At 45.1% G+C, this 72,089-nt stretch overlaps 2 protein-coding genes across 4 annotated transcripts; one reads left to right on the top strand and one right to left on the bottom strand.

The window, feature by feature from the left end:
• Positions 1-34,322: 34,322 nt before the first annotated feature.
• Positions 34,323-45,160, bottom strand: peli3 (pellino E3 ubiquitin protein ligase family member 3; the record flags this gene model as incomplete). Its single annotated transcript, XM_080519172.1, has 7 exons — positions 45,071-45,160; positions 42,509-42,706; positions 40,291-40,420; positions 37,586-37,687; positions 35,979-36,215; positions 35,340-35,528; positions 34,323-34,922 (listed from the first exon to the last, which is right to left on the bottom strand). The coding sequence occupies exons 1-7, from the start codon at positions 45,088-45,090 to the stop codon at positions 34,323-34,325; spliced, it is 1,476 nt and encodes a 491-aa protein (XP_080375298.1). The 5' UTR covers positions 45,091-45,160.
• A 14,335-nt stretch (positions 45,161-59,495) lies between these two features.
• On the top strand, positions 59,496-70,116 carry LOC308147347 (schwannomin-interacting protein 1-like). Of its 3 annotated transcripts, none has more exons than XM_080519459.1 (7): positions 59,496-59,657; positions 61,081-61,344; positions 64,867-64,991; positions 65,508-65,607; positions 67,281-67,412; positions 67,494-67,611; positions 68,997-70,116. In XM_080519459.1, exons 2-7 carry the CDS (start codon positions 61,081-61,083, stop codon positions 69,095-69,097), a joined length of 840 nt encoding a protein of 279 aa, XP_080375585.1. In that variant the 5' UTR covers positions 59,496-59,657; the 3' UTR covers positions 69,098-70,116. The 3 variants fall into 3 exon arrangements, with proteins under 3 accessions (XP_080375585.1, XP_080375586.1, XP_080375584.1); XM_080519460.1 differs by having other exon boundaries at positions 61,074-61,338; XM_080519458.1 differs by having other exon boundaries at positions 61,074-61,344.
• Positions 70,117-72,089: the final 1,973 nt, after the last annotated feature.

Below are 72,089 nucleotides of genomic sequence, written 5' to 3'. Positions count from 1 at the left end.
CACAACCACCACTGCCCCAACTACAACCACTACTGCCCCAATCACAACCACTACTGCCCCACCTCCATCTCTTCAGTGTCTGAGTTGCTCCGATGCTGACTGTTCATCAATGACCTCAGTGACGTGCTCCTCAGAGACCATGTGCATCACAGCCACCATTCAAGGTAGACTTTTCTTCATCTCTAGAGTTCCTCAATGAAATACATGTACTGCAACATTCTGGCAGCTTCTCACCGACTACAACTTCCCCATTCTCCACTCTGCAGAGATCACAAATACACCTCAACCATCTACAACAGAGAGAATCTTCAGAGGCTGTGCAACATCCTCCGTGTGTCCAAACACAGGAGATCAGATATTTTCACTGGATTCAGGCACTTCAAGTGTTCTGGCAGCTGCAACATGTTGTGACTCTGATGACTGTAATGGAGAAGATCCTCCTGGTGAGAACTAATAAAGTTTAATCTGTTTGATCACCTGACCTCGGGGCACCACCGTTTAAAGAGTTGTTCAATTGTCCTCTCATTTTATAATCAAACTCATTATTCTTTAATGTTACAGCACTGCCTTCTCAGACAAACAATGATGGACAGTGTTTCACTTGTTTGTTTGAGACTTGTTCAAATGTAGCGCTATGTCAAGGAACTGAGGATCGATGCTTTCAAGGATCTGGTGAGTTTTAAAATCATGTCATCAAGATTTACTTGAAAAATCAAATTAATAACATGGATGCGCAGTCAATGGGAACATTTCTTCTGTTTCCACAGCAACGAGCGGTTCCGATAATTCTCCAGTGTTTGGTTGTATATCTGAAAGTGTGTGTGACGCTGCTCCAGACCTGGGAATGTTTACGTTGCTGCAAAGTTTTGGTACATTCACCAGTGGACCAATCTGTTGTGAAGAAGATCTGTGTAATGATGGAATGATACCAACCACAACCACCACTGCTCCAACCACAACCACCACTGCCCCAACTACAACCACTACTGCCCCAATCACAACCACTACTGCCCCACCTCCATCTCTTCAGTGTCTGAGTTGCTCCGATGCTGACTGTTCATCAATGACCTCAGTGACGTGCTCCTCAGAGACCATGTGCATCACAGCCACCATTCAAGGTAGACTTTTCTTCATCTCTAGAGTTCCTCAATGAAATACATGTACTGCAACATTCTGGCAGCTTCTCACCGACTACAACTTCCCCATTCTCCACTCTGCAGAGATCACAAATACACCTCAACCATCTACGACAGAGAGAATCTTCAGAGGCTGTGCAACATCCTCCGTGTGTCCAAACACAGGAGATCAGATATTTTCACTGGATTCAGGCACTTCAAGTGTTCTGGCAGCTGCAACATGTTGTGACTCTGATGACTGTAATGGAGAAGATCCTCCTGGTGAGAACTAATAAAGTTTAATCTGTTTGATCACCTGACCTCGGGGCACCACCGTTTAAAGAGTTGTTCAATTGTCCTCTCATTTTATAATCAAACTCATTATTCTTTAATGTTACAGCACTGCCTTCTCAGACAGACAATGGTGGACAGTGTTTCGCTTGTTTGTTTGGTGACACTTGTTCAAATGTAGCGCTATGTCAAGGAACTGAGGATCGATGCTTTCAAGGATCTGGTGAGTTTTAAAATCATGTCATCAAGATTTACTTGAAAAATCAAATTAATAACATGGATGCGCAGTCAATGGGAACATTTCTTCTGTTTCCACAGCAACGAGCGGTTCCGATAATTCTCCAGTGTTTGGTTGTATATCTGAAAGTGTGTGTGACGCTGCTCCAGACCTGGGAATGTTTACGTTGCTGCAAAGTTTTGGTACATTCACCAGTGGACCAATCTGTTGTGAAGAAGATCTGTGTAATGATGGAATGATACCAACCACAACCACCACTGCTCCAACCACAACCACCACTGCCCCAACTACAACCACTACTGCCCCAATCACAACCACTACTGCCCCACCTCCATCTCTTCAGTGTCTGAGTTGCTCCGATGCTGACTGTTCATCAATGACCTCAGTGACGTGCTCCTCAGAGACCATGTGCATCACAGCCACCATTCAAGGTAGACTTTTCTTCATCTCTAGAGTTCCTCAATGAAATACATGTACTGCAACATTCTGGCAGCTTCTCACCGACTACAACTTCCCCATTCTCCACTCTGCAGAGATCACAAATACACCTCAACCATCTACAACAGAGAGAATCTTCAGAGGCTGTGCAACATCCTCCGTGTGTCCAAACACAGGAGATCAGATATTTTCACTGGATTCAGGCACTTCAAGTGTTCTGGCAGCTGCAACATGTTGTGACTCTGATGACTGTAATGGAGAAGATCCTCCTGGTGAGAACTAATAAAGTTTAATCTGTTTGATCACCTGACCTCGGGGCACCACCGTTTAAAGAGTTGTTCAATTGTCCTCTCATTTTATAATCAAACTCATTATTCTTTAATGTTACAGCACTGCCTTCTCAGACAGACAATGGTGGACAGTGTTTCGCTTGTTTGTTTGGTGACACTTGTTCAAATGTAGCGCTATGTCAAGGAACTGAGGATCGATGCTTTCAAGGATCTGGTGAGTTTTAAAATCATGTCATCAAGATTTACTTGAAAAATCAAATTAATAACATGGATGCGCAGTCAATGGGAACATTTCTTCTGTTTCCACAGCAACGAGCGGTTCCGATAATTCTCCAGTGTTTGGTTGTATATCTGAAAGTGTGTGTGACGCTGCTCCAGACCTGGGAATGTTTACGTTGCTGCAAAGTTTTGGTACATTCACCAGTGGACCAATCTGTTGTGAAGAAGATCTGTGTAATGATGGAATGATACCAACCACAACCACCACTGCTCCAACCACAACCACCACTGCCCCAACTACAACCACTACTGCCCCAATCACAACCACTACTGCCCCACCTCCATCTCTTCAGTGTCTGAGTTGCTCCGATGCTGACTGTTCATCAATGACCTCAGTGACGTGCTCCTCAGAGACCATGTGCATCACAGCCACCATTCAAGGTAGACTTTTCTTCATCTCTAGAGTTCCTCAATGAAATACATGTACTGCAACATTCTGGCAGCTTCTCACCGACTACAACTTCCCCATTCTCCACTCTGCAGAGATCACAAATACACCTCAACCATCTACAACAGAGAGAATCTTCAGAGGCTGTGCAACATCCTCCGTGTGTCCAAACACAGGAGATCAGATATTTTCACTGGATTCAGGCACTTCAAGTGTTCTGGCAGCTGCAACATGTTGTGACTCTGATGACTGTAATGGAGAAGATCCTCCTGGTGAGAACTAATAAAGTTTAATCTGTTTGATCACCTGACCTCGGGGCACCACCGTTTAAAGAGTTGTTCAATTGTCCTCTCATTTTATAATCAAACTCATTATTCTTTAATGTTACAGCACTGCCTTCTCAGACAAACAATGATGGACAGTGTTTCACTTGTTTGTTTGAGACTTGTTCAAATGTAGCGCTATGTCAAGGAACTGAGGATCGATGCTTTCAAGGATCTGGTGAGTTTTAAAATCATGTCATCAAGATTTACTTGAAAAATCAAATTAATAACATGGATGCGCAGTCAATGGGAACATTTCTTCTGTTTCCACAGCAACGAGCGGTTCCGATAATTCTCCAGTGTTTGGTTGTATATCTGAAAGTGTGTGTGACGCTGCTCCAGACCTGGGAATGTTTACGTTGCTGCAAAGTTTTGGTACATTCACCAGTGGACCAATCTGTTGTGAAGAAGATCTGTGTAATGATGGAATGATACCAACCACAACCACCACTGCTCCAACCACAACCACCACTGCCCCAACTACAACCACTACTGCCCCAATCACAACCACTACTGCCCCACCTCCATCTCTTCAGTGTCTGAGTTGCTCCGATGCTGACTGTTCATCAACAACCTCAGTGACGTGCTCCTCAGAGACCATGTGCATCACAGCCACCATTCAAGGTAGACTTTTCTTCATCTCTAGAGTTCCTCAATGAAATACATGTACTGCAACATTCTGGCAGCTTCTCACCGACTACAACTTCCCCATTCTCCACTCTGCAGAGATGACAAATACACCTCAACCATCTACGACAGAGAGAATCTTCAGAGGCTGTGCAACATCCTCCGTGTGTCCAAACACAGGAGATCAGATATTTTCACTGGATTCAGGCACTTCAAGTGTTCTGGCAGCTGCAACATGTTGTGACTCTGATGACTGTAATGGAGAAGATCCTCCTGGTGAGAACTAATAAAGTTTAATCTGTTTGATCACCTGACCTCGGGGCACCACCGTTTAAAGAGTTGTTCAATTGTCCTCTCATTTTCTAATCAAACTCATAATTCTTTAATGTTACAGCACTGCCTTCTCAGACAGACAATGATGGACAGTGTTTCACTTGTTTGTTTGAGACTTGTTCAAATGTAGCGCTATGTCAAGGAACTGAGGATCGATGCTTTCAAGGATCTGGTGAGTTTTAAAATCATGTCATCAAGATTTACTTGAAAAATCAAATGAATAACATGGATGCGCAGTCAATGGGAACATTTCTTCTGTTTCCACAGCAACGAGCGGTTCCGATGATTCTCCAGTGTTTGGTTGTATATCTGAAAGTGTGTGTGACGCTGCTCCAGACCTGGGAATGTTTACGTTGCTGCAAAGTTTTGGTACATTCACCAGTGGACCAATCTGTTGTGAAGAAGATCTGTGTAATGATGGAATGATACCAACCACAACCACCACTGCTCCAACCACAACCACCACTGCCCCAACTACAACCACTACTGCCCCAATCACAACCACTACTGCCCCAATCACAACCACTACTGCCCCACCTCCATCTCTTCAGTGTCTGAGTTGCTCCGATGCTGACTGTTCATCAACAACCTCAGTGACATGCTCCTCAGAGACCATGTGCATCACAGCCACCATTCAAGGTAGACTTTTCTTCATCTCTAGAATTCCTCAATGAAATACATGTACTGCAACATTCTGGCAGCTTCTCACCGACTACAACTTCCCCATTCTCCACTCTGCAGAGATGACAAATACACCTCAACCATCTACAACAGAGAGAATCTTCAGAGGCTGTGCAACATCCTCCGTGTGTCCAAACACAGGAGATCAGATATTTTCACTGGATTCAGGCACTTCAAGTGTTCTGGCAGCTGCAACATGTTGTGACTCTGATGACTGTAATGGAGAAGATCCTCCTGGTGAGAACTAATAAAGTTTAATCTGTTTGATCACCTGACCTCGGGGCACCACCGTTTAAAGAGTTGTTCAATTGTCCTCTCATTTTATAATCAAACTCATTATTCTTTAATGTTACAGCACTGCCTTCTCAGACAAACAATGATGGACAGTGTTTCACTTGTTTGTTTGAGACTTGTTCAAATGTAGCGCTATGTCAAGGAACTGAGGATCGATGCTTTCAAGGATCTGGTGAGTTTTAAAATCATGTCATCAAGATTTACTTGAAAAATCAAATGAATAACATGGATGCGCAGTCAATGGGAACATTTCTTCTGTTTCCACAGCAACGAGCGGTTCCGATAATTCTCCAGTGTTTGGTTGTATATCTGAAAGTGTGTGTGACGCTGCTCCAGACCTGGGAATGTTTACGTTGCTGCAAAGTTTTGGTACATTCACCAGTGGACCAATCTGTTGTGAAGAAGATCTGTGTAATGATGGAATAATACCAACCACAACCACCACTGCTCCAACCACAACCACCACTGCCCCAACTACAACCACTACTGCCCCAATCACAACCACTACTGCCCCAATCACAACCACTACTGCCCCACCTCCATCTCTTCAGTGTCTGAGTTGCTCCGATGCTGACTGTTCATCAACAACCTCAGTGACGTGCTCCTCAGAGACCATGTGCATCACAGCCACCATTCAAGGTAGACTTTTCTTCATCTCTAGAGTTCCTCAATGAAATACATGTACTGCAACATTCTGGCAGCTTCTCACCGACTACAACTTCCCCATTCTCCACTCTGCAGAGATGACAAATACACCTCAACCATCTACGACAGAGAGAATCTTCAGAGGCTGTGCAACATCCTCCGTGTGTCCAAACACAGGAGATCAGATATTTTCACTGGATTCAGGCACTTCAAGTGTTCTGGCAGCTGCAACATGTTGTGACTCTGATGACTGTAATGGAGAAGACCCTCCTGGTGAGAACTAATAAAGTTTAATCTGTTTGATCACCTTACCTCGGGGCACCACCGTTTAAAGAGTTGTTCAATTGTCCTCTCATTTTCTAATCAAACTCATAATTCTTTAATGTTACAGCACTGCCTTCTCAGACAGACAATGATGGACAGTGTTTCACTTGTTTGTTTGAGACTTGTTCAAATGTAGCGCTATGTCAAGGAACTGAGGATCGATGCTTTCAAGGATCTGGTGAGTTTTAAAATCATGTCATCAAGATTTACTTGAAAAATCAAATGAATAACATGGATGCGCAGTCAATGGGAACATTTCTTCTGTTTCCACAGCAACGAGCGGTTCCGATGATTCTCCAGTGTTTGGTTGTATATCTGAAAGTGTGTGTGACGCTGCTCCAGACCTGGGAATGTTTACGTTGCTGCAAAGTTTTGGTACATTCACCAGTGGACCAATCTGTTGTGAAGAAGATCTGTGTAATGATGGAATGATACCAACCACAACCACCACTGCTCCAACCACAACCACCACTGCCCCAACTACAACCACTACTGCCCCAATCACAACCACTACTGCCCCAATCACAACCACTACTGCCCCACCTCCATCTCTTCAGTGTCTGAGTTGCTCCGATGCTGACTGTTCATCAACAACCTCAGTGACATGCTCCTCAGAGACCATGTGCATCACAGCCACCATTCAAGGTAGACTTTTCTTCATCTCTAGAGTTCCTCAATGAAATACATGTACTGCAACATTCTGGCAGCTTCTCACCGACTACAACTTCCCCATTCTCCACTCTGCAGAGATGACAAATACACCTCAACCATCTACAACAGAGAGAATCTTCAGAGGCTGTGCAACATCCTCCGTGTGTCCAAACACAGGAGATCAGATATTTTCACTGGATTCAGGCACTTCAAGTGTTCTGGCAGCTGCAACATGTTGTGACTCTGATGACTGTAATGGAGAAGATCCTCCTGGTGAGAACTAATAAAGTTTAATCTGTTTGATCACCTGACCTCGGGGCACCACCGTTTAAAGAGTTGTTCAATTGTCCTCTCATTTTATAATCAAACTCATTATTCTTTAATGTTACAGCACTGCCTTCTCAGACAAACAATGATGGACAGTGTTTCACTTGTTTGTTTGAGACTTGTTCAAATGTAGCGCTATGTCAAGGAACTGAGGATCGATGCTTTCAAGGATCTGGTGAGTTTTAAAATCATGTCATCAAGATTTACTTGAAAAATCAAATGAATAACATGGATGCGCAGTCAATGGGAACATTTCTTCTGTTTCCACAGCAACGAGCGGTTCCGATAATTCTCCAGTGTTTGGTTGTATATCTGAAAGTGTGTGTGACGCTGCTCCAGACCTGGGAATGTTTACGTTGTTGCAAAGTTTTGGTACATTCACCAGTGGACCAATCTGTTGTGAAGAAGATCTGTGTAATGATGGAATGATACCAACCACAACCACCACTGCTCCAACCACAACCACCACTGCCCCAACTACAACCACTACTGCCCCAATCACAACCACTACTGCCCCACCTCCATCTCTTCAGTGTCTGAGTTGCTCCGATGCTGACTGTTCATCAACAACCTCAGTGACGTGCTCCTCAGAGACCATGTGCATCACAGCCACCATTCAAGGTAGACTTTTCTTCATCTCTAGAGTTCCTCAATGAAATACATGTACTGCAACATTCTGGCAGCTTCTCACCGACTACAACTTCCCCATTCTCCACTCTGCAGAGATGACAAATACACCTCAACCATCTACGACAGAGAGAATCTTCAGAGGCTGTGCAACATCCTCCGTGTGTCCAAACACAGGAGATCAGATATTTTCACTGGATTCAGGCACTTCAAGTGTTCTGGCAGCTGCAACATGTTGTGACTCTGATGACTGTAATGGAGAAGATCCTCCTGGTGAGAACTAATAAAGTTTAATCTGTTTGATCACCTGACCTCGGGGCACCACCGTTTAAAGCGTTGTTCAATTGTCCTCTCATTTTCTAATCAAACTCATAATTCTTTAATGTTACAGCACTGCCTTCTCAGACAGACAATGATGGACAGTGTTTCACTTGTTTGTTTGAGACTTGTTCAAATGTAGCGCTATGTCAAGGAACTGAGGATCGATGCTTTCAAGGATCTGGTGAGTTTTAAAATCATGTCATCAAGATTTACTTGAAAAATCAAATGAATAACATGGATGCGCAGTCAATGGGAACATTTCTTCTGTTTCCACAGCAACGAGCGGTTCCGATGATTCTCCAGTGTTTGGTTGTATATCTGAAAGTGTGTGTGACGCTGCTCCAGACCTGGGAATGTTTACGTTGCTGCAAAATTTTGGTACATTCACCAGTGGACCAATCTGTTGTGAAGAAGATCTGTGTAATGATGGAATGATACCAACCACAACCACCACTGCTCCAACCACAACCACCACTGCCCCAACTACAACCACTACTGCCCCAATCACAACCACTACTGCCCCACCTCCATCTCTTCAGTGTCTGAGTTGCTCCGATGCTGACTGTTCATCAACAACCTCAGTGACGTGCTCCTCAGAGACCATGTGCATCACAGCCACCATTCAAGGTAGAATTTTCTTCATCTCTAGAGTTCCTCAATGAAATACATGTACTGCAACATTCTGGCAGCTTCTCACCGACTACATCTTCCCCATTCTCCACTCTGCAGAGATGACAAATACACCTCAACCATCTACGACAGAGAGAATCTTCAGAGGCTGTGCAACATCCTCCGTGTGTCCAAACACAGGAGATCAGATATTTTCACTGGATTCAGGCACTTCAAGTGTTCTGGCAGCTGCAACATGTTGTGACTCTGATGACTGTAATGGAGAAGATCCTCCTGGTGAGAACTAATAAAGTTTAATCTGTTTGATCACCTGACCTCGGGGCACCACCGTTTAAAGAGTTGTTCAATTGTCCTCTCATTTTCTAATCAAACTCATAATTCTTTAATGTTACAGCACTGCCTTCTCAGACAGACAATGATGGACAGTGTTTCACTTGTTTGTTTGAGACTTGTTCAAATGTAGCGCTATGTCAAGGAACTGAGGATCGATGCTTTCAAGGATCTGGTGAGTTTTAAAATCATGTCATCAAGATTTACTTGAAAAATCAAATGAATAACATGGATGCGCAGTCAATGGGAACATTTCTTCTGTTTCCACAGCAACGAGCGGTTCCGATGATTCTCCAGTGTTTGGTTGTATATCTGAAAGTGTGTGTGACGCTGCTCCAGACCTGGGAATGTTTACGTTGCTGCAAAGTTTTGGTACATTCACCAGTGGACCAATCTGTTGTGAAGAAGATCTGTGTAATGATGGAATGATACCAACCACAACCACCACTGCCCCAACTACAACCACTACTGCCCCAACCACAACCACCACTGCCCCAACTACAACCACTACTGCCCCAATCACAACCACTACTGCCCCACCTCCATCTCTTCAGTGTCTGAGTTGCTCCGATGCTGACTGTTCATCAACAACCTCAGTGACATGCTCCTCAGAGACCATGTGCATCACAGCCACCATTCAAGGTAGACTTTTCTTCATCTCTAGAATTCCTCAATGAAATACATGTACTGCAACATTCTGGCAGCTTCTCACCGACTACAACTTCCCCATTCTCCACTCTGTAGAGATGACAAATACACCTCAACCATCTACAACAGAGAGAATCTTCAGAGGCTGTGCAACATCCTCCGTGTGTCCAAACACAGGAGATCAGATATTTTCACTGGATTCAGGCACTTCAAGTGTTCTGGCAGCTGCAACATGTTGTGACTCTGATGACTGTAATGGAGAAGATCCTCCTGGTGAGAACTAATAAAGTTTAATCTGTTTGATCACCTGACCTCGGGGCACCACCGTTTAAAGAGTTGTTCAATTGTCCTCTCATTTTCTAATAAAACTCATAATTATTTAATGTTACAGCACTGCCTTCTCAGACAGACAATGATGGACAGTGTTTCACTTGTTTGTTTGAGACTTGTTCAAATGTAGCGCTATGTCAAGGAACTGAGGATCGATGCTTTCAAGGATCTGGTGAGTTTTAAAATCATGTCATCAAGATTTACTTGAAAAATCAAATGAATAACATGGATGCGCAGTCAATGGGAACATTTCTTCTGTTTCCACAGCAACGAGCGGTTCCGATGATTCTCCAGTGTTTGGTTGTATATCTGAAAGTGTGTGTGACGCTGCTCCAGACCTGGGAATGTTTACGTTGCTGCAAAGTTTTGGTACATTCACCAGTGGACCAATCTGTTGTGAAGAAGATCTGTGTAATGATGGAATGATACCAACCACAACCACCACTGCTCCAACCACAACCACCACTGCCCCAACTACAACCACTACTGCCCCAATCACAACCACTACTGCCCCAATCACAACCACTACTGCCCCACCTCCATCTCTTCAGTGTCTGAGTTGCTCCGATGCTGACTGTTCATCAACAACCACAGTGACATGCTCCTCAGAGACCATGTGCATCACAGCCACCATTCAAGGTAGACTTTTCTTCATCTCTAGAATTCCTCAATGAAATACATGTACTGCAACATTCTGGCAGCTTCTCACCGACTACACCTTCCCCATTCTCCACTCTGCAGAGATGACAAATACACCTCAACCATCTACGACAGAGAGAATCTTCAGAGGCTGTGCAACATCGTCCGTGTGTCCAAACACAGGAGATCAGATATTTTCACTGGATTCAGGCACTTCAAGTGTTCTGGCAGCTGCAACATGTTGTGACTCTGATGACTGTAATGGAGAAGATCCTCCTGGTGAGAACTAATGAAGTTTAATCTGTTTGATCACCTGACCTCGGGGCACCACCGTTTAAAGAGTTGTTCAATTGTCCTCTCATTTTCTAATCAAACTCATAATTCTTTAATGTTACAGCACTGCCTTCTCAGACAGACAATGATGGACAGTGTTTCACTTGTTTGTTTGAGACTTGTTCAAATGTAGCGCTATGTCAAGGAACTGAGGATCGATGCTTTCAAGGATCTGGTGAGTTTTCAAATCATGTCATCAAGTTTTACTTGAAAAATCAAATAAATAACATGGATGTGCAGTCAATGGGAACATTTCTTCTGTTTCCACAGCAACGAGCGGTTCCGATGATTCTCCAGTGTTTGGTTGTATATCTGAAAGTGTGTGTGACGCTGCTCCAGACCTGGGAATGTTTACGTTGCTGCAAAGTTTTGGTACATTCACCAGTGGACCAATCTGTTGTGAAGAAGATCTGTGTAATGATGGAATGATACCAACCACAACCACCACTGCTCCAACCACAACCACCACCGCCCCAACTACAACCACTACTGCCCCAACCACAACCACCACTGCCCCAACTACAACCACTACTGCCCCAATCACAACCACTACTGCCCCACCTCCATCTCTTCAGTGTCTGAGTTGCTCCGATGCTGACTGTTCATCAACAACCTCAGTGACATGCTCCTCAGAGACCATGTGCATCACAGCCACCATTAGAGGTAGACTTTTCTTCATCTCTAGAATTCCTCAATGAAATACATGTACTGCAACATTCTGGCAGCTTCTCACCGACTACAACTTCCCCATTCTCCACTCTGTAGAGATGACAAATACACCTCAACCATCTACAACAGAGAGAATCTTCAGAGGCTGTGCAACATCCTCCGTGTGTCCAAACACAGGAGATCAGATATTTTCACTGGATTCAGGCACTTCAAGTGTTCTGGCAGCTGCAACATGTTGTGACTCTGATGACTGTAATGGAGAAGATCCTCCTGGTGAGAACTAATGAAGTTTAATCTGTTTGATCACCTGACCTCGGGGCACCACCGTTTAAAGAGTTGTTCAATTGTCCTCTCATTTTCTAATCAAACTCATAATTCTTTAATGTTACAGCACTGCCTTCTCAGACAGACAATGATGGACAGTGTTTCACTTGTTTGTTTGAGACTTGTTCAAATGTAGCGCTATGTCAAGGAACTGAGGATCGATGCTTTCAAGGATCTGGTGAGTTTTCAAATCATGTCATCAAGTTTTACTTGAAAAATCAAATGAATAACATGGATGTGCAGTCAATGGGAACATTTCTTCTGTTTCCACAGCAACGAGCGGTTCTGATGATTCTCAAGTGTTTGGTTGTATATCTGAAAGTGTGTGTGACGCTGCTCCAGACCTGGGAATGTTTACGTTGCTTCAAAGTTTTGGTACATTCACCAGTGGACCAATCTGTTGTGAAGAAGAGCTGTGTAATGATGGAATGATACCAACCACAACCACCACTGCTCCAACCACAACCACCACTGCCCCAACTACAACCACTACTGCCCCAATCACAACCACTACTGCCCCAATCACAATCACTACTGCCCCACCTCCATCTCTTCAGTGTCTGAGTTGCTCCGATGCTGACTGTTCATCAACAACCTCAGTGACGTGCTCCTCAGAGACCATGTGCATCACAGCCACCATTCAAGGTAGACTTTTCTTCATCTCTAGAATTCCTCAATGAAATACATGTACTGCAACATTCTGGCAGCTTCTCACCGACTACACCTTCCCCATTCTCCACTCTGCAGAGATGACAAATACACCTCAACCATCTACGACAGAGAGAATCTTCAGAGGCTGTGCAACATCCTCCGTGTGTCCAAACACAGGAGATCAGATATTTTCACTGGATTCAGGCACTTCAAGTGTTCTGGCAGCTGCAACATGTTGTGACTCTGATGACTGTAATGGAGAAGATCCTCCTGGTGAGAACTAATGAAGTTTAATCTGTTTGATCACCTGACCTCGGGGCACCACCGTTTAAAGAGTTGTTCAATTGTCCTCTCATTTTCTAATCAAACTCATAATTCTTTAATGTTACAGCACTGCCTTCTCAGACAGACAATGATGGACAGTGTTTCACTTGTTTGTTTGAGACTTGTTCAAATGTAGCGCTATGTCAAGGAACTGAGGATCGATGCTTTCAAGGATCTTGTGAGTTTTCAAATCATGTCATCAAGTTTTACTTGAAAAATCAAATGAATAACATGGATGTGCAGTCAATGGGAACATTTCTTCTGTTTCCACAGCAACGAGCGGTTCTGATGATTCTCAAGTGTTTGGTTGTATATCTGAAAGTGTGTGTGACGCTGCTCCAGACCTGGGAATGTTTACGTTGCTTCAAAGTTTTGGTACATTCACCAGTGGACCAATCTGTTGTGAAGAAGAGCTGTGTAATGATGGAATGATACCAACCACAACCACCACTGCTCCAACCACAACCACCACTGCCCCAACTACAACCACTACTGCCACAATCACAACCACTACTGCCCCAATCACAATCACTACTGCCCCAGCTCCATCTCTTCAGTGTCTGAGTTGCTCCGATGCTGACTGTTCATCAACAACCTCAGTGACGTGCTCCTCAGAGACCATGTGCATCACAGCCACCATTCAAGGTAGACTTTTCTTCATCTCTAGAATTCCTCAATGAAATACATATACTGCAACATTCTGGCAGCTTCTCACCGACTACACCTTCCCCATTCTCCACTCTGCAGAGATGACAAATACACCTCAACCATCTACGACAGAGAGAATCTTCAGAGGCTGTGCAACATCCTCCGTGTGTCCAAACACAGGAGATCAGATATTTTCACTGGATTCAGGCACTTCAAGTGTTCTGGCAGCTGCAACATGTTGTGACTCTGATGACTGTAATGGAGAAGATCCTCCTGGTGAGAACTAATAAAGTTTAATCTGTTTGATCACCTGACCTCGGGGCACCACCGTTTAAAGAGTTGTTCAATTGTCCTCTCATTTTCTAATCAAACTCATAATTCTTTAATGTTACAGCACTGCCTTCTCAGACAGACAATGATGGACAGTGTTTCACTTGTTTGTTTGAGACTTGTTCAAATGTAGCGCTATGTCAAGGAACTGAGGATCGATGCTTTCAAGGATCTGGTGAGTTTTAAAATCATGTCATCAAGATTTACTTGAAAAATCAAATGAATAACATGGATGCGCAGTCAATGGGAACATTTCTTCTGTTTCCACAGCAACGAGCGGTTCCGATAATTCTCCAGTGTTTGGTTGTATATCTGAAAGTGTGTGTGACGCTGCTCCAGACCTGGGAATGTTTACGTTGCTGCAAAGTTTTGGTACATTCACCAGTGGACCAATCTGTTGTGAAGAAGATCTGTGTAATGATGGAATGACACCAAGCACAACCACCACTGCTCCAACCACAACCACCACTGCCCCAACTACAACCACTACTGCCCCAATCACAACCACTACTGCCCCAATCACAACCACTACTGCCCCACCTCCATCTCTTCAGTGTCTGAATTGCTCCGATGCTGACTGTTCATCAACAACCTCAGTGACATGCTCCTCAGAGACCATGTGCATCACAGCCACCATTCAAGGTAGACTTTCTTCATCTCTAGAATTCCTCAATGAAATACATGTACTGCAACATTCTGGCAGCTTCTCACCGACTACAACTTCCCCATTCTCCACTCTGCAGAGATGACAAATACACCTCAACCATCTACAACAGAGAGAATCTTCAGAGGCTGTGCAACATCCTCCGTGTGTCCAAACACAGGAGATCAGATATTTTCACTGGATTCAGGCACTTCAAGTGTTCTGGCAGCTGCAACATGTTGTGACTCTGATGACTGTAATGGAGAAGATCCTCCTGGTGAGAACTAATAAAGTTTAATCTGTTTGATCACCTGACCTCGGGGTACCACCGTTTAAAGAGTTTTTCAATTGTCCTCTCATTTTCTAATCAAACTCATTATTCTTTAATGTTACAGCACTGCCTTCTCAGACAGACAATGATGGACAGTGTTTCACTTGTTTGTTTGAGACTTGTTCAAATGTAGCGCTATGTCAAGGAACTGAGGATCGATGCTTTCAAGGATCTGGTGAGTTTTCAAATCATGTCATCAAGTTTTACTTGAAAAATCAAATGAATAACATGGATGTGCAGTCAATGGGAACATTTCTTCTGTTTCCACAGCAACGAGCGGTTCTGATGATTCTCAAGTGTTTGGTTGTATATCTGAAAGTGTGTGTGACGCTGCTCCAGACCTGGGAATGTTTACGTTGCTTCAAAGTTTTGGTACATTCACCAGTGGACCAATCTGTTGTGAAGAAGATCTGTGTAATGATGGAATGACACCAAGCACAACCACCACTGCTCCAACCACAACCACCACTGCCCCAACTACAACCACCACTGCCCCAACTACAACCACTACTGACTCAACCACAACCACAACTTCCCCGCCCACAACCACAACTGCCCCTACAACCACTACCGCCCAAACAACGACCACTACTGCTCCAACCACAACCACAACTGCCCCTACAACCACCACCGCCCAAACTACGACCACTACTGTTCCAACTACAACCACTACTGCCCCAATCACAACCACTACTGCCCCAATCACAATCACTTCTGCCCCACCTCCATCTCTTCAGTGTCTGAGTTGCTCCGATGCTGACTGTTCATCAATGACCTCAGTGACGTGCTCCTCAGAGACCATGTGCATCACAGCCACCATTCAAGGTAGACTTTTCTTCATCTCTAGAATTCCTCAATGAAATACATGTACTGCAACATTCTGGCAGCTTCTCACCGACTACAACTTCCCCATTCTCCACTCTGCAGAGATGACAAATACACCTCAACCATCTACAACAGAGAGAATCTTCAGAGGCTGTGCAACATCCTCCGTGTGTCCAAACACAGGAGATCAGATATTTTCACTGGATTCAGGCACTTCAAGTGTTCTGGCAGCTGCTACATGTTGTGACTCGGATGACTGTAATGGAGAAGATCCTCCTGGTGAGAACTAATAAAGTTTAATGTGTTTGATCACCTGACCTCGGGGCACCACCGTTTAAAGAGTTGTTCAATTGTCCTCTCATTTTCTACTCAAACTCATAATTCTTTCATGTTACAGCACTGCCTTCTCAGACAGACAATGATGGACAGTGTTTCACTTGTTTGTTTGAGACTTGTTCAAATGTAGCGCTATGTCAAGGAACTGAGGATCGATGCTTTCAAGGATCTGGTGAGTTTTCAAATCATGTCATCAAGTTTTACTTGAAAAATCAAATAAATAACATGGATGTGCAGTCAATGGGAACATTTCTTCTGTTTCCACAGCAACGAGCGGTTCCGATAATTCTCCAGTGTTTGGTTGTATATCTGAAAGTGTGTGTGACGCTGCTCCAGACCTGGGAATGTTTACGTTGCTGCAAAGTTTTGGTACATTCACCAGTGGACCAATCTGTTGTGAAGAAGATCTGTGTAATGATGGAATGATACCAAGCACAACCACCACTGCTCCAACCACAACCACAACTGCCCCTACAACCACTACCGCCCAAACTACGACCACTACTGCTCCAACCACAACCACAACTGCCCCTACAACCACCACCGCCCAAACTACGACCACTACTGTTCCAACTACAACCACTACTGCCCCAATCACAACCACTACTGCCCCAATCACAACCACTTCTGCCCCACCTCCATCTCTTCAGTGTCTGAGTTGCTCCGATGCTGACTGTTCATCAATGACCTCAGTGACGTGCTCCTCAGAGACCATGTGCATCACAGCCACCATTCAAGGTAGACTTTTCTTCATCTCTAGAATTCCTCAATGAAATACATGTACTGCAACATTCTGGCAGCTTCTCACCGACTACAACTTCCCCATTCTCCACTCTGCAGAGATGACAAATACACCTCAACCCTCTACAACAGAGAGAATCTTCAGAGGCTGTGCAACATCCTCCGTGTGTCCAAACACAGGAGATCAGATATTTTCACTGGATTCAGGCACTTCAAGTGTTCTGGCAGCTGCAACATGTTGTGACTCCGATGACTGTAATGGAGAAGATCCTCCTGGTGAGAACGAATAAAGTTTAATGTGTTTGATCACCTGACCTCGGGGCACCACCGTTTAAAGAGTTGTTCAATTGTCCTCTCATTTTCTACTCAAACTCATAATTCTTTCATGTTACAGCACTGCCTTCTCAGACAGACAATGATGGACAGTGTTTCACTTGTTTGTTTGAGACTTGTTCAAATGTAGCGCTATGTCAAGGAACTGAGGATCGATGCTTTCAAGGATCTGGTGAGTTTTCAAATCATGTCATCAAGTTTTACTTGAAAAATCAAATGAATAACATGGATGTGCAGTCAATGGGAACATTTCTTCTGTTTCCACAGCAACGAGCGATTCCGATGATTCTCCAGTGTTTGGTTGTATATCTGAAAGTGTGTGTGACGCTGCTCCAGACCTGGGAATGTTTACGTTGCTGCAAAGTTTTGGTACATTCACCAGTGGACCAATCTGTTGTGAAGAAGATCTGTGTAATGATGGAATGATACCAAGCACAACCACCACTGCTCCAACCACAACCACTACTGACTCAACCACAACCACAACTTCCCCGCCCACAACCACAACTGCCCCTACAACCACTACCGCCCAAACTACGACCACTACTGCTCCAACCACAACCACAACTGCCCCTACAACCACCACCGCCCAAACTACGACCACTACTGCTCCAACTACAACCACTACTGCCCCAATCACAACCACTACTGCCCCAACAACAACCGCTACTGCCCCAATCACAACCACTTCTGCCCCAATCACAACCACTACTGCCCCAATCACAACCACTACTGCCCCAATCACAACCACTTCTGCCCCACCTCAATCTCTTCAGTGTCTGAGTTGCTCCGATGCCGACTGTTCATCAATGACCTCAGTGACGTGCTCCTCAGAGACCATGTGCATCACAGCCACCATTCAAGGTAGACTTTTCTTCATCTTTTGAATTCCTCAATGAAATACATGTGCTACAATGTTCTGGCAGCTTCTCACCGACTACAACTTCCCCTTTCTCCAATCTTTAGAGATGACAAATACACCTCAACCATCTACAACAGAGAGAATCTTCAGAGGCTGTGCAACGTCCTCCGTTTGTCCAAACACAGGAGATCAGATATTTTCACTGGATTCAGGCTCTTCAAGTGTTCTGGCAGCTGCAACATGTTGTGACTCTGATGACTGTAATGGAGAAGATCCTCCTGGTGAGAACTAATAAAGTTTAATGTGTTTGATCACCTGACCTCGGGGCACCACCGTTTAAAGAGTTGTTCAATTGTCCTCTCATTTTCTAATCAAACTCATGATTCTTTAATGTTACAGCACTGCCTTCTCAGACAAACAATGATGGACAGTGTTTCACTTGTTTGTTTGAGACTTGTTCAAATGTAGCGCTATGTCAAGGAACTGAGGATCGATGCTTTCAAGGATCTGGTGAGTTTTCAAATCATGTTATCAAGTTTTACTTGAAAAATCAAATGAATAACATGGATGTGCAGTCAATGGGAAAATTTCTTCTGTTTCCACAGCAACGAGCGGTTCCGATAATTCTCCAGTGTTTGGTTGTATATCTGAAAGTGTGTGTGACGCTGCTCCAGACCTGGGAATGTTTACGTTGCTGCAAAGTTTTGGTACATTCACCAGTGGACCAATCTGTTGTGAAGAAGATCTGTGTAATGATGGAATGACACCAAGCACAACCACCACTGCTCCAACCACAACCACTACTGACTCAACCACAACCACAACTTCCCCGCCCACAACCACAACTGCCCCTACAACCACTACCGCCCAAACTACGACCACTACTGCTCCAACCACAACCACAACTGCCCCTACAACCACCACCGCCCAAACTACGACCACTACTGCTCCAACTACAACCACTACTGCCCCAATCACAACCACTACTGCCCCAATCACAACCACTTCTGCCCCACCTCCATCTCTTCAGTGTCTGAGTTGCTCCGATGCCGACTGTTCATCAATGACCTCAGTGACGTGCTCCTCAGAGACCATGTGCATCACAGCCACCATTCAAGGTAGACTTTTCTTCATCTCTAGAATTCCTCAGTGAAATACATGTACTGCAACATTCTGGAAGCTTCTCACCGACTACAACTTCCCCATTCTCCACTCTGCAGAGATGACAAATACACCTCAACCATCTACAACAGAGAGAATCTTCAGAGGCTGTGCAACATCCTCCGTGTGTCCAAACACAGGAGATCAGATATTTTCACTGGATTCAGGCACTTCAAGTGTTCTGGCAGCTGCAACATGTTGTGACTCTGATGACTGTAATGGAGAAGATCCTCCTGGTGAGAACTAATAAAGTTTAATCTGTTTGATCACCTGACCTCGGGGCACCACCGTTTAAAGAGTTGTTCAATTGTCCTCTCATTTTCTACTCAAACTCATAATTCTTTCATGTTACAGCACTGCCTTCTCAGACAGACAATGATGGACAGTGTTTCACTTGTTTGTTTGAGACTTGTTCAAATGTAGCGCTATGTCAAGGAACTGAGGATCGATGCTTTCAAGGATCTGGTGAGTTTTCAAATCATGTCATCAAGTTTTACTTGAAAAATCAAATAAATAACATGGACGTGCAGTCAATGGGAACATTTCTTCTGTTTCCACAGCAACGAGCGGTTCCGATAATTCTCCAGTGTTTGGTTGTATATCTGAAAGTGTGTGTGACGCTGCTCCAGACCTGGGAATGTTTACGTTGCTGCAAAGTTTTGGTACATTCACCAGTGGACCAATCTGTTGTGAAGAAGATCTGTGTAATGATGGAATGATACCAAGCACAACCACCACTGCTCCAACCACAACCACAACTGCCCCTACAACCACTACCGCCCAAACTACGACCACTACTGCTCCAACCACAACCACAACTGCCCCTACAACCACCACCGCCCAAACTACGACCACTACTGCTCCAACTACAACCACTACTGCCCCAATCACAACCACTACTGCCCCAATCACAACCACTTCTGCCCCACCGCCATCTCTTCAGTGTCTGAGTTGCTCCGATGCCGACTGTTCATCAATGACCTCAGTGACGTGCTCATCAGAGACCATGTGCATCACAGCCACCATTCAAGGTAGACTTTTCTTCATCTCTAGAATTCCTCAGTGAAATACATGTACTGCAACATTCTGGAAGCTTCTCACCGACTACAACTTCCCCATTCTCCACTCTGCAGAGATGACAAATACACCTCAACCATCTACAACAGAGAGAATCTTCAGAGGCTGTGCAACATCCTCCGTGTGTCCAAACACAGGAGATCAGATATTTTCACTGGATTCAGGCACTTCAAGTGTTCTGGCAGCTGCAACATGTTGTGACTCTGATGACTGTAATGGAGAAGATCCTCCTGGTGAGAACTAATAAAGTTTAATCTGTTTGATCACCTGACCTCGGGGCACCACCGTTTAAAGAGTTGTTCAATTGTCCTCTCATTTTCTACTCAAACTCATAATTCTTTCATGTTACAGCACTGCCTTCTCAGACAGACAATGATGGACAGTGTTTCACTTGTTTGTTTGAGACTTGTTCAAATGTAGCGCTATGTCAAGGAACTGAGGATCGATGCTTTCAAGGATCTGGTGAGTTTTCAAATCATGTCATCAAGTTTTACTTGAAAAATCAAATAAATAACATGGATGTGCAGTCAATGGGAACATTTCTTCTGTTTCCACAGCAACGAGCGGTTCCGATAATTCTCCAGTGTTTGGTTGTATATCTGAAAGTGTGTGTGACGCTGCTCCAGACCTGGGAATGTTTACGTTGCTGCAAAGTTTTGGTACATTCACCAGTGGACCAATCTGTTGTGAAGAAGATCTGTGTAATGATGGAATGATACCAAGCACAACCACCACTGCTCCAACCACAACCACAACTGCCCCTACAACCACTACCGCCCAAACTACGACCACTACTGCTCCAACCACAACCACAACTGCCCCTACAACCACCACCGCCCAAACTACGACCACTACTGCTCCAACTACAACCACTACTGCCCCAATCACAACCACTACTGCCCCAATCACAACCACTTCTGCCCCACCGCCATCTCTTCAGTGTCTGAGTTGCTCCGATGCCGACTGTTCATCAATGACCTCAGTGACGTGCTCCTCAGAGACCATGTGCATCACAGCCACCATTCAAGGTAGACTTTTCTTCATCTCTAGAATTCCTCAGTGAAATACATGTACTGCAACATTCTGGAAGCTTCTCACCGACTACAACTTCCCCATTCTCCACTCTGCAGAGATGACAAATACACCTCAACCATCTACAACAGAGAGAATCTTCAGAGGCTGTGCAACATCCTCCGTGTGTCCAAACACAGGAGATCAGATATTTTCACTGGATTCAGGCACTTCAAGTGTTCTGGCAGCTGCAACATGTTGTGACTCTGATGACTGTAATGGAGAAGATCCTCCTGGTGAGAACTAATAAAGTTTAATCTGTTTGATCACCTGACCTCGGGGCACCACCGTTTAAAGAGTTGTTCAATTGTCCTCTCATTTTCTACTCAAACTCATAATTCTTTCATGTTACAGCACTGCCTTCTCAGACAGACAATGATGGACAGTGTTTCACTTGTTTGTTTGAGACTTGTTCAAATGTAGCGCTATGTCAAGGAACTGAGGATCGATGCTTTCAAGGATCTGGTGAGTTTTCAAATCATGTCATCAAGTTTTACTTGAAAAATCAAATAAATAACATGGATGTGCAGTCAATGGGAACATTTCTTCTGTTTCCACAGCAACGAGCGGTTCCGATAATTCTCCAGTGTTTGGTTGTATATCTGAAAGTGTGTGTGACGCTGCTCCAGACCTGGGAATGTTTACGTTGCTGCAAAGTTTTGGTACATTCACCAGTGGACCAATCTGTTGTGAAGAAGATCTGTGTAATGATGGAATGATACCAAGCACAACCACCACTGCTCCAACCACAACCACAACTGCCCCTACAACCACTACCGCCCAAACTACGACCACTACTGCTCCAACCACAACCACAACTGCCCCTACAACCACCACCGCCCAAACTACGACCACTACTGCTCCAACTACAACCACTACTGCCCCAATCACAACCACTACTGCCCCAATCACAACCACTTCTGCCCCACCGCCATCTCTTCAGTGTCTGAGTTGCTCCGATGCCGACTGTTCATCAATGACCTCAGTGACGTGCTCCTCAGAGACCATGTGCATCACAGCCACCATTCAAGGTAGACTTTTCTTCATCTCTAGAATTCCTCAGTGAAATACATGTACTACAATGTTCTGGAAGCTTCTCACCGACTACAACTTCCCCATTCTCCACTCTGCAGAGATGACAAATACACCTCAACCATCTACAACAGAGAGAATCTTCAGAGGCTGTGCAACATCCTCCGTGTGTCCAAACACAGGAGATCAGATATTTTCACTGGATTCAGGCACTTCAAGTGTTCTGGCAGCTGCAACATGTTGTGACTCTGATGACTGTAATGGAGAAGATCCTCCTGGTGAGAACTAATAAAGTTTAATCTGTTTGATCACCTGACCTCGGGGCACCACCGTTTAAAGAGTTGTTCAATTGTCCTCTCATTTTCTAATCAAACTCATAATTCTTTCATGTTACAGCACTGCCTTCTCAGACAGACAATGATGGACAGTGTTTCACTTGTTTGTTTGAGACTTGTTCAAATGTAGCGCTATGTCAAGGAACTGAGGATCGATGCTTTCAAGGATCTGGTGAGTTTTCAAATCATGTCATCAAGTTTTACTTGAAAAATCAAATGAATAACATGGATGTGCAGTCAATGGGAACATTTCTTCTGTTTCCACAGCAACGAGCGGTTCCGATAATTCTCCAGTGTTTGGTTGTATATCTGAAAGTGTGTGTGACGCTGCTCCAGACCTGGGAATGTTTACGTTGCTGCAAAGTTTTGGTACATTCACCAGTGGACCAATCTGTTGTGAAGAAGATCTGTGTAATGATGGAATGATACCAAGCACAACCACCACTGCTCCAACCACAACCACCACTGCCCCAACTACAACCACTACTGCCCCAATCACAACCCCTACTGCCCCACCTCCATCTCTCCAGTGTCTGAGTTGCTCCGATGCTGACTGTTCATCAACAACCTCAGTGACGTGCTCCTCAGAGACCATGTGCATCACAGCCACTATTCAAGGTAGACTTTTCTTCATCTCTAGAATTCCTCAATGAAATACATGTACTGCAACATTCTGGCAGCTTCTCACCGACTACAACTTCCCCATTCTCCACTCTGAAGAGATGACAAATACACCTCAACCATCTACAACAGAGAGAATCTTCAGAGGCTGTGCAACATCCGCCGTGTGTCCAAACACAGGAGATCAGATATTTTCACTGGATTCAGGCACTTCAAGTGTTCTGGCAGCTGCAACATGTTGTGACTCTGATGACTGTAATGGAGAAGATCCTCCTGGTGAGAACTAATAAAGTTTAATCTGTTTGATCACCTGACCTCGGGGCACCACCATTTAAAGAGTTGTTCAATTGTCCTCTCATTTTCTAATCAAACTCATTATTCTTTAATGTTACAGCACTGCCTTCTCAGACAAACAATGATGGACAGTGTTTCACTTGTTTGTTTGAGACTTGTTCAAATGTAGCGCTATGTCAAGGAACTGAGGATCGATGCTTTCAAGGATCTGGTGAGTTTTAAAATCATGACATCAATTTGCCTGAGAGATCAAATAAATAACATGAATGTGCAGTTAATGGGTAAATTTCTACTTTTTCCACAGCAATGAGCGGTTCCGATAATTCTCCAGTGTTTGGTTGTATATCTGAAAGTGTGTGTGACGCTGCTCCAGACCTGGGAATGTTTACGTTGCTGCAAAGTTTTGGTACATTCACCAGTGGACCAATCTGTTGTGAAGAAGATCTGTGTAATGGTGGAATGATACCAAGCACAATCACCACTGGTCCAACCACAACCACTACTGACTCAACCACAACCACAACTTCCCCGCCCACAACCACAACTGCCCCTACAACCACTACCACTGTCCCAACCACCACCACTACTCCCCCTACAACCTCCACTATCCCAACTACACCCACTCTTTCAACCAGTTCAACCAGTACAACTCCTACACCATCTTCTACAGTCAGTACAACCACAGCTGGTTGCAGCTGTATTGGGTCAGGTCTGGTCCATGTGCTGCTTGGACTACTGACGTTCACCATCTATCAGAACCTTTAGAACTAGCAGGACTCTGGAACCTGGTCCACCTTGAATAAGGAATCCTGTTTTTTCTTTTCCTTTTTATTTATTCTGTCATCTTGAACATTATATTTATCTTTTTTTCTGATATTTTAACAGTGTATTAAAGGAACTATTCTCATGGAAACTATTTAACCGATGGGGCATCGCTTGTTAGCTATGTCTTCCATATTTATTTGAGTTGTTTGACCGGTTTCTGTTGAAGAGATGAAATCCTAATGATCTACAGATTCCACAAATAAAAGCCTATTGAGATTAAAATTTTACCGAGCTTCTCTTCATTCAAACGTCATCTGGTGTTTCATCACAGCTGGACGTTGGCGCAGAAAAAACAAAGTTATTTGTTGCACTAACCTGAACGTTAGCCGTAGAAATTAAATATCTCTTTTTCGTTCAGCACATTTCCTCGATGACACAGTTGCCATAAGTTCTTCAGATCCTCCACTGGACCTCACCGTCACTTCTATGAAACAGAAAATCGTCATCTTTAGGAAACGCTCGTTCGGCACGATTCTGAAAGAGAGGCCTGAGTTATTTTGAGGGACCAAGAGGCAGAGGAGGAGAACCGAACAGGATGTGCTTTAGGAACCCAGAGGCGGATATGGAGAGGCCTTCCAGAGTAAAGAACAAAGGTTGGCTGGGCGTGCTGAGCTTTAAGTGTTTCTGGATGAATTTGAGTATGGGGCGGAATGGGAAGAAAGTCCCTTCGGTTCAGCCGACGACAAAGTTACAGGAACGTTTGCCTTTTGAGTGTTTCAGGTGCATGTTATATTAATCAGGTCTCAATTGGAGGTCAAAGAAGGTGTTAGGTTCAAAAAACCTGCAAGAATGAGAGAAGAGAGACAACCCCAGTATCGAGAGCAATAAAGAGTCAAAACAATAAGTCAGCTTGTACAAGGACAGAGAAATGAATTCACCTCAGTAGCTGAAGTTCACCGATCTGCCCCGATCTTCATTTTTCTGCCCCGTTTTATTCAAAGTTAGAGTAGGAGGTTACATTTTCATACACAGACAAAGCAGGTTAACACTGGTTTCCAGGCCTGTGTGTGTGTGTGTGTGTGTGTGTGTGTGTGTGTGTGTGTGTGTGTGTGTGTGTGTGTGTGTGTGTGTGTGTGTGTGTGTGTGTGTGTGTGTGTGTGTGTGTGTGTGTGTGTGTGTGTGTGTGTGTTTTTACACTTCTATATGGTTCACACAGTTGAAGCAGGAATCTCAGATAAGATGTCCCCCGGCCCAGAGGCCAGAGACCTTGAAGAGTCTCAGAGTGGTACAGTTTCAATAATACAAAGACTCGTGCCCTTGCAGGTGTGAAACAGTGAACAGTGGTTATAATAGACATGCATGAATCAACGATAACTTACAAAATGTTAATTCCCATTATATCAAGTACTAATAATAAACATAAAGTACAAATTTACCTAACAGAAGGAGACCTTTGAGAAGAGACGAGTTGAGTTTCCTCTATTCGAAGAAAGTCACAGAATGCTAAGAGGAAGGCACTGGAGAGTAAAGCCTTTTGGTAAGGAGAGTAGGTGCTCAGGCTAAGCACAGTAAATTGTTTAGAGCGATAGGATATCTACTTCCACTCTGGATCAGATTGTGCTTCACAATGCCCATGAGGAGGCGTTTGCTAGAGTGTTCGGAGAAAAGGCTGGAAACGTTGGGCTGATGGTATTTGAAGAAGAAATTAATGTGTGGTATAAAGTTATTTATTTAGGGGAGTTTGAATCGGCGCTGATCAGAGCAATAGACAACAAAGGCCAGGATCATGGAGATCGGCATGGGATGGAGAGGTATAAGAGGTATAAGGTATAAAATCTTTGGGCTGAACAAAGATGCCAAGTAAAGTTGTAAGATTTGAAGTCTGCAGAGTTGATTAATGGTTGCAGTGAAGGATTGATTAAATCAGGATCAGCTCCCTTAGAAAGGGGGCTGGCATCGACAGAAGGGCACAGATGATGGAAGACCTTGTCAGGGTGTAGGGTGAGGCCCCTTTAAGAGTGGGCGGGCCATAGGTCTGGGAGGTCCAGCACCTCACCTGTGGCCACTTCTTGTAATCACCCTGCCCTATATATGTCCTGTCTGTGTGTTTGTTCAGTGTTGGTTTGTTTGTTATAGATGTCCCGTCCGTCCGTCCGTCCGGTCCAGTCTGTTAGTCGTCCAGGTCTCGTCCGTTTTGTCCCGGGCGTTGGAAGCAAGTCTGCTGCACTCCTCACGTCAAGGAGCAACCTGCTATCATCAGTCTGTACAGTCGTCGTTAATAAAAGACTTGTTTTGAACTCAGCCTGCCTCCAGAGTCCTGCACTTGGGTCCTGTCCGTGATCCGTGACAGACCTGATACTTGAAGCGAGGCAGGGCATCAACGATAGCGTAAGAGTGGCCGGGAATGTGACGCACTGTGATGATTAAATTATTTAAGGCTGCTTCCCAGGTGATTTGACACATGAAAGGGTTAGGGTTAGCGATTTTGTGAAGGAACACCCCTTGATGATGACAGTGTTGTTGCACACCACAGCATTCCTTTTCCTCCTCCGGAGGTGGTCCCAGAGGCAGCAAGCCAGGGCTATGGGGTAAATTTTATCAAGCACCCAGGATTCTGATGTAGGGACCTCTGGAGGCCATTTTCCTGCAAATCATTTGCCCAGGTAGAACCCCCCCAATACCCATGGATGGGGCGGCATCTGTAAAGAACTGCAGGGCATCTACAGATTGGACAATGTTGTTTGAAAAGAAAGACATAATGTTCCATTCGCGACGCAGGTGAGCCCAGCTTGTCCCAATGAGGGTCCCTCTGATGGTCGCTCTAGACGTCAAAATGCAGGCAGCAGCACTCTGAGCAGCAGCACACCAACTGTTTTTACTATAATTTCACTTTTTCATGATCTGGAAGCTCTTAATCTGTTTGTTTTTTTATTTAAAAAAAATTTTTTTTAATACAATACAGTCATTCCTAGGTGCTTTTACAGAGAAAATCATATCCACATGAGCAAGCAGATTTTATTTGCAACTGTGGAAAGGAAAAACTCCCTCCAACAGGGAGAACCCTTTGCAGAAACCAGACTCAGAGGTGGCGGAATTCTGCGGACCGGTTGGGGTGAAAGGATAGAGGAGAGGAGAGGAGAGGAGAGGAGAGGAAAGACAAAGACAGAGAGATAGACTTGGTGGGGAGATACATACAATACCCTTGTTAGTGGTACATATAATTCTTTTTTTTACAGTTATCACACTGATCCAAAGATTTTCCAACTGTTATGAGATTAAACAAGCCTGAGCAGCTCTATCTAGACAGTAACATATTTTCTAGCAAGAGTATAAATTAGCAGGTAGGCAAAAACAAACAACAACAAAACAAACATAGCACTGAGTCAGCACTACTAAGGGTGCATAACGACATTGCCTTGTCCTTGGATGCTGGGAACCCCGCTGTGTTGGTGCTGCTGGGCCTCACAGCAGCCTTTGATACAGTCGATCATGCAGTCCTTCTATCTCGCCTAGAGCAGTATGCTGGCATCTGTGGCACCGCCCTCCAATGGTTTAGGTCATACTTGGCAAACAGGAGCTTCTCTGTGATGATTGGTGACCTCTGCTCTTCACGCACATCTCTCGCTTGTGGGGTGCCACAGGGATCTGTTCCTTGTATCTGCTACCTCTGGGATCAATTATAAGAAAACACAATCTGTCCTTCCACCTCTATGCTGATGACCTGCCGATATATCTACCCATAAGACCCAACGAAAGCACTGCTCTTACAAGGCTAATGGATTGTTTTACTGATGTAAAGCAGTGGTTGGCACAGAACTTTCTGCATTTAAACGACACAAAAACAGAATGCATCTTGTTTGGCACATCACCTATGGCGAATGTTTTTAAAACACACTCTGGTGTTCTGGCCCCCTATTTTAAACCAGTTGTTACAAATCTTGGGGTAACGTTCGACAACGGTCTTAAATTTGATAAACAGATTAGTTCTGTGGTCAAAGCCAGTTTTTATCAGCTCCGTCTCCTGGCCAAAGTGAAGCCGTTCCTGAATCAAAAGGATCTTGAAAAGGCGATACATGCTTTTATTAGCTCAAGACTGGACTACTGTAATGCCCTCTATGTCGGCCTCAGCCAGTCTTCTATTACGCGTTTTCAATTAGTGCAGAACGCCGCTGCCCGGTTTTTAACAAATTCACCCAGACGTGAACACATTACCCCTGTGCTGTCGTCTCTCCACTGGCTTCCAGTTCGTTTTAGAATCGATTTTAAACTTCTGTTGTTTGTTTTTAATGCCATCAATGGCCTGGTCCCTCTTGTCTGATATTTTAACCCTACGTGACCCTGGAGGGCCCTGGTTCTTCAGGTCAGCGTCTTTTAGACATCCCAAGGCCGAGATACAAACAGTGGGACGATCGCTCTTTTGCAGTCGCTGCTCCAAGACTGTGGAACAAACTGCCCCCCCGACATTTGCACCATCACTGATCTCGGCCTTTTTAAATCAAAACTGAAGACTCACCTTTTTAAACTGGCTTTTAACTCTGCCTAGGGCAGTGTATTTTATTTTACTCTGTATGCTCTGTTTTATGATTTTCTGGATGGCTTCAACAAACTGCAGCACCGCCGCACCTCATACAGACAGCACCTGTGCTCTATTTTATTTTTTGTTTTTATGTATTTATTCTCGTATTTAATTCTTAATGTATTGTTTTAGCTTGTAAAGCACTTTGGATGTCACCGGGTAATTATAAAAGGGCTATAGAAATAAAGTTGATTTGATTTGACAAAAAAACAAAAAGCAAAACAACAACAGCCATCAAAACAAAAGCAAAAACAAAACGGCACAAAACAAAGAACAAAAACATGATTTTGATCATTGTAAGAACAATAGCAGAAAATAAGAAAAACCAGCAGCAAATCAATAAGGAGTGGAAGTGTGTGTGCGTGGGTGTGTGTGTGTGCATGGGTGTGTGTGTGTGTGTGTGTGTGTGTGTGGTTTGTCCACTGGGTGGGATTGGAACTGTTGGGGTCAGAGGCCACCAGGGCCAGACACCACCCCTCCGGCACCCAGCAGCCCCACGGACCCCGGGAGGCCCCGACAAACCACCCCGCCATTGCAGATAATTGTGGTGACTGATACCATATGTTTCTATGAGATCATTAAATTGAATAAAAGAGTTATTGAAGAGAAGTGTTCCAAATTTCTTATTCCCTTGTTTTGCCATCTTGTGAAGTTTATCGGTTTCTTTCTTTGCAGGATGTCAGGATTGTTTCAGAAGGTGTGAGTTTGCAGGGAATGACTGACGATCCATTCATTTTAAGAAATTCCCACCAAGCTGTCAGAAATGTGCTTATATTGATTCTTTTAAAGCAGCTGTGTTTTTTGATGACAGGACTGAAGAAAGGAAGATCTCTGATATGGAGGTCTTCAGCCCAACATATCCACATGAGCAAGCAGGTGTGTTTGTGACTGTGGAAAGGAAAAACTCCCCTCAACAGGGAGAAACTTTGTAGAAACCAGAGTCAGAGGTGGAGGAATTCTGCTGACCGGTTGGGGTGAAAGGATAGAGGAGAGGAGAGGAGAGGAGAGGATAGAGGAAAGGAGAGGAGAGGAAAGACAGAGAGATAGACTGGGTGGGGAGATACATACATTACCCTTGTTAGTGCTACATATATTTTTTCTTCTTTTTTTTTAATACAGTAATCACAGTGATCCTAATATTTTCCATCTGCCATGAGATTAAACCAGCCTGAGCAACAACAGAGCAAAAAGCAAAACAATTGCAACAATGATAACAAAAGCAAAAACAAAAGGACACAAAACAAAGAACAAAAAAACATGATTTTGATCATTGAAAGAACAATAGCAGAAAATAAGAAAAATCAGCAGCAAATCTCATCAATGAGGAGTGGAAGTGTGTGCGTGTGTGTGTGTGTGTGTGGTTTGTCTACTGGATGTGAATGGAACTGTTATGGGGGGGGGGGGGGGGGGGGGCAGTACCACCCCCGGGCCCGAGGTTCAAACGCGAGGCAGAGGCGTTCAGCGTTCTGTTCAACCGCGGTCAGTGCCGCTGCATCGCTGCCGGAGCGCGATCAGCGCCGGAGTGGCCGCTCCTGCGAGTTAGCTTCCTTTTTCTCCAGCTATTATGACGACCACGCACTGCGCAATTAACGCCGGCCAGCTCGGATAGCTTTAAATTAGCTTTAAATTGGAAAATGTTAAACAGACTGGTATCGCAAATCAAGTAGCGCGGAACTAAACCGGAAGTGTGACTACGTGCTTAGTGTATAAGGAAAGGCATGCTATTGTCCTTTGGTGAGTGTTTTTATAGAAACATCTAACCATACTATCATTGGATGTATTTATTAACCACCAAATTTGAGCATCAGTGACTTTAACCCTCACTTGACAGATGTGCTTGACATTGTATCCAGAGAGAGAAAAGACTGTTATATCATGGGAGATTTTAATATTAATTATAATAGACTCTGTTAAGAATGCTGAAATTCATTCACTTTTGGGTACAATGGTTTCACACTTTTTTTTTTACCTTGTGATATCCAAACCAATGAATTCAGAAATCCTTTGTATAGACATATCAGATCACCTTCCAATATTTCTCATGACTTCTGCACATCCATCTATTATGGACAATAACTCCAATCCATCAACACATCTACTATAAACCAATTTAAGGAGCTGATCGAGCATCTTTCATGGGATACTGTTTTGGACTTGGATGACCCACAGAAGGCATACACTGTATTCATTAATGAAGTAATCAAATCCTACAGTGTTGCGTTCCTTGGAAAGAAGAGGAATTCTACGTCTTACGCGAAACCAACAAAGCCATGGGTAACCATAGAAATGATCAAGTCTCTTAGAAATAAACATATACTATACAAAAAATATCTTTCTAATCCTACTCCATTTCATCATAGGCAATTTATACAATACAGAAACAAATTAAATCATATTATTATGATTATATCAGATTATTATTATGGGCTAATAAACATGATTTTGGTACTGAACTCTCCAAGTGTAAAAATAATATGAGGGCACTCTGGTGTATCAGTAATACAATTCATGACAAAAGAAAAACAGAAACATTTTCCCAATGAATTTAGGATCAATGGATCACCAATACAGGATCCTAAAACTGTAGCCCATAACTTTAATCAGTTTTTCACTGAAGAAGGACCAGCATTGGCATTTAAAATTCCTGTGGTCAATGAAAGCCCACTTCAATTGAGAACACCGCCCCCCACTGGTGGACTTCAGCTAAGCCCCGTTACCTGCAGTGAAGTCTCTGAGATACTCCACTCTTTGAAGAGTTCAGCTCCAGGTTAGGATCATTTTAGTGGAGAGCTAATTAAAGTGGTTTCTGATGCCATTGTCAAACCATTGACATATATATTCAACTTGTCTTTTTCAAGTGGAATTGTGCCCCAGGAACTAAAAATGGCCAAAAATCATTCCCATGTACAAAGCTGAAGATCCTGCAGTATTTACTAACTACAGACAAATTTCCATCCCACCCTCTATTTCAAAGATTCTTGACAAGCTAACCTATAGTAGACTACTGAGTTCCCTTGACAAAAATGAAATATTATACAAACACCACTATGATTTTAAGGAATCCTATTCTACCTCTGTGGCCATCACCCATCTTACTAATGAAATACACAGAGCCAACGTCAACAAAGAACACACTATTGGAATTTTTTTTTAGATTTGTCAAAAGCTTATGTCACTGCAGATCACCTTATTTTGTTGCAAAGACTGAAATATTTGGGACTGCGTGAGCAAGCATTGTTGTGGTTTACCGGTTACTTGGACCACAGGAAACAATTTGTAACTTTCAATGTCCCCTCACTATAAAATGTGGTGTCCCCCAGGGATCAATTGTGATCAATCCCCGATCTGAACCCGAGTGGTGTTCTGTTATTGGACTTCTGTGCCAGTCACAGTTTGTCCACAACGAACACCATGTTCGAGCACAGGGGTGTCCATAAGTGCACGTGGGACCAGGACACCCTGGGCCGGAGGTCAATGATAGACTTTGTGGTCGTGTCGTCTGATCTCTGGCCGCGTGTCTTGGACACTCGGGTAAAGAGAGGGGCAGAGCTGTCAACTGATCACCACTGGTACTGATCTGAGTGGAGGACGGTTCTGGACTGGTACTGACCTGGGTGGAGGACTGTTCTAGACTGGTACTGTCCTGGGTGGAGGACTGTTCTGTTGGAGTGGTACTGTTCTGGGTGGAGGACTGTTCTGGACTGGTACTGTCCTGGGTGGAGGACTGGACTGGTACTGATCTGAGTGGAGGACGGTTCTGGACTGGTACTGTCCTGGGTGGAGGACTGGACTGGTACTGATCTGAGTGGAGGACAGTTCTAGACTGGTACTGACCTGGGTGGAGGACTGTTCTGTTGGAGTGGTACTGTTCTGGGTGGAGGACTGTTCTGGACTGGTACTGTCCTGGGTGGAGGACTGGACAGGTACTAATCTGAGTGGAGGACGGTTCTGGACTGGTACTAACCTGGGTGGAGGACTGTTCTAGACTGGTACTGTCCTGGGTGGAGGACTGTTCTAGACTGGTACTGTCCTGGGTGGAGGACTGGACAGGTACTGATCTGAGTGGAGGACTGTTCTGGACTGGTACTGTCCTGGGTGGAGGACTGGACTGGTACTGATCTGAGTGGAGGACAGTTCTAGACTGGTACTGACCTGGGTGGAGGACTGTTCTGTTGGAGTGGTACTGTTCTGGGTGGAGGACTGTTCTGGACTGGTACTGTCCTGGGTGGAGGACTGGACAGATACTAATCTGAGTGGTGAACTGTCCTGGGTGGAGGACTGGACTGGTACTGATCTGAGTGGAGGACTGTTCTAGACTGGTACTGTCCTGGGTGGAGGACTGTTCTAGACTGGTACTGTCCTGGGTGGAGGACTGGACAGGCACTGATCTGAGTGGAGGACTGTTCTGGACTTGGACTGACCTGGGTAGAGGAATGTTCTGGACTGGTCCCGGTGAAGTTGGGCTCATTTGAACTGTTTTTACTGGAATAACAGATTTTGTTTCAATAGAGTCTGAACCAGACTGAGCTGAACAGCAGGACGGATTGTTGATCGACACAAACAGAACATATCAAAATAAATAAACAGTTTGTGCACCTGACTAAAAACATGAAAATGTTTGTGAAAAGTAGTGACAGAATATTAAATGTAAATAAAGTTTTTAAAAACAAATCTCTCTCTCTCTCCCTCTCTCTGTGGTGACCTTGAGTCATTTTTAGCACATAATGGCGGCAGGGGCTCACCACAGCATGGTGTGTGTGTGCATTCGCTGGTGAAGCTGTACAGGTATAAGAGACTGAAACCACCATCATCACTTCCTCACCTTGGATACTTCAACCGTCCTCACCGTTTAAGAAGGCTGCGCTCTGCTAATGCTATTGCTAATTCTAATGCTATTGCCCCTCTGCTGAAACGGGGTTAGTATCATACTTGCAATCTGCCAGCCAATAAAAAGACAGTGATTGGTTGTAGTCAAAAAGAGAGTAAAATTGTTTTGTTTGGAACATTGGAAAATGGTCAGAGAGTGATCGGAGAATTATCAGAAAGTGATCAGTGTGACTGAAGAAGGTTGATTGATCGTGGAAACACTCATTGTTCAGGAGGAACCACACCGACTGATTGATTTCAACACAGTTTATTTACAGTACACCTCATGTTCCACGTGAAGCCTTGGCATTACTGTTGCATGATGCTTCCAGTTGCTGGAATCTCCCAGCAGTCTCTTCCTGCCCCCCCCCCCCCCCCCCTCCCCCCCACCAAGCCCCGGGGGCTTCAGTCGACAGGGCCTTGGAAGATGAGTTTGATGTGGCCCTGCTCGCCCGTCAGCCAGGTGCCACAGAAGGGGCAGGCGGCGTGGAAGGCGTGGGTGCCGTGCGGCAGCGGGATCTGGCTCCACCCCCCTACTGTCTTTTCTGAGCACACGTGGCCGCAGGGGCAGAAGGCGTGAGTGGGCGGCCCGGCGTCCAGGTACAGTCCGCCCTCGCAGCCCAGCCACAGCGGCACGTAGGGGCCCACCCTGCGGCACATGGGGCACTCCCTCTCGCCGGTGCTGGCCGGGGCCGTGCCCCCCGGGCCGGCCGGGCCCTTCTCCTTGCGGTAGCCCCAGTTGTGGTAGCCGTGCACGTGGCCGCAGTTGACGTAGACCCAGGGCTGCTTCTTGTCCACGATCTCGCGCTGGGCCAAGCTGGGGAAGGCCAGCGTGTTGAAGCCTACCGGGCACTGCGGCCGGGCGGCATTCAGCTCCTGCCGGAGCGACTCCAGCTGCTTCAGGGTGGGGGTGTGGCGCAGGCCGGCCGGGGTCCGCCACAGCAGCGTCGCGCCGCACAGGTCGATCAGGGAGCCATCCTGCAGGGTGTTGGACTCGTTCTCAACCTGACGGGGGGGAAAAGAGGACACAGCACAACACTTGGCTATGAGCTGGTTCTAACCTCATGGTGCTTCCCTCTGGTCACCACACAGGGGCGCTGTGCTTCTGACTTCAGACTGAAGACACCGCCATCAGATTCTGGACAATTAGTGACACGCTGGACGCCATTACCGTCCAGCCAGTTGTACACACTATAGTCATTATTTTCATATAAACCAATAGAAACTCGCTGACAATCAAACTTCAGGTTTCTGACATTCCTGGTGTCACTGTTCAGGACGTCCGACTGCAGAGGCCACATTGTTTCAATATGCTCAATTATGCTCAATTATAATAAAAAAAGAAGACCCCCCCCCCCCCCCCCCCCGACCCCACTTTGCCCCCTCCTCACTAACCTCCCCTATCCAGTTCACCCCCCTCACCAGCTTGCCCCTCTGCTGGGCCGACCGGGTCTCTCTCAGGGCGAACACGTTGCCGCAAACGGAGATCTCCCTCCAGACGCCGGGCGCCGGCTCTGACACAAACTCGCCGGCTGGATGCATCACCAGGACGCCGTTGGTGGTCAGACCATCCATCAGGCCGTCCGAGGTCCTCCACTTGGCCGCTCGCTCCTGTGGAGGGGGGGGGGAGGAGCATGAGGGGGGAGGTCTGTGTGTTTGTGGGGTGGGTGATCTGCTTTCCCCTGCTGACATTTCACGTAAACGCAGCGTTTTTGTCCGATGATCCATATGGGGCGGAGCTTCAGTGGAGAAATTCTAAAATGGCTTGACTTTGAGGTGTGGACGGCCAAGGCACACATCTGTGTGTGTGTGCGTGTGTGTGTGTGTGTGTGTGTAGGCAGAGTCAGAAACATGATGTGGAGGTACAATAATAACCTGCTTCAGCACAGCGTGACTGCATCCCATGCAACATTCAGCAGGACACTCACACACACACACACACACACACACACACACACACACACACACACACTGTTGTGATGTCACACGTAGGCGGCGCCATCGTGTCCCTGGTGTTGCTGTGGCTGCGTTGCCATGGTTACCATGTCCTCCTTCACTCACCCCCAGGAAGATGTTCTTGGAGGAGTCGAAGCCGGCGGCGTAGATGCGGGCGGTGTACGGAGCACTGCGCTCACACATGATGCGGCAGGCGTAGCGGGAGATGGTGCTCTGAGCCGACTGGCCGCCGCCCCCTCCCTCCCCCACCGCCAACCCGCCCTGCCCCCCCCCACCGCTGCTGCCGCTGCCCGCCGTGTCCGTCACCACGAAGTCGATCATGCTCTCTGTGGACCGACCAATCTGAGAACCCAGAGGGAAGCCATCAACATCATCTTCATCACCCACATCATCACCATCATCATCCTCATCATCATCACATCACATCACCGTCATTATCATTATCATTATGATCATCATTATGACATCATTATCATTATGATCATCATTATGACATCATCATCACCATCCACATCGTCACCATCACCACATCACCATCATCATGACATCATTATAATCCACATCACCATTATCATTGTCACCAGCATCACATCACCATCACCATCATCGTCACATCACATCATCATCACATCACCGTCATTATCATCATCATCATCATCATCATCATGATGACATCATCATCACCATCACATCTCCATCACCGTCACCATCATCACATCACCATCACCATCATCGCATCACCATCATCGCATCACCATCACCATCATCGCATCACCATCACCATCATCGCATCACCATCACCATCATCGCATCACCACATCACATCACCATCACCATCATCGTCACCATCATCACCATCATCACATCACCATCACCGTCACCATCATCATCACATCACCATCACCACATCACCATCACCGTCACTATCATCGTCACCATCATCATCACATCACCATCATCGTCACCATCATCACATCACCATCATCATCACATCACCATCACCATCATCGTCACCATCATCACATCACCATCACTATCATCGTCACCATCATCATCACATCACCATCACCATCATCGCATCACCATCACCATCATCGCATCACCATCACTATCATCGTCACCATCATCATCACATCACCATCACCACATCACATCACCATCACCATCATCGTCACCATCATCATCACCATCATCACATCACCATCATCGCATCACCATCACCATCACCGTCACCATCACCATCACCATCATCGTCACCATCATCACATCACATCACCATCACTATCATCGTCACCATCATCATCACATCACCATCACCACATCACATCACCATCACCATCATCGCATCACCATCACCACATCACATCACCATCACCGTCACCATCATCATCACCATCATTACATCACCATCATCGCATCACCATCACCGTCACCATCACATCACCATCACCATCATCGTCACCATCATCATCACATCACCATCACTATCATCGTCACCATCATCATCACATCACCATCACCATCACATCACCATCACCATCATCGTCACCATCATCACATCACCATCACTATCACCGTCACCATCCTCATCCTCATCATCATCATCGTCATCGTCATTATCTTCACCATGAACAACATCATGGTGTGTGTGTGTGTGTGTGTGTGTGTGTGTGTGTGTGTGTGTGTGTGTGTGTGTGTGTGTGTGTGTGTACCTGGAACATGTCTGTGTGTGTGTCGTGTGTGTACTCCACGATGACCGAGTGACTCCTGGACAATGTGTAGGAGATGCTGTGTTGACTCTTGTTGCTGAGAGCCTGAGAACAGAAACAGGAGGGTTCAGATCACAACAGTACAACACCTGACCAGATACCTTCAGGACCAGATACCTTCAGGACCAGATACCTTCAGGACCAGACACATTTAGGACCAGATGCCTTCAGGACCAGATACCTTCAGGACCAGATACCTTCAGGATCAGATACCTTCAGGACCATATACCTTCAGGACCAGATACGTTCAGGACCAGATACATTTAGGACCAGATGTCTTCAGGACCAGATACCTTCAGGACCATATACCTTGAGGACCAGATACGTGCAGGACCAGATACATTTAGGACCAGATGCCTTCAGGACCATATACCTTGAGGACCAGATACGTGCAGGACCAGATACATTTAGGACCAGATGCCTTCAGGACCAGATACCTTCAGGACCATATACCTGCAGAACCTGGTCGAACATCAGCTGACCATCTATCAGGTGAAACTCTGAAAACTTCTGACATGAAGAACCAGAAAGTCCAGGTCATGTAGGTTCAATGCTATCATGCTAATATGGCTATGCTAACAGAGTCAAGATCAATATTTCAATCAGCAGGTTGTTTGTGTTTCGTTCCAAACGTCACAGGCTCTGTATTGTCGATTTGTACTGTCTCTGCTCAGACAACAACCGCCAGACCTGTTGTTGTTTTTGTTGTTGTTGTTTGTAGACAAAGCACCAACATGTTGAACCTTTATTCCTGAAGGGCCCTGAAAGGTCCTGAAGGGTCCTGTATAGCCCCGTTTCCACCACACAAAAAGTGCTGGAATGTACAGGTAAAGTCCGTTATGTTTCGCGTTTCCACTGCAAGAATGTGTGATTTTACAGAAACAACTGATCCAAAGGTGGTCGCTTATCCGCTCCCCCTCCGTCGGGGAACCCGGGACCATGGAACTGGTCTGAGCTTGAGGAGCTGTCTGCTGATTGGTCGGTGATTTACTACACGCCCTCAATATTTTAATCTGTCGGCTGGATAAATCCTCTGCTGTTAGCGTGGTCAGCTTTGAACTGGTTGTTTTTTGGTTTTTTTCCTTTTCTTGTCTTTGCTGCTCAACTTTTGTGTTGGTCGTGAAAGAGCGGACGTGAGGCAGGGGGAGACCGGGACTTGGGACTTTATATCGCGTTGGAGCTTTCTGTTTGCAGCATAGCGTCAGTTCTGTTCAACCGCAGTCAGCGCTGCTGCATCGGACGCAGGACGCGGGCAACCCGTGTCCCTGTGCAGCGCACTGATACGGCTCTGTGCCGCGGCCAGCCGGGGCACACTGGGGTGCGGGGCAAGTCACCGCTCTCTCAGGACCGACACGGAAGGTGCAGCTGCAGCTCTGTGGCTGCAAAAAATAAAAGTGAACAAAACAACTAGTGCAAAGTGGAGGATGTAAACAACAGCAGAGGATTCATAAGGTCCAGATCTGCCGCCAGACTGAGACGACTGTTGTAACGTCACACATCGGCGGAGCTCTAAGCCCCGCCTACTTTTTAAGCTCCTTTCTGCAGTGGAAACGGGTACCGGATTTGGCTCCGGTTACACTTTGCCATACCGCTCCGTAAGGCTCCGTTCCGTCCCTGCACTTTTTGTGCGGTGGAAACACAAAAAAAGCGTCTGAAGAGGTCCGAAATGGTCCTGGAGGATCCTAAATGGTCCTGAAGGGTCCTGGGGGGTCCTAAAAGGTTCTGAAAGGTCCTAAATAGTCCTGAAAGGTCCTGAGGGGTCCTGAAATGCCCTAAAGGTTTTGGGGACTAGAACACTAAAACCACCTCATGTCTTTGGTTCACTTTTATCTTTACTTCCTTTCCAGGTTTTAATCTTTACTTCCTGTCCAGGTTTTTATCTTTACTTCCTGTCCAGGTTTGAATCTTTACTTCCTTTCCAGGTTTTAATCTTTACTTCCTGTCCAGGTTTTAATCTTTACTTCCTTTCCAGGTTTTAATCTTTGCTTCCTGGCCAGGTTTTAATCTTTACTTCCTGTCCAGGTTTTAATCTTTACTTCCTGTCCAGGTTTTAATCTTTACTTCCTGTCCAGGTTTTAATCTTTACTTCCTGTCCAGGTTTTTATCTTTACTTCCTGTCCAGGTTTTAATCTTTACTTCCTTTCCAGGTTTTAATCTTTACTTCCTGTCCAGGTTTTAATCTTTACTTCCTGTCCAGGTTTTAATCTTTACTTCCTGTCCAGGTTTTAATCTTTACTTCCTGTCCAGGTTTTAATCTTTAGTTCTGGTCCAGTTTTTGGGTCTCTGGATCAGGAGCTCTTGCTCTTCTTTACCCAGTAAGAAATAAAACGTGGATTTAAAGGTTAAAAAAAACTCCAGTTCCTGACGTTTGGCAGGCTAATAAATAATAATAATAATAATAATAATAATAATAATAATACATTTATTTTCAGGACTTTTTAAAGCACCCAATGCGAATGAAAAAGCTAAAAAAAAACAAACACAAAAAAATATATAAAAACATAAATACATAAAACTAAAAACAAACTAAAACAAAAACAACCAGTAAAAACATAAAAACAAACACTCCAACAATTGTCTGGGACAAGGCTTCAGGTGCAAAGCAAGTGAAAGAGGAAGGTTTTGAAAGAAGCTCCACGGCGCCGGACCTTGGACACCAGAGGTGTGGACACGTTGTGGATGACGTCGGGTTTGACCCCGTTGGCTTTGGGCCTCTTGTAAAGTGCCAGGCGGCTTCTTCTGCGACCTTTGTCGCCGTTGGCCAGCGAGCCATTGTGTCTGTGGAAACACAGAGCAGATGTCGTGAAGCCAACACAAACGACGACCACGTTTAGGTGATTCTCACGTTTCAGACACAAACCTGTCGTTTAGTGAAATCTGCTGTTTTGTTTCTTCACATGGAGTCTGAACTCATGAACTCACCAATTCTAATCAGGTTACACCAGTTTGAGTGATGGAGGGATGGAGTGATGGAGGGATGGAGTGATGGCGGGATAGATTGAGGGAGTGATGAGGTGAGAGAGTAATGGAGTGATAGTGATGGAGGGATGGAGTGATGGAGGGATAGATTGATGGAGTGATGAGGTGACAGAGTAATGGAGTGATAGTGATGGAGGGATGGAGTGATGGAGGGATAGATTGATGGAGTGATGAGGTGACAGAGTGATGGAGTGATAGTGATGGAGTGATGGAGGGATAGATTGATGGAGTGATGAGGTGAGAGAGTAATGGAGTGAGAGTGATGGAGGGATGGATTGATAGAGTGATAGTGTGATAGAGTGATGGAGTGAGAGTGATGGAGGGATGGAGAGATAGATTGATGGAGTGATGAGGTGACAGAGTAATGGAGTGATAGTGATGGAGTGATGGAGGGATAGATTGATGGAGTGATGAGGTGAGAGATTAATGGAGTGATAGTGATGGAGGGATGGAGGGATGGATTGATAGAGTGACAGTGTGATAGAGTGATGGAGTGAGAGTGATGGAGGGATGGAGTGATGGATTGATAGAGTGGCAGTGTGATAGAGTGATAGAGTGAGAGTGATGGAGGGATGAGTGATGAGTGATGGAGTGATGGACTGAACCTGCAGCAGGTCAATGTGCTCTGCAGGCCGTCGTTCCCTCCAGGTGAAGACCTCAGGTATGTGAGGTCTTCACCGCAGGGGGTTCTAATGTTACGGGTCACCAATAACAGGATCCAGCCTGGATCCCACAGCTCTGAACAGATGAATGGTTGAATGGTTCCTCCCAGGTCGACCATGAACACATTAATACGTTGACGCTCCTCCAGACTGAACCAGAAGCTTCCTGCTCCGATCAAATGAAGCGTCTCATCCTCTCCTCTTCGCTACCACACAACCAAACCACCAGCCAGAGCCTCTCTGGTTCTCCTGCCGTGTGAGAGGGTGAACGTTCACTTCCTGCCTGCCAGCAAACCACAACTTCTCTGGTTCTCCTCCCACAACATGACAAGACGACACCGTTGAGGACAAAATACCATCAGCAAACACTGAGAGGTTCCCCATGGAGGCCAACCGCCAGTAGACCACTGGTAGACCACGAGACCACCAGTAGACCACTAGTAGACCATTAGTAGACCACAAGAACACCAGTAGACCACTAGTAGACCACCAGTAGACCACTAGTAGACCACGAGACCACCAGTAGACCACTAGTAGACCATTAGTAGACCACTAGTAGACCACAAGACCACCAGTAGACCATTAGTAGACCACGAGACCACCAGTAGACCACTAGTAGACCATTAGTAGACCACAAGAACACCAGTAGACCATTAGTAGACCACGAGACCACTAGTAGACCACTAGTAGACCACGAGACCACCAGTAGACCACTAGTAGACCACAAGAACACCAGTAGACCATTAGTAGACCACGAGACTACCAGTAGACCACTAGTAGACCATTAGTAGACCACAAGAACACCAGTAGACCACCAGTAGACGATTAGTAGACCACGAGACCACCAGTAGACCACTAGTAGACCATTAGTAGACCACAAGAACACCAGTAGACCACCAGTAGACATTAGTAGATGACCAGTAGACCACGAGAACACCAGTAGACAACTAGTAGACCACGAGACCACCAGTAGACCACTAGTAGACCATGAGAACACCAGTAGACAACTAGTAGACCACGAGAACACCAGTAGTCCATGAGTAGACCAGTAGACAACTAGTAGACCACGAAAAAACCAGTAGACCACGAGTAGACCATTAGTAGACCACCAGTAGACCACTAGTAGACCATGAGACCACCAGTAGACCACTGGTAGACCACCAAACCACCAAATACTGCCACCAGACCACCAGTAGACCTCGGAGGCCATCTCGACTGGTCTCACCCCAACACGATGAGTTCTCCGTACTTGACGGGCTCCTTGTCTTCAGGAAAGCCTCCGTCGTGCGGCTGGGAGCTGGAGCCCAGGGGGGGAGGGGGCTGGCTCTTGTTGCAGGACGGGCGCAGCTCCAGAGATGGGGGGGGACACAGCGCCTCTGAGCTGCCCTCCAAAACCATGCCCACCGGCCACAGCTGGGGCTCGCTGCTGGGGGGGGGGGGGGGGGGGGGGGGGGGGGGGGCAGAGAGAGGAAGAATCACTACATGCAGGGTTGAATTGCAACACATAATACTGTGACATTAACAGGAATCTCTGTCCTCTAGGGGGTTAAACTCCTAACTTCTAAGATTGACTTGTACGATTATGTTGGGATTTATGGTTGGTCATTAGCATTAAATTACTGTAAGTAATAGATTATTGAAAAAACTGTTAATTATTAATGGACGTAAACTGTGATTTGATCTAACAATTCTAAAAGTAATTGATTACTTACTTAAAGTTAATAAATTATCAAAAATAATGTATTAATGAAAAATTATTCATTTGAATAAATTCATTATTTATTCATTAATATTAAAATGGGGCACCACCAGCTAAACTGGAAATAGCTAATTACCAAAATATCAGTCTCGTTTGAAAAGGTTTATTTAAGTTAGTTAATATCTGTGTGTAAAAATATAACAATCTTAAATAACAGGGAAGGTGTGATCAAAGACTGTTACAAACCAGTGAATGTCAACAATAAATACACAATAATTACCAGGAATCGATCAATTCAGCTAACGTTTATTAACAAAAAGTATTTATTCACAAATAAATTGGAAATATTTTTATAAATCAAGACATTCAAGAATCAAACAGCAACTAACATGGAGATCAAATCTTCTAGATGGCAAACACTATGTACAAAGAAAGATGTGAAAGAAAAATGGGTATAGTGACGTGGAACGTCCACCGGGGGAAAGTGTCCACCAGGTGATTGATAAGTTGGTATACCCATCCAAAATGGCGGCTCCGGTGGGGGGGGTGTCGGGAGATTTAATAGTTCCTGTGACGTTTAACTCTTCCTGTACAGGTGATTTGCTACTTCCTGTGGGGTTTAACACTTCCTGTGCGAGGAGGTTTACCACTTCCTGTGCGGGAGGATTAACACTTCCTATTCAAGGAGGTTTAACACTTCCTGTGTGGGAGGATTAACACTTCCTGTGTGGGAGGATTAACACTTCCTGTGTGAGGAGGTTTAACACTTCCTGTGTGGGAGGATTAACACTTCCTGTGCGGGTGATTTGCTACTTCCTGTGGGGTTTACCACTTCCTGTGCGAGGAGGTTTACCACTTCCTGTTCGAGGAGGTTAACACTTCCTGTGCAGGAGGATCAACACTTCCTGTGTGGGAGGATTAACACTTCCTGTGTGGGAGGATTAACACTTCCTGTGCGGGTGATTTGCTACTTCCTGTGGGGTTCAACACTTCCTGTGCGAGGAGGTTTACCACTTCCTGTGCGGGAGGATTAACACTTCCTGTGTGGGAGGATTAACACTTCCTGTGCGGGTGATTTGCTACTTCCTGTGGGGTTCAACACTTCCTGTGCGAGGAGGTTTACCACTTCCTGTTCGAGGAGGTTTAACACTTCCTGTGCAGGAGAATCAACACTTCCTGTGTGGGAGGATTAACACTTCCTGTGTGGGAGGATTAACACTTCCTGTGCGGGTGATTTGCTACTTCCTGTGGGGTTCAACACTTCCTGTGCGAGGAGGTTTACCACTTCCTGTGCGGGAGGATTAACACTTCCTGTTCGAGGAGGTTGAACACTTCCTGTGCGAGGAGGTTTAACACTTCCTGTGTGGGAGGATTAACACTTCCTGTGTGGGAGGATTAAAACTTCCTGTGCGGGAGATTTTACACTTCCTGTGCGGGAGATTTTACACTTCCTGTGCGGGAGCTTGTTTCTACCACCACAGTGTCCGGCGTCTCCTGCGGTGGCAGCAGGACGGTTCTGAGAGGAGTGGGATCATTTCTACCTGGTGTAGCGTGACGCATTCACATACTTTGTGTTTTCACCGAGTCAAAGCTCCGTTCTTGTGTCTGCACACACATTCTTCAAGCTCAAGCCTATTATTAATCAGCAGTGGGCGAGACCACCTACACAAAGGAAAGTGAGCGGCGCAAACAAGCATGACAAAGCTTTGTTCTCCCTTTGAGCAGATTAGATAATCATCCTGGGAGCGTGGACGTAATAAACGGCCAAAGCACCGGCCACAGCACCGGCCCAAGTTTGGCCGGTTTCCTCCTCCTTCCTGTTGGACGAGTAGCGAGGAAACCTCCTCTGACGGCTCAGTCAACAGGACAGTCCTTATTAGACCTGATTGGATTTGGGCCAAGCGATGAGCCCGATGAGGAGAATTATACCACCTCATCATGAGATGACGGATGGCAGCAGCCGGCGGACGTTTCATTAGCCGACACTCTGCCGCCGGCCAGAGATCAGAGGGAGGAAACCAGGGGAAGAGCCCAGGAACAGAGACCAGAAATCTTTCCTTCAAGGCCAGCGGAGGCGTCATTACTCACCAACACCAGTTCGGGAGCATGAATACTGCGGTTTCTGGTTCACTCCAGAACCCAATTTACAGTCAAATTCCCCAAATTAAACATTCCAGAAACATCCACCGGCATCATAAAAGAACTTTTCCCAGTCATCTGTTTGATCACAAACAGCCGGAGCTGCTGTAAGGCTGCAGATCCTCCAGCAGGTGGCAGCAGTAATTTGAGGTGTCAAATTACTGCTGGATGACAACTTGGTCAGCTTTTTTTTCTAATTTTCTCGATCTCAGATTCTTTGCAGATATGTCTTCCCACTACTCCTCAGGTTTCACAAACATTTTAGAATTTTCATGATGTTCTTTATCTTCATCTTGTATGACTGTCAACAGGACCGTCAATGGCCCTTAAAAACCTTTTCTATCCTCCTCCTTCTGGACCTGGTCCACCTTAGCTTAGCAGCGAGCTAGCAGGTAGCAGAATGTGTAAACAGACCAGGAAGATGATGAAGACGAGTTGATTCCAAAGAGGAAGATCAGGGAACCATCATGTGGTGGCAGTTTGGACTGAAGAAGGAAAAGTGTGGAATAGTGCAGCTCCAGAGCTGCAACGCCCCTCACGTACTCATCTTTTACTGTCACGTAATGATGATGTCATATACCTGCGACGCATTTAGAACCCGGCTTGTTGTGTCTGGGTACGCTTTGCCGTACTGTACCATACTGCACCATACTGTACTGTACTGTGCAGTGGAAATGAGGCTTAAAGTACCACCTGTGTATCATCAAGGCTCATCTGTTTCTCCTGAAGAGGAGGAGGAGGAGGAGGAGGAGGAGGAGGAGGAGGGGCTTGAAGGGCAGAGAGAGGTGAAGGGAAGGAAATGAAAGAAGGGGCAGATCTCATGGACACACACACACACACACACACACACACACACACACACACACACACACACACACACACACACACACACACACACACACACACACACACACACACAGCGCGAAGATGGTGTGCATCTGTCAGGATGAGAAAAACGAGGAGTGGAGCGGAGGGGTGGCTGTAGTTTGTGTCAGCACGAGCATGCTCAGTAGGTAGGAGAAGCGAGCTATGACAGAGTGATGGATGGACTGATAGAGAGAGAGAGAGAGAGAGAGAGAGAGAGAGAGAGAGAGAGAGAGAGAGAGAGAGGGGATTTGGGCTTGAAGAACGATGGAGTATCAATCATTCTCCTGATTCTCCTGTGGGCCAAAACCCACCAAGAGGCTCCAATCTGGTCCCACCAAGGAGCTTAAAGAGGATTTTTACCAGTTTTATTTTGACATTTCATTGTATTTTGCACCAGAATGTTTCATTAAAATTGACTTTACGTTGACATTGTAATCATTTTCAGTACAAACTGTTTGATCTTTAAAAAATATGGACAATTTCATTACATACATTGTGACGACAACAAACACAAACTTTGAAGTGTAAATTTAAAGTTATTTATAGCCATTCAAAGTAATTTACAGCTATTTATAGTTATTCAAAGTTATTTATAGCTATTTTAAGTTATTTATAGCTATTTATAGCTATTTAGTTATTAAAAGTTATTTATAGTTATTTATCGCTATTAAGTCATTTATATCTATTTATAGCAATTTAAAGTTATTTATAACTATTAAATGTTATTTATAGTTATTTATAGCTATTAAAAGTGATTTAGTTATTTATAGCTATTAATAGTTATTTTTAGCTATTTATAGCTATTAGAAGTTATTTATATCTATTTATAGATATTTATAGTTATTTACAGTTATTTATAGATATTTATAGCTATTAATAGTTATTTATAGCTATTTATAGCTATTAAAAGTTATTTATATCTATTTATAGATATTTATAGTTATTTACAGTTATTTATAGATATTTCTAGCTATTAAAAGTGATTTATATCTATTTATAGCTATTTATAGCTATTTATAGTTATCTATAGCTATTTATAGTTACTTATAGTTATTTATAGCTATTAAATGTTCTATATGTTCATCAGTCTGTTATACCAACTTGTTTTTTCAATCAGCCCATTAGGCACCTCTCTTTCTTTTAATATTGTAATGCTCTTGCATCATAATGGCGCGGCCCAATAGTACACCGCCTAATGTGGGTGGAGATATGAAGTTTCTTCATTTTAATTGCAAAGGTCTGAACAATCCAATTAAATGGACTAAGGTCCAACATTACCTGCTCGTGTAATTTTTCTGCAGGAAACCCATTTGAACGATACAGACAGTCTTAGATTAAAACAGAGTTGGGTTGGTCAGATATTTCTCTCCTCTTTCTCCAGTAAAGCGAGAGGCGCTGTGATACAAACCATGTCTGATCCTACGGGCAGGTTCATTATTGTCACCGGCCAAATGTATGACGCCAAGGTAGTCCTTGCAAATATACATGCGCCGAACTGGGACGACGAGGCTTTCTCTAGACGGTTATTGTTTGATGTTGCCGGACGTGTCACAACACAACTTGGGTGGAGATTTTAATTGCTGGCTGGACCCTTCGTTCCTCCCGCTCCTCCTCAACCTCAGTGCTCAAATCTAAATCAGCCAAAGTAATTGAAGCTTTCATGTTCTTGATCCATGGCGTTATTCTAACCCAGGCTCTTTGTTTTCTTGTGTACACTGGATTTTTACACTTATTGATTTCTTTTTGGTGGACAGCGCACTGCTTACAGCAGATTCTGGTTGTAAATGTGATTATTTTGTTGGATCACGCATCAGTCGCCACTAATATATATGGTAAATGGTAAATGGTCTAGATTTATATAGCGCCTTCTAACCACACTGAGTGCAGTCCCAAAGCGCTTCACATATCAGTCATTCACCCATTCACGCTCACATTCACACACCAATGGGACAGAGCTGCCATGCAAGGCGCTAGTCGACCACTGGGAGCAATTTAGGGTTCAGTGTCTTGCCCAAGGACACTTCGACTCATAGACCAGTGTAGACTGGGATCGAACCTCTGACCTCTCACTCTGAAAGACGACCACTCTACCACCTGAGCCACGGTCGCCCCCATATATATATATATATATATATATATATATATATATATATATATATATATATATATATATATATATATATATATATATATATATATATATATATATATATTCAGTAATTCACATGTCTACTTGCCGCCTTGGCGCCTCAACACACAACTTCTCTTGAAGAAAGAGTTTGTTGGAACTTATATCGAGGCCATTAGATGTTTTCTTTCAAATTAATAAACCCTCAGATATTTTAGCTTCTGTATTATGGGAATCAATGAAAGCATTTATAAGGGGGGAAATTATCTATGAGGTCCACCAAAGGCGATCTATGAGATTGAAACTGAATAGATTGTCCCACCGTACAGCGGTTTCAGACTCAGTACGCTGCTTCAAAACGACCGGACATCTATAAGGAACGCGTTTCCTTACAAACAGAATCTAATCTTATTACCGCTCAACATTCCACCAGACTTTTACTTCTCTTGTGGTCAAAGTTTTATGAGCAGGGAGATAAAACTAGTAAACTACTGGTCAAATATCTGCACCTCGGTTAATCCCACTGGCGAAACAACATCAGACCCATTAGAAATTAACAAAACGTTTTTATAAATCCCTATATGCATCCGACCATTCTCGTGTTCCAGAGGGTCTCGAGTCTTTCTTTAGTAAGGTTGCCCTTCCTGTGTTGGATCGAACTGTGAGTGAGGAGCTGGAGGAACTGGAGAGGCCTGGAGTTTTATAAAACATTTTAACACTGCAGCAGTGCCTCACAACATTACAATTGGAAAAGTGACTGTAGGTCTTTATGTGAACACAACTGGAGAGTTGTCTGTCTGTATTTCAATCTGTCTGTCAGTGTGTGAAATAATTTCTGAATCTGCAGACGTCATCTTGTACTTTGTCTGTAATTAGATATTAAAATGTGTAAAACATAAAAATAAATAAATAAATGAATACATTTTGGAAGCAGTTCGCCCCGTATCTGTTTGAGATGTTGATTGAAGCTTCTGTTTTGGGCGAGCTCCCTCAAGCTTTTAAATCAGACATGTATGTCTTTGCTTTTGAAGAAAGGCAAAGATCCGCTGCAGTGTGGCTCCTATCATCCCATCAGCTTGCTGAATGTGGACTTTAACTTGTTATCTAAACTTCTCGCTCTTCGTCGAGAGCAGGCGTCGGCAACCCGCGGCTCCGGAGCCACATGCGGCTCTTTCGTCCCTCCTTGTCCCACTGCAGTTCATCCCGGAGCAGGGAGGTATGGGAGGTAAGGCAAAGCGCACCCAGAGCCAATTGCGTTGTGCAGTGCCGCTACAAAGAGTGGGGTAAAATGTAGGCGGAGCGAGGCAACGTCATTACGCACGAAGAACGGGCTCCACAGCTCAACTGGAGTCTGAAGCTGGGAGCTTCCTGTACCTTTCACAGTAAAACTGCGACAATTCCAGGAGGTTCATTCCAGACTTGTTGAGAGTGACGGAACATTCTAGTGAATTACACAACAACTACAGGACATTAAAGCCACAACACTCACACTCATGGTTCTAACAATCCACATCTCCCACATTTATCTTCCATTTTAATAATGTGTAGCAATAAAGGAGCTGATGGCTGCAATGCATTATGGGAGTTTCTGTTTGTGGTGTTTTAAATGTAATTATTGGGGGTTATGTTAGGTTTGTAGTGTTTGTAATACTTGTGTTGTTGTTGCTTAGTTCATGTAGTTTAGTTTATTAGTTGTAAGTTGTCAACCAGCAGTGAAGAAGGTTTTGTGTGTCGTGTCCTCCTGGCATGGTCTTCCTGTGGGACTGTCAAAATAAAGTGTGTGCGGCTCTTTGGATGTTGAGTTCAGTGGGAAACGGGACCAAATGGCTCTTTGAGCATTAAAGGTTGCCGACCCCTGGTCGAGAGAGTGTCCTACCGTCAATTATCTCACAGGACCAAACCAGATTCATTCACCAGACACTCCCTTTATCACTTTAGAAGGGTCTTTAATGTGATATCTAACCCTCCTTCAAAAACTCTTCCTGGAGTCTTCCTGCCACTTGATGCTGAGAAGGTTTTAGATAGAGCACAGTGGGATTGCTTGTTTTTTGTTTTGGGACCATTTGGATTTGGGGCGAAATTTGTTTCTTGGGTTAAGTTATTGTATTCGTCTCCACAAGCCTCTGGAGAAGAGTGGAATTTTTCCTGTGAATAAATTAGCCAAAGATTGTCCACTGGAAAAAAAAATTCCATTCAAGATATCTAAATCAGGCTTTGTTTATCTGGGGGTAAACGTCGCTGACTCTTTGTCGCCCTGCTTCAACAAATCAAGCTAGATTCTGAAAGATGGTTCTTACTTCAACGTTCCGTTGCTGCCAGAATCAATTCTATTAAGATGAATATTCTCCCACGTTTCCTGTACTTATTACAACGTATTCCAGTCTCCCTTCCTCTTTCCTTTTTCAAAACAGCAGGTAGCCTTATGACAGATTCTATTTGGAACAAAAGAACACCCAGGTTGTGACTTCAGATCCTACAGTGACCCAAAGAGTGAGGTGGAATGGCTCTGCCAAACCTTTTATTTTATTATTGGCCAGCGAAAAGAAGGAATTCAAACTGCTGGCTTCGTTATGAGAATATTGAGAGCCCTCCATTATATGGCTGGTTGTCGTAGCAAATTCTACACTGCCGGTGACATTGAAATCCTTTATTGTGCTCCTTTCATCTTCCACTTCTCCCTGTTCAAAGAATGTTATTGTTGCCTCTTGTTTCAAAATCTGGAGCCCATTTAGGTGCTTCTTTGGGCTCCAAACCTTTTCTGTCTGAAGTGCTTTATTTCCTCGAAGTGGAAAACATCAGGTTAACCCCGTCGCTTTTTTCGTATGTCAAAAACACAGAATGTCATCTTGATCTTGACTGAGAACCTCGCTTGACAAATGTGGTTTTATGTTATTATTTTACTTTATATTATTGTTAATCATGTTTCTCTTGTCTTTTTAAGGGGATGTGTGCCAGGGGAGGGGTGTGGTGGGGGTGAGGGCTTCACTTGTTTGTAGTTGGCTTGTTTTTGTTGGGTTAAAAAAAAAAAATATATATATATATATATATATATATATATATATATATATATATATATATATATATATATATATATATATATATATATATATATATATATATATATATATATATTGTGCAGAAAATGTGTGACCCAATAAAAAAGTTTTAAAAAATAAAGTAATTTATATCTATTTGGAGGTAATTACATCTATTTATAGCTATTTGCAGTTGTTTAGAGCTGTTTAGAGCTATTTATATGTAATTATAGCTAGTTAAAGTTACATCTATGGAAATTTATTTACAGTTATTTAGAGCTATTTATACTTATTTAAAGTTATTTATATCTATGTAAAGTTGTTTATCCGTAGCTATTTAAAGATATTTAAAGTTATATCTATGTAAAGTTATTTAAAGTTATTTAGAGATATTTATTCTTAAAGTTATTTATATATATATATATTTGTAGTTATATATCTATGTAGTTATTAATATCTATTTATACCTATTTAAAGCTATTTAAAGCTATTTACAAAGATCAATAGCTATTTATAACTATATAAAGCTATATAAAGTTATTTAATGTTATTTATAGCTATGTATATCAATGCAGCATTATTTATATTATTTATACCTATTTAAAGCTAGTTACAGTTATTTATAGCTATTTATAGCTATTTATATATAATTATAGCTATTTAAAGTTATATCTATGACAAATGTTTTTACAGTTATTTAGAGTTATTTATAGTTATTTATAGCTATTTATAGCTATTTACAGTTATTTACAGTTATTTATACCTATTTACAGCTATTTAAAGTTATTTACAGCTATTTAAAGTTATTTACAGCTATTTAAAGTTATTTATAGCTATTTAAATTTATATCTATGGAAATATTTTTACAGTTGTTTAGAGTTATTAATACTAAAGTTCTAATATAGTTATTTATATGTATTTATAGCTATTTAAAGTTATTCAGATCTATGTAAAGTTATTTAAAGTTATTTATAGCTATTTAAAGATATTTAATTCTATTTATAGCAATTGAAAGATTTTATAGATATGTATAGGTAAAGTTATTCAAAATTATTTATAGCTATTTAAAGCTATTAAAGGTTATTTAAAGCTATTTTAAATTATTTTAAGCTATTTAAAGTATTTATAGATATTTAATATATTTAAAGTATTTATAGTTATTTATAGCTATGTTAAGTTATTTAAAGCCATGTTTAGATATCAATGGCTATTTAAAGATATTCAAGCTATTTAAAGGATCCATAGTCATTTATAGCTATGTATAGCTATCTAAACTGTTTTAAAGTTATTTAAAGCTATTTATAGCTGCTATGCATTTTCTACTGCTAGGCAAAGATAGCTGCTACAGTTTTAGCTTTACAGGCTGCTTTTCCCCCTTTCTTTATTTCTTCTCTTTTTATGTTTTCCTGAACTATTCTAGCATGTTTGATTGATTCAGTTGAGTTTAATTGATTCTGTATTATTAATTTATTTGAGCAGTTACACGCCCAGCTCGTCTGGCTGCTTCAGCTTCACCTGTTTTTATCCCAGAGATATTTTCTGAAAATCGGTGGCACGTACATAAAATGAGATATTGTGAAAGCTCCACAGTCACACGAGGCTCCAGCGTGGATCCAGAGTGGCTCGATTGGCTCTATCCATCATCCATAAATCATTCATTCATCTTTCACCTGTCCATACATCCGTTATCAATCCATCATCCAACCATCTTCCAACCACCATCAACCGCTCTCTCACTCATTCACCAAGGCAGTTTGGGGTTCGGCATGTAGGCAGGCAGAGATGGGAATCAAACCTGGTGATGCTAGCTGATGATGCTACCTGGTGATGCTACCTGGTGATGCTACCTGATGATGCTACCTGGTGATGCTAGCTGATGATGCTATCTGGTGATGCTACCTGGTGATGCTACCTGGTGATGCTACCTGGTGATGCTACCTGGTGATGCTACCTTGTGATGCTACCCGGTGATGCTAGCTGATGATGCTACCTGGTGATGCTAGCTGGTGATGCTACCTGGTGATGCTACCTGGTGATACTAGCTGATGATGCTACCTGGTGATGCTAGCTGATGATGCTACCTGGTGATGCTACCTGATGATGCTACCTGGTGATGATATCTGGTGATGATATCTGGTGATGCTACCTGGTGATGCTACCTGGTGGTGCTAGCTGGTGATGCTACCTGGTGATGCTACCTGATGATGCTACCTGGTGATGATATCTGGTGATGCTACCTGGTGATGCTACCTGGTGGTGCTAGCTGGTGATGCTACCTGGTGATGCTACCTGGTGATGCTACCTAGTGATGCTAGCTGATGATGCTACCTGATGATGCTACCTGATGATACTAGCTGATGATGCTACCTGGTGGTGCCAGCTCTTGCTAATGCTTTTCTGCGAGCAGCAGGGCCAGCAGCATTAGCTCTTTGGTGAGGGTTACGTTATCATATGTTTCTGGTCTTAAGAAGTGAAGCTCCATGAACAGATGAAGATATTGCGACTGGCTGGATGAACAATCAGTGTTGTTGCCATACTGGAGTTAGCTTTGTTAGCGTAGCACTGGAAGGATTTCTTCCCATATATGTGGTCGGACTGTATGAACACATCTGCTGCCTCTGCCAACATTACACTCATGTTTTTATCGTACTATTGTTACTAATAGAGATGCATCGCTACCCACCCTTAAATTAAGAGTACAAGTACTAACATTTAGTTACTTGCAGATACGAAGAACTCATTAAAGCCTGATTGGTAGTCTATACGCAATGTCAATGCTGCATCACATCCAATGTGTTGAAGGCTCCAGAACGCATGGCGTAGAGCGTAGCGCAGTGCATAGTGTAAAGCATAGCACAGTGTATAGCGTCTCTCTCCGCTCTGCGTTACAGTACTGCAGACTGGAGACCGAGCTGCTGGTGATCAGTCACTGTAATCATGATTATGTTCAAGTAGCATCGCTGGTGTGTGAGTCTGAAACTCTATAGCATGTAGCATCTAGCATGTAGCATGGCATTCTGATACATGGCAAAGAATCTCCACCACGACACCATCGCTCATCCTCTTTCATACCTGCTGCTTTCACTGCAGACGGATGGTGCCACGTAATACTCACTCAGTTGTATCAGTTGTATGGAGCTTTCTTTAAGTAGGAGTAGGAGTGCAAGTAGGAGGAGGAGGAGGAGGAGTATGAGTAGGAGTACTCCATGCAGAAACAGACCTTATACCTGCCACTGGCATTGGTGCGTCTGTAGATACTACTGGTTCTATCTGGTGAGCTCACGCCTCAGTTGCTGATCCTGCAGTGGCCTCCCTTCAGGACCACAAGTAATCTCATTACAATCCCACTGAAGTGACGTCATCAAACACCTGGACCTAAACAGGCCTGAGTCAGATGTAAACAACACATTGGATTGTTTCCCACCGCTTCAACCTTTGCCGACAGTCGTCTGGTAAAAATGGCGGCGGCTCTTCCAGACTGGTCTGATCTGAGATGATGAGCCGTCAAACTACTAAAACACTTTAAAGTTCTCATGTCATCTATCTTCACTTCCTCCTGCTGGTCTGGTCGGTCCAGAACCCTCCTTGTATTCAAAGTTTCCAGCTCCTCCTTGATTTTCCTCCATTAGAATATTGAATCCTAGGAGCTGCATTCACAATCTGCTGTGTCTGTGTGAGCTGGACTGGCTCCGCCCACACACGCCCACCTATGGGAAAAGGAGGAAGTATTTCCTCTCGTGGTGCCATGTGCCAAAGCAGAGCTGCCTCGTTGTGGGAGGAGTCAAAGGGGGAGGAGCCTACCGTGATTGTGATTGGCTAAACCCCGGATGACACTATATAGGGTTTGATTTCTGATTGACTGGTTGGAGCAACACACTTTTTAAAACCTGGAACAAGCCAGGGAGAGAGAGGACACATTGTCTACACATCTGGGGCGTCGTTCCAGGTGTGGTGTTAAGGGTAGGGTTGGGGTTAGTACCTTTATAGGAAGTGGATTTGGCCTTTTAAAGTTCTTCATATGGATGTAACGTTCAGTTTGGTAGCTGTTACGTTCGTCAGCTTCAATACGTCCTGCTCAAGCCAGATGTGGAAACACAGGCACACGTCACAGTGCAAAGCATCATGGGATTGATCCTGACACATCACAGTGCAAAGCATGCTGGGATGTGGACCAGGTGAAGCCAGCAGGTAGATGTGAGAAGGTTTCAGTCTGGAGGGAAGAAGAGCGACGGCCATCAGCGCTGACTGTGAGCTGGTTCACCCCCCCCCCCCCCCCCCCCCCCCCCTCCTCCCCCCCCAGGAGGCGTGCTGAGGGAACTGCCTGTTCCGTGTCACCCATGTTTTCCTCCAGGAGCTGCTTCGTTGCATCACCTCGGAGGTGAGCACGCCGGCGTCTCCCTGCGAGCTGCAAGCACGACTCCTTACTCAGCACGCTGGAACACCGTGCCACAACATGGAAGCTCCGTGAGCCATTTTGATCCAAACCTGCTCTCAGCTGAGCATCTGGAAGCATCTGGAAGCATCAGAGCTGCAAACATGGCTTCTCGCTCCTGTTATGAGTTGCAGCTGATTGCGTTTTTTTTTTTGTTTTGTTTTTTTCCCTCCCTACTGTGTGAATACTCCCGCCCCCCCACCCCACCCCCCACGAACCATCAGGTGAAGCAGGATGAAGAACAGAGGAGTGACTCCATTGTGCCATCACCAGAGCGCACAGGCTGGCTGTGTACACTGGGGATTCCTCTGCACTGCCAATACACCCCCCCCCCCCTCCCCCCCCCCCCCACACACACACACACACACACGCACGCAACCTCCTTTACGCACGTTTCACCTGCCTGAGTGCGCGCGCAGCGGGGCAGATGGAGACGGAGCAGAACAATAAAATCTTCCATCATCAGTGTTCATCAGTCCTTCATCACATGCGGGGTTAAAGGGAGGAGGGGAGGAGGAGAGGAGGAGAGGAGGAGAGGGGGAGAGGGGGAGAGGAGAGGAGGGGAGGAGGACGGGGGGGTGTAAACAGGCCCTACCCGCTGACGGTGGCCAAACGAGGTCCGGACCGGTTCGGATGCGCGTGACAGAATCCCTCCGACGGATGACAGGAGCGGCTGAGAGCGTGAGGAAGAGGAGGGAGGAGGAGGAGGATAAAGAAGCAGTGAAGAAGGAGGAGAAGCGCAGAGCAGCAGGAGGAAAGACTCTCCTCCGTTTACGTTACACCGGAGACTGGAACACAGTCACTCCTCCGGAAGTAACGTAACGGAGAGCAGCGTCACCTCTCTCTCTCGCTCTCTCTCTCTCTCTCTCTCTCTCTCTCGCTCTCTCTCTCTCTCTCACGCTCTCTCTCTGTCTCAAATTTCAGGTTTAACATAGTATGTTTTTTTAATAAAAGTTGATTTTCTGATTATTGAATGTCTATATTTAACTTTAATCATCCAGCATCCATGCATCCATCTATCATCCCTCCATCATCCATCTATCATCCATCCATGCATCCATTTATTATCCCTCCATCATCCATCTATACATCCATCTATCATCCCTCCATCATCTATCCATCATCCCTCATTATCCATCCATCATCCATTCGTACAGCCATCTATCATCCCTCCATCATCCATCCATCATCCATTCATACATCCATGCATCCATCTATCATCCCTCCATCATCCATCCATACATCCATCTATCATCCCTCCATTATCTATCCATCATCCCTCATTATCCATCCATCATCCATTCATACAGCCATCTATCATCCCTCCATCATCCATCCATCATCCATTCATACATCCATGCATCCATCTATCATCCCTCCATCATCCATTCATACATCTATACATCCATTAATCATCCACCCATCATCTATCCATAATAAAAATCCCTCACACACACACACGCACACACACACACACACACACACAGACACACACACACACACACATCTATGTGAGCACTAGTCTCTGCTTCCAATTTTAAATGCTTGATATAAAAACATAATAATCTAGATGAATCCCTTAAAACTAAACTTTGTTCAAATTGGGTGTAGCCTAGGCCAGTGGGAGGGGCTTGAACCAGTGGGAGGGGCCTGAGCCAGTGGGAGGGGCTTGAGCCAGTGGGAGGGGCCTGAGCCAGTGGGAGGGGCCTGGGTCAGTGGGAGGGGCCTGGGCCAGTGGGAGGGGCCTGAGCCAGTGGGAGGGGCCTGGGCCAGTAGGAGGGGCCGGAGCCAGTGGGAGGGGCCTGAGCCAGTGGGAGGGGCCTGGGCCAGTGGGAGGGGCCTGAGCCAGTTTCTCATGAATCACAGAGCAGCAGACTTTTGTTTTCATTGTGATATTTTGGTGCGTCAGATCAAATTAAGAGTCCCAGGACTTTATGAAGTAAGTCACATTAAGAGGAGCAAAAGAATCATCTGAAAGGATCCATAGAGTTTCTCTCTCATTCTGAACAGAAACATCAGCCTCATTCCTCTTGCGTTGATGAAAGCTAAATTGGGGATGCGCAGGTTTGCTGTCCCCTGCTGCACAAACTCTGTCACTACAGGAAAACAGAAAACAAAACCTCAAAACACTGGATTAAAGAGGAAAAGAAGGAAGGAATGAAAGCAAAGCTTTGGAGTTCATAGTTAGTGGTAGCTTTTATCTGGGAATTAATGAATTGCATTGTTGAGGAAACAGGAAGTCGTTTGAAGATTTAATTCTGAGGGTTCAGAAGAGGTCTTGGTTCTTGTTTTGGTTCTATCAGGAGGTCTGGACCCTGGTCTCAATCAGGAGGTATATCCAACTTGGTAGTCTTATTTTGACAGTCACCACATTAACAATCCAACTTGGTACTTTTATTTTGACAGTCACCACAATAACAATCCAATTTGGACTTCCAGGTAGAAATGAACAGCAGTGATTGTTAAAGTGGTCCGAGGCCCCCTGGTGGGTGCTGAATGTACTGCAGGTGGGGGTGGTGGTGTGTGTGTGTGGGGGGGGGGGGGCTTTAGTGGGTCCCGAGGGTACTGCAGGTGGACCAGGAGAGACAAGTTCCTCAGAAGCTTTTGTACAGACATGTCTTGAGTTGTCATGAAAGATAATCTAGTTCTAGATTCCTGAGGTCCAGATCCAGGTTCTCTGGAGTCCCTGCTCACTGCTCTTCATCCTGTCGTCCTGCAGCCTGCAGACTCAGATGAACCTGCAGCTCTGCTTCATCAACAACAGCGAGAGTGAGGAAGAGGAGGACGAGGCCAAGACCAGTACCAAGGAGGCCAACCCCGTGAGTCCAGGACTTTGGCTTTTGGGGTCCGGAGACTAAAAGTTACTTCTTTTTTTTTTTAGTGGCTCTGAGCTTCATTTTCATGATCTGGCCCTGGTCCAGCTCCTGATCCTGGTCCAGTTTCTATACTGAAAAATATTAATGCAAATTGGTAGTTTTATTTTGACAGTCACCGTAAAAACAATCCAAATTGGTAGCTTTATTTTGACAGTTACCGTAATAACAATCCAAATTGGTAGCTTTATTTTGACAGTTACCGTAACAACAATTCAAATCGGTAGTTTTATTTTGACATTCAAATCCAACTTGGTACTTTTATTTTGACAGTCACCATAATAACAATCCAATTTGGTAGCTTTATTGTGACAGTCACCATAATAACAATCCAACTTGGCAGTTTTATTTTGACAGTCACTGTAATGACAATCCAACTTGGTACGTGGACCCTGGTCTCTATCAGGAGGTCCGGACCCTGGACCCTGGTCTTGATTGTCACAGTAATAACAATCCAACTTGGTAGTTTTATTTTGACAGTTACCATGATAACGAGCCAACTTGGTACTTTTATTTTGACAGTCACTGTAATAACAATCCAACTTTGTTGTTTTATTGTGACAGTCACCACAATAACAATCCAACTTGGCGGTTTTATTTTGACAGTCACTGTATTGACAATCCAATTTGGTAGTTTTATTTTGACAGTCACTGTAATGACAATTCAATTTGGTAGTTTTATTTTGACAGTCACTGTAATGACAATCCAATTTGGTGGTCTGTCCACGAGAATGTCCGTGTTCTCCCTGTGCTAATGTTTAGAGCTCATTCTTCTCTGTTGCGTGTGTGTGTGTGTGTGTGTGTGTGTGTGTGTGTGTGTGTGTGTGTGTGTGTGTGTGTCGGCAAGGAAACGGAGCCTCGGGTTCTACATGAAATTTCAACCACATTCTGTGAGGGGTTGTCGTTCCGGTAAGCCACAATTACACTTTTATTTTGAAGGCAGAGACAGGACGTGTACGTGCTGGTGTTTCCTGCGTGAATTCCTCTGGAGGGAGTTTTTTTTTTTTTTTTTTTTGTTCGAACCCAGGAGGAGCTGAATCAGGAGGAGTAGACCCGGGAGGAGACGGAGGACCTGGACCAGGACTAGCAGGCCCGGGAGGACCTGGACCAGGAGCTCCCGACTCGCGATGTGGCGCAACCCCAGGAAAGTTCCACGGAACTCCGAGCGGAGTTAGAGGAGTTTCCCCCGGGCCGAGAGAGAGTGAGTCACCGTGAGCTGCTGGAGTCTGAAACTCTTTCAATCTGTTTTAAAACACACACACACACACACACACACACACACACACACACACACACACACACACACACACACACACACACACACACACACACACACACACACACTTTTTCCATAATCGAACAGTACATACATACACATGTTGCGATTACCATATGCAATCACAATTGTGAGCTGCAGAGAGTGTGTGTGTGTGTGAGCTGCAGAGAGTGTGTGTGTGTGTGTGAGCTGCAGAGAGTGTGTGTGAGGTGCAGAGAGTGTGTGTGTGTGAGGTGCAGATAGTGTGTGTGAGCTGCAGAGAGTGTATGTGTGTGTGAGGTGCAGAGAGTGTGTGTGTGTGTGTGTGTGTGTGTGTGTGTGTGTGTGTGTGTGTGTGTGTGTGTGTGTGTGTGTGTGTGTGTGTGTGTGTGTGTGTGAGGTGCAGATAGTGTGTGTGTGAGGTGCAGAGAGTGTGTGTGTGTGAGCTGCAGAGAGTGTGTGTGTGTGAGGTGCAGATAGTGTGTGTGAGCTGCAGAGAGAGTGTGTGTGAGCAAAACCCTGACAAGTTTCAACTGTGAAGAGAAAACCAGTTGATGGAGGTGATGGAGGTGATGGAGGCCGAGGGTTTCCTGTCAACAAACCAACGGGGGCAACGTTGAGGAAACTAAAATATAAAACGTTGGAATCCTAGAAGTAGGATCCTAGAACTACAATGCTCAATCCTCTACATGCATCTTTGAACTAGAATTCTAGATCTGTGGATGAAACGTAGATCTTGTGGTGGAATCGTAGATCCTGCCGGGAATCATAGATCCTGGGGGGAATCATAGATCCTGGGCGGAATCATAGATCCTGCGGGGAATCATAGATCCTGGGTGGAATCCTAGATCCTGGGGGGAGTCATAGATCCTGGGTGGAATCATAGATCCTGGGTGGAATCATAGATCCTGGGTGGAATCCTAGATCCTGGGGGGAGTCATAGATCCTGGGTGGAATCATAGATCCTGGAGGGAGTCATAGATCCTGGGGGGAATCCTTGAACGAGAATCCTAGAAACAGAATCCTAGATCCTGGGGGGAATCATAGATCCTGGGGGGAGTCATAGATCCTGGGGGGAATCCTAGATCCTGGGCGGAATTCTAGATCCTGGAGGGAATCATAGATCCGGGGGGAATCATAGATCCTGGGGGGAATGGAATCATAGATCCTGGGGGGAACCCTTGAACCAGAATCCTAGAAACAGAATCCTAGATCCTGGGGTGAAATCCAAGAACTACAATTCTAGATCCTGGGTGTAAACGTAGAACTAGTCACACCCACAACCACCAGCAAGTGGTGATGAAGAGGTTGAGGATTATTGTGATGATGACCATGGTGAGGATGATGATGATGATCCTGCAGTCTGCAGATGGAGGGAGAGAAGGAGCGACAGATGCAGCAGTGGGAGGAGAAGGAGAGTAACGAGGCGGACGACGACACCAGAAGCGATGAGGGCGACGCCGACAATGAGGAGGAGGAGGAGGATGAAGACCGCGAGGGGGCGGAGCTTGTCTGGCAGGAGGGCTACGGCGAGGACAACCTGGGCCTTCCCATCATGCATTGGGAGGCGCTGAGTCTGCGCATCGCGGAGCTGGAGAGGCAGGAGGAGGAGAAGAAGGAGAAGATGGTGAAGGTCAAATTGTCACTTTAACTAATCTGAAGTGGTCTGGACTAATCTGAACTGTTGTGAACTAATCTGAACTGTTGTGAACTAATCTGAACTGTTGTGAACTAATCTGAACTGTTGTGAACTAATCTGAACTGGTGTGAACTAATCTGACATGGTGTGAACTAATCTGACATGGTCTGAACTAATCTGAACTGGTGTGAACTAATCTAAACTGGTGTGAACTAATCTAAACTGGTGTGAACTAATCCAAACTGGTGTGAACTAATCCAAACTGGTGCGGACTAATCCGAACTGGTGTGAACTAATCCGAACTGGTGTGGACTAATCTAAACTGGTGTGAACTAATCCGAACTGGTGTGAACTAATCCGAACTGGTGTGAACTAATCCGAACTGGTGTGGACTAATCCGAACTGGTGCGGACTAATCCGACCTGGTGCGGACTAATCCGACCTGGTGCGGACTAATCTGAAGTGGTGTGGACTAATCTGAACTGGTGTGGACTAATCTGAAGTGGTGTGGACTAATCTGAACTGGTGTGGACTAATCTGAACTGGTGCGGACTAATCCGACCTGGTGTGGACTAATCTGAAGTGGTGTGGACTAATCTGAACTGGTGTGGACTAATCTGAAGTGGTGTGAACTAATCTGAAGTGGTGTGGACTAATCTGAACTGGTATGAACTAATCTGAACTGGTCTGGACTAATCTGAACTGGTGTGAACTAATCTGAACTGGTGTGGACTAATCTGAACTGGTATGAACTAATCTGAACTGGTCTGGACTAATCTGAAGTGGTGTGAACTAATCTGAAGTGGTGTGGACTAATCTGAAGTGGTGTGAACTAATCTGAACTGGTGTGAACTAATCTGAACTGGTGTGGACTAATCTGAACTGGTGTGGACTAATCTGAACTGGTGTGGACTAATCTGAACTGGTGTGGACTAATCTGAACTGGTGTGGACTAATCTGAACTGGTGTGGACTAGGGATGCTCCGATCAGGTCTTCTGCTGCTGATCGTCGATCACATGAAATTGACTGTAAACTTTTCAATTTAGTTATGATGAGTGCCATTGGCTAGATGATTTGGATAAAAGGAACATAAAATCATCTGAATTTAGACAAAAGGATGTTTTTACTTTTCCAAGTGAAAAAATACAGAAACCTTGTAAAGTGAAAAACACGTCAGATGACCTCCTATCAGTAACGCAGTCTTTAACAGATTGAAAATATTAAAGCGCCAACAGGCTAAATAGTGCAAAACAATCTAAGAAATAAAAGGCAATATGTCTCAACACTGCCGCGCTCAAATATTGTTAAAGAAACAAAACAACTTGACGCTTTTCTTCTCATTCACAAAATAAATGTCGAAATTTGCATCAATCCAGTGACTGTTAAACTCAAGATTGCTCCATAAATCAGCTCTGGTGGGGCTACGTCAGTACACTGTGTGGAGCTCTGGTGGGGCTCTGTCAGTGCACTGTGTGGAGCTCTGGCTGGGCTACATCAGTACACTGTGGTGGAGCTCTGGCGGGGCTACGTCAGTACACTGTGTGGAGCTCTGGCTGGGCTACATCAGTACACTGTGTGGAGCTCTGGCGGGGCTACGTCAGTACACTGTGTGGAGCTCTGGCTGGGCTACATCAGTACACTGTGTGGAGCTCTGGCGGGGCTATGTCAGTGCACTGTGTGGAGCTCTGGCTGGGCTACATCAGTACACTGTGGTGGAGCTCTGGCGGGGCTACGTCAGTACACTGTGTGGAGCTCTGGCGGGGCTACGTCAGTACACTGTGTGGAGCTCTGGCTGGGCTGCATCAGTACACTGTGTGGAGCTCTGGCTGGGCTACATCAGTACACTGTGTGGAGCTCTGGCGGGGCTATGTCAGTGCACTGTGTGGAGCTCTGGCGGGGCTACATCAGTACACTGTGGTGGAGCTCTGGCGGGGCTACGTCAGTACACTGTGTGGAGCTCTGGCGGGGCTACGTCAGTACACTGTGTGGAGCTCTGGCTGGGCTGCATCAGTACACTGTGGTGGAGCTCTGGCTGGGCTACGTCAGTGCACTGTGTGGAAGCAGGGCTATGTCAGTCCACTGTGGTGGAGCTCTGGCTGGGCTACGTCAGTACACTGTGGTGGAGCCTTGTAACATGTGCCCCCCCCCGCCAGGTAGTTTTAACTTTGCATCACTCTCACAGACCTTAACGTTCCACACGGTCGACATGTGTGTTGTTGTTTGCAGTCTGTGCAGTGTGAAGTAAAAGGGGGCGGGGTTTGTTTTCAAATCAAGTCAAATCAATCTTTATTTACATAGCACTTTTTTATACAGTGAAGTAACACAAAGTATTTTAGCAAGAATTACAAACAGTGCAAAGATAAAATAGATGAATAAAAAGCAAATGAACAAACACACACACACATGCAGACACACATTAAGTGAAGACATGCCTGGTGATATGGAGACATGGCAGGACACCGAGGACTGAGGTGAGGAAAGGGCCGTCCACACTGGGGGCGGCACCACTTCTAACCAGAGGGGGCGCCACCCCACAGACGTAGAGGAACCACTCTACTCATACAAATTCAGTTAATAACCTAATAAAAGTAGAAAGTTAGATAATGATCTAAAATAGATAAAAGTACATAAATACATTGATAAAATACATAAACATATATCCATAAATATATAAAAACATGCACATATATAAAATCAGTTAAAAGCCTGGTTAAAAGGGTGAGTTTTTAACCTTTATTTAAAAACCTCAACAGACTGAGCCCCGAGGCTCCCGGCAGGCTGATAGGCAACGCCGATCACGTGTTTTCCACGGAGATCGGCCGATAATTATCAGGGGCTGATCGATTGGAGCACCACTCCTCTGGACTAATCTGAACTGGTGTGGACTAATCTGAAGTGGTGTGAACTAATCTGAAGTGGTCTGAACTAATCTGAAGTGGTGTGAACTAATCTGAACTGGTCTGGACTAATCTGAAGTGGTGTGGACTAATCTGAACTGGTCTGGACTAATCTGAAGTGGTGTGGACTAATCTGAAGTGGTCTGGACTAATCTGAAGTGGTCTGGACTAATCTGAACTGCTGTGGACTAATCTGAACTGGTGTGAACTAATCTGAACTGGTCTGGACTAATCTGAAGTGGTCTGGACTAATCTGAACTGCTGTGTACTAGTCTGACGTGGTCTGGACTAATCTGAAGTGGTCTGGACTAATCTGAACTGGTCTGGACTAATCTGAACTGCTGTGAACTAATCTGAACTGGTCTGGACTAATCTGAACTGGTCTGGACTAATCTGAACTGGTATGAACTAATCTGAAGTGGTGTTAACTAATCGGAACTGTTGTGAACTAATCTGACATGGTCTGGACTAATCCAATCTGGTCTGGACTAGTCTGAACTGGTTTTGACTAATCTAAACTGGTGTGAACTGGTCTAATAATCTGAACTGGTCTGAACCAGATTAGAATCCTCAGTGTCTCCTCGTGGAGAGGACATGACGTTGTGATGTGTCCTTCAGGGCGGAGCGTCTCTGGACAGACGTGCCGTCCCGCTGAGCCGAGTGGAGGACAGAGGGAGGAGGTCCGAGAGCTGGCAGGACGGAGACGAGGCCTGTAACAGCCACGTGCTGGCGCTCACCTCCCGGTACAGACACACCCACCCACCCACCCCTCCCTGTCTGTCTGTCTGTCTGTCTGTCTGTCTGTCTGTCTGTCTGTCTGTCTGTCTGTCTGTCTGTCTGTCTGTCTGTCTGTCTGTCTGTCTGTCTGTCTGTCTGTCTGTCTGTGTGTGTGTGTGTGTGTGTGTGTGTGTGTGTGTGTGTGTGTGTGTGTGTGTGTGTGTGTGTGTGTGTGTGTGTGTGTGTGTGTCCTTTACCTCAAAAACAATCTGAAGACTTCCAGGTAGAAATGAACAGCAGAGTGTTAAAGTGGTCCGAGGCCCCCTGGTGGGTGCTGAATGTACTGCAGGTGGTGGTGGGGGGCCCCCTCTAGTGGGTCCCGAGGGTACTGCAGGTGGACCAGGAGAGACAAGTTCCTCAGAAGCTTTTGTACAGACATGTCTTGAGTTGTAATGAAAGATAATCTAGTTCTAGATTCCTGAGGTCCAGATCCAGGTTCTCTGGAGTCCCTGCTCACTGCTCTTCATCCTGTCGTCCTGCAGCCTGCAGACTCAGATGAACCTGCAGCTCTGCTTCATCAACAACAGCGAGAGTGAGGAAGAGGAGGACGAGGCCAAGACCAGTACCAAGGAGGCCAACCCCGTGAGTCCAGGACTTTGGCTTTTGGGGTCCGGAGACTAAAAGTTACTTCTTTTTTTTTTTTTTTTTTTTAGCGGCTCTGAGCTCCATTTTCATGATCTGGTCCTGGTCCAGCTCCTGATCCTGGTCCAGTTTCTATACTGAAAAATATTGATCCAAATATGTAGTTTTATTTTGACAGTCACCGTAAAAACAATCCAAATTGGTAGCTTTATTTTGACAGTTACCGTAATAACAATCCAAATTGGTAGTTTTATTTTGACAGTTACCGTAACAACAATTCAAATCGGTAGTTTTATTTTGACATTCAAATCCAACTTGGTACTTTTATTTTGACAGTCACCATAATAGCAATCCAATTTGGTAGCTTTATTGTGACAGTCACCATAATAACAATCCAACTTGGCGGTTTTATTTTGACAGTCACTGTAATGACAATCCAACTTGGTACGTGGACCCTGGTCTCTATCAGGAGGTCCGGACCCTGGACCCTGGTCTTGATTGTCACAGTAATAACAATCCAACTTGGTAGTTTTATTTTGACAGTTACCATGATAACGAGCCAACTTGGTACTTTTATTTTGACAGTCACTGTAATAACAATCCAACTTTGTTGTTTTATTGTGACAGTCACCACAATAACAATCCAACTTGGCGGTTTTATTTTGACAGTCACTGTATTGACAATCCAATTTGGTAGTTTTATTTTGACAGTTACCGTAATAACAATCCAAATTGGTAGCTTTATTTTGACAGTCAAATCCAACTTGGTACTTTTATTTTGACAGCCACCATAATAACAATCCAACTTGGTACTTTTATCTTGACAGTCAAATCACACTTGGTAGCTTTATTTTGAAAGTCACCGTAATAACAATCCAACTACCCTGTTTTCAATGTTTCATGCCAGTTGTCATGGAAACGGACATCGTTTTCAAAACGTTAACATTTAAACGTGAAACTGTTTTTAAACAAAAATGTAAAACGATGCGTTTTTACTTGAGGTGTTGTGTGAATGCAGCCTGTGGAGGAGGAAGATCCTCCTGTCTTCTCATGCTCTCCTTATCCTCTTCTCATCTTCATTCCATCCTCATCTCGTCCTCTTCTCATCTCCATTCCATCCTCATCTCGTCCTCTTCTCATCTCCATTCCATCCTCATCTCGTCCTCTTCTCATCTCCATTCCATCCTCATCTCGTCCTCTTCTCATCTCCATTCCATCCTCATCTCGTCCTCTTCTCATCTCCATTCCATCCTCCTCTCGTCCTCTTCTCATCCTCATCTCCATTCCATCCTCATCTCGTCCTCTTCTCATCTCCATTCCATCCTCATCTCGTCCTCTTCTCATCTCCATTCCATCCTCATCTCGTCCTCTTCTCATCTCCATTCCATCCTCATCTCGTCCTCTTCTCATCTCCATTCCATCCTCATCTCGTCCTCTTCTCATCTCCATTCCATCCTCATCTCGTCCTCTTCTCATCTCCATTCCATCCTCATCTCGTCCTCTTCTCATCTCCATTCCATCCTCATCTCGTCCTCTTCTCATCTCCATTCCATCCTCATCTCGTCCTCTTCTCATCTCCATTCCATCCTCATCTCGTCCTCTTCTCATCTCCATTCCATCCTCATCTCGTCCTCTTCTCATCTCCATTCCATCCTCATCGTGGTCCTGTGCAGACGAAGCGAGGAGCCTCTCAGGTTCAGAAGGTTCCTCCAGCTGCTGCCAAGCAGGAAAAATCCAGAAGCCGAGGCTTCAGAAACACTCTGAGGAAGCTGCGAGACCGACTGAGAGCCGACAACAGGACTCTGGTGAGCCTGCTGAGGACATAGACCTGTCCCCCGATGTCCCCCACTGTCTCCTCACTGTCCCTCACTGCCCCCCCCCCCCAGGCTGCAGGCAGCTCCCCCACCATCGTCCCACGGACTCACCTGGACCTTGGAGACCTCCAGAGCTACAGCATCAAGGACCTGACAGCTCTTTGTGCTTCTCTCAGCCAGAACATTCAAGGTACAGCAGCTCCTTAGAACAACTACCACAACAACAAATACCACAACAACACCTACCACAACAACACCTACCACAACAACACCTACCACAACAACAAATACCACAACAACAACTACCACAACACCTACCACCACAACACCTACCACAACAACACCTACCACCACAACACCTACCACAACAACAACTACCAGAACAACAACTACCAGAACAACAACTAACACAACAAGTAGCAGATCTCCTGGACTGTCAGTCTCATAGCTTCTGCGGTGGAGTCAGACTGTAGGTATATTGTGACTGTGCAGTGGAGTCAGACTGTAGGTATATTGTGACTGTGCAGTGGAGTCAGACTGTAGGTATATTGTGACTGTGCAGTGGAGTCAGACTGTAGGTATATTGTGACTGTGCAGTGGAGTCAGACTGTAGATATACAGACTGGAGTCACTCGTCGGAGCTACAGAACTGTTTGCAGCATGTTGTCAGGAACAACATCAAAAAAATCATCCAGTCCTCTGACTGTCATTGGACCTTAATTATGTGTGGCTGCAGGGCGTCCTGATGGTCTCATGACCTCCAACAGGTCTCATGACCTCTAACAGGTCTCATGAATTTTAAAGGGTCTCATGACCTCCAACAGGTCTCATGACCTCTAACAGGTCTCATGAATTTTAAAGGGTCCCATGACCTCCAACAGGTCTCATGACCGCTAAAAGGTCTCTTGACCACCAACAGGTCTCGTGACCTCTAACAGGTCTCATGAATTTTAAAGGGTCTCATGACCTCCAACAGGTCTCGTGACCTCCAACAGGTCTCATGACCTCTAAAGGGTCTCGTGACCTGTAAAGGGTCTCTTGACCTCTAACAGGTCTCATGAATTCTAAAGGGTCTCGTGACCTCTAAAAGGTCTCATGACCTCTAAAGGGTCTCGTGACCTCCAACAGGTCTCTTGACCTCTAAAGGGTCTCTTGACCTCCAACAGGTCTCGTGACCTCCAACAGGTCTCGTGACCTCCAACAGGTCTCGTGACCTCCAACAGGTCTCGTGACCTCTAAAGGGTCTCTTGACCTGTAAAGGGTCTCTTGACCTCTAACAGGTCTCATGAATTCTAAAGGGTCTCGTGACCTCTAAAAGGTCTCATGACCTCTAACAGGTCTCATGAGTTCTAAAGGGTCTCATGACCTCTAACAGGTCTCGTGACCTCTAAAGGGTCTCATGACCTCTAACAGGACACGGGTGAGACCAGAAGTGACGGACCAACCAGCATCCAGCACCTCGGTCGTTGTCCAATCAGAGCGGCCGTTTGGTTTTTCACGTTATGGTTCATATACTGGAGGGTTTGTATGCGACTGTCCTGAGAGCCAATCAGATTCCATCGCTTCCTGTTTCAGACCTGAGCTCGGAGCTGGTTGGACGTCTGCAGGTGAGGGACCAGCTGAGGACGGAGCAGGACGCCATGCTGCTGGAGGTCCAGGACCTGACGTCCCTGTGACAACATGCTCCTCGTCCACACACCTGGAAAGACTGAATGCAGGTGTTCACCACAGCGGACCAGTCACACTGCACTAAGCCCCGCCCACTAGGTGTCATGGCTGCTGTGATGGAGGAAGAACTGGTGAAGAGCCTGCTTACTGCAGGTTTCCTAGTGAGAACGGGAAGCTGGGGTTGGTTTCCATGACGACAGTGTGAACTAACAAAGCCAAGCTTTTGGGAATCAAGTTCCAGAGCGAATCTTCAATCCGTCTGAATAGAGAAAACAAAACCTGACTAGCAGTCGTTGTAGTGATACTACTAGTAGTGGTAGTAGTAGTAGTAGTGGTGGTAGCAGTAGTCGTAGGAGTAGTGGTAGTACAACAACAGAATTTAAGAGCTCTCCATTCAAACAGGAGCTCAGTCACAGGGTCTGGTTCTGCAGGCTACAGGGCCTGTTTTCACTAACGGTACGAAGAAGTGGGCTCATTAACATGTAGAGTTGAGTTTAAAGTGTCGTTAGAAATTAATCCTAATCAAATTTTGTTCAAACTGAACGAACAGGAGGTCAAGCATTTCATGTTCTCGTCTGTACTGGTCTGTTCCTTCAGCCAACAAGAAGAAGCAGTCCCCCCTCTGACAGGACAAACTTCCTTTTTAGTTCACCAGATTTTCAAAGTAAAAGATGGTTTCACAGTAAAGTGTGTTCAGTGCGCCGGAGGGAGCCACTTCCTGGAACACTTAACGACCATCTGATCTTCGCCGTGTCCGTGAGGCTGGATCCCTGGTCCAGAGCCAGGCAGTCGTCCTCTCTCATTTCACTCCGGATTCACACTGCAGCGTCACGGCGCCCCCTGCTGGGCTTCATGTGGAACTTCTCTTCTCAGTTCTATGGATTCATGAGGGAACTTTTTATGAGGTCTACTTTTTCTATTTTTAACAAATGATTTTTTTTTACCAGCAAAAAAAAATGCTTATACAAATTTGTAATTTTTTGTAATGATATTTCCTACTTCTTTCACAATAAAGGTCTTCATCTCATTCTTGGTGACATTTTATTATGAAACTTTATTCTTTTATGTTTTATTTCAGTTGAGCAAGTGAGTTTTGGTTCATCTCTTGACGGGCTTTGGTGGAGGTTTGTGTTCCTAGGTGGCGCTAGAGAGCACATTTTGGCACTGGGGGATATTTTTTTAATTTTAGCACATTTTTCACCAGTCCTGATTAACGTACCAGACCAGCAGAGTGATGGACCAGCAGAGTGAGGGACCTGCAGAGTGATGGACCTGCAGAGTGATGGACCAGCAGAGTGATAGACCTGCAGAGTGATGGACCTGCAGAGTGATGGACCAGCAGAGTGAGGACCTGCAGAGTGATGGACCAGCAGAGTGATAGACCTGCAGAGTGATGGACCTGCAGAGTGATAGACCTGCAGAGTGATGGACCTGCAGAGTGATGGACCTGCAGAGTGATGGACCAGCAGAGTGATAGACCTGCAGAGTGATGGACCAGCAGAGTGAGGACCTGCAGAGTGATGGACCAGCAGAATGATGGACCAGCAGAGTGATGGACCTGCAGAGTGATGGACCAGCAGAGTGAGGACCAGGAGAGTGAGGGACCAGCAGAGTGAGGACCTGCAGAGTGATGGACCAGCAGAGTGATGGACCAGCAGAGTGAGGACCTGCAGAGTGATGGACCAGCAGAGTGATGGACCAGCAGAGTGAAGACCTGCAGAGTGAAGACCTGCAGAGTGATGGACCAGCAGAGTGAGGACCTGCAGAGTGAAGACCTGCAGAGTGATGGACCAGCAGAGTGAGGGACCTGCAGAGTGAAGACCAGCAGAGTGAAGACCTGCAGAGTGAAGACCAGCAGAGTGAAGACCTGCAGAGTGATGGACCAGCAGAGTGAGGACCTGCAGAGTGAGGGACCAGCAGAGTGAGGACCTGCAGAGTGAGGGACCTGCAGAGTGAGGGACCTGCAGAGTGATGGACCAGCAGAGTGATGGACCAGCAGAGTGAAGACCTGCAGAGTGATGGACCAGCAGAGTGAAGACCTGCAGAGTGATGGACCAGCAGAGTGAGAGACCAGCAGAGTGATGGACCAGCAGAGTGATGGACCAGCAGAGTGAGGGACCAGCAGAGTGAGGGACCTGCAGAGTGATGGACCTGCAGAGTGAGGACCTGCAGAGTGAAGACCTGCAGAGTGATGGACCAGCAGAGTGAGGGACCAGCAGAGTGAGGGACCTGCAGAGTGAGGACCTGCAGAGTGATGGACCAGCAGAGTGATGGACCAGCAGAGTGATGGACCAGCAGAGTGAAGACCTGCAGAGTGATGGACCAGCAGAGTGAAGACCTGCAGAGTGATGGACCTTCAGAGTGAAAACCAGCAATCTTTTATAGAACACACTGATTAAACCATATTTAACTTGCTGTGTGGAAATTTGAGACTCGACCTGCCTCTTTCGGGTCTTAACCAGTCTATTATTCCTCCATGGAGCTTTTCTCCGATCTCGCACTACTTTAGCTTTGACTGTCGCTATGCTATCAATGAGGTTTACAACTTTAGAGCCGTAGTTCTCGACAAGGTGGTTGATAGAAGCTGCAGGCAGAGCAGCATGCTAGTGAACGTCTGACTGAAGACTCGCCTGAGTCGGCTGAGATCGAGACTTTAAATGAAACAAGGTCATGCTCACAATCAGACACATCTTTCACCACAACCTCACAAATGTTCAGGCCTTTGGAAACAACCAAGTCTAAGATGTGTCCCTTGTTGTTTGTGGAATTTGTCTCATGCTGGAAAAGTCCAACATTTTCAAGGATGTTCAGAAGTTCCTCAGCACCGTTATCTCCTGGATTATCACAATGAAGGTGCACACACACACACACACACACTTCCAAACCTCATCAATGAGATCTGTTGCTGAGTTTTCTTATTGTCTGCTATCAAAATCATGTTTTTGTTTTTTGTTTTGTGTCGTTTTGTTTTTGCTTTTGTTATCGTTGTTGTTTTTGCTT

This window comes from Blennius ocellaris, assembly GCF_963422515.1.
Source record: "Blennius ocellaris genome assembly, chromosome: 23".
Taxonomy (NCBI): domain Eukaryota; kingdom Metazoa; phylum Chordata; class Actinopteri; order Blenniiformes; family Blenniidae; genus Blennius; species Blennius ocellaris.
This window is presented reverse-complemented; position numbering and strand designations above follow the sequence as displayed.

Excerpts from the sequence above, each read along its gene's own strand:
- LOC308147347 (XM_080519459.1), top strand. The coding sequence starts at position 61,081 with ATGGAGGGAGAGAAGGAGCGACAGATGCAGCAGTGGGAGGAGAAGGAG. Across the intron at positions 64,992-65,507 it reads GTGCTGGCGCTCACCTCCCG|CCTGCAGACTCAGATGAACC; the intron begins GTACAGACACAC and ends GTCGTCCTGCAG. Across the intron at positions 65,608-67,280 it reads GTACCAAGGAGGCCAACCCC|ACGAAGCGAGGAGCCTCTCA; the intron begins GTGAGTCCAGGA and ends GGTCCTGTGCAG.